Source organism: Tripterygium wilfordii, chromosome 13 (genome assembly GCF_013401445.1).
Source record: "Tripterygium wilfordii isolate XIE 37 chromosome 13, ASM1340144v1, whole genome shotgun sequence".
Lineage (NCBI taxonomy): Eukaryota > Viridiplantae > Streptophyta > Magnoliopsida > Celastrales > Celastraceae > Tripterygium > Tripterygium wilfordii.
This window is the reverse complement of record NC_052244.1, coordinates 8254394-8315341: the sequence shown is the minus strand read 5'-3', so window position 1 is coordinate 8315341 and position 60948 is coordinate 8254394. Positions and strand designations below refer to the sequence as shown.

Here is a 60948-nt window from a genome sequence, read left to right as displayed (position 1 = left end):
GTAGTCAAATTTACATGTGGGCGATGTGGCATCCATATCAATCATTCCCTCTTCACTCTTATCACCTGTCCATAAACCTCCATCAATTGCTCTATTATCAAGATTTTCTAGCAACCTTCTATTTTGTGGAAGCACTTGATCCTTTTGGAATGGATCTTGTTGAACTGGAATCACTTGCTCTGTTATCCATTCATCATATAAGGGTATATCTTCAAAGTAAGAAATTTTAGTTTTATCCTTATTGCTCTTTGCTTCCCTTTCTTTCGACTTCAAATTATACATTACAAAAACCAAGTCATTCATTTCTTTTGGTGTAAACGATTCCTTCGTTTTGAGTGTACCTGCATAAGTTTAGAAACTTAGTAAAGTTAACAACTTTGAAAAGAATAAAATGCAACAAAATGTTTATAACAATAAAATCTACACTACCATCTCAAATGCACTCCAATTACGCTCACACCCTAAAGAGCTACATGTCAAGCTTAGGATTCTAACAACAAATCTTTTCAATTCAGGACATTCATCACCACAAGAATCCCACCAGTCAGCTGTATTGCAAGTAAAATATAAACAGTACTTTTCTTTTCTTGTAGATTATGGTATAAATAAAGAAAATATAAAACCTTTAATGGAAACAAACTTTTCTTTTCTTTCATTAATGTCCACAAACACCAGCAAATTTAAACAAACCTTTAATTTACTTAAACTGGAAAAGTTAATATAGTTAAAAGAAAATAAGAAATTTTTGTGTTTTGTGTGTGATTGTGGCAAACCCACAAACACTAACAGGTCCAGCACATGCACAACTACACTCTAAATTTACCATTCCATTCATGCGTTGTTGCCCACAAATAGAAAGAAATAATTCATAATTTCAGAACTATGAACAAGGTTGTGGAACTATAAACTATAAACCATCAACACAAATCAACAATTAAAGAGAAACATTCACATAATTTTGCCGAAATCAAGCGTTGCTCTTGCTCGTTGGGATGGAAGTAACTTAGTAGGGCTCCAGTTCAGGATCATGAAAGAAATTGTTAGAGACTTCAGAATGCTGGTCGCGATTCACTTGAGAATTGACCTAGGTTACTAAATTTGGGATGGATGGTAAGAGATCGAAGGTGTGGTCCGTGTGGATGTGGAGCGGCAGCAAGACTCGAGGGAGAATGAGAGATCGACAAATCGTTGTGTAAATTGCAATTGACCTAGGTTACAGGTTACTAAATTCAGACTTTTGTAAATTGTAATTGCCTAATTGGACCCATTTGCTCATAAGAAGGCCATAATCCATAAGCCCATTTACCCATTAATTATTTGTCCATTAGCCTATTGTTTATGATTAATATTATTTGTACCTCATTTTTTACTAAGTACACCCCACTCTAGTGTATTTTTAAAGGGTTAATGGGGTGTACATAGTAAAAAATGAGGTGCAAATAATGTTCATCTTGTTTATAGCTCATAAAGGGATAACAACTAACAAGCCCACTTAGCCAATATCGTTGAAATCGATATAATCAGTAAAATCGGTAAAATCGTTAAGTGAAATCGAATAATTATGTCATATTTGTGATTTTTCTACGATTCGAATAGAATTCTTGACCTAAGATCGTAAGATCGTGATCGTACGATCTTACGATCAAAATCGGGATTTTGACAACCTTGGGTGTAATTGAGATAACATAAAAGTAAAGGGAGAAAAATTATGAAATTTAGATCGAGGAGGAGTCAAAATGAAATTTAAGAAACCCACATCAAACCTATATAAAATACTACATTTTCTTCTCTCTCACTCTCACTCTCTCTCTTTCTCTCATGAGAGCCCAGACAAGTCATTGATGGAACTCTATCGTTGGGCGCTGCTCCTAAAAGAATTGCCGATCTATTAGGAACTCATCCCAACCATGCCTAACCATCAACATGCACCTGAGCCACCATAATCACGCTTGAAACAACCAACACCACTGTGGATAAGACTAGCTGATCCAATCAATCTGGCTACTTTTGTCGACCACCACTACCATCAATGAACTCACCAAAGCGAGGGCTACCATCCCCTCCCAATTTTTGGTCGGAAGAGCCGCATAAGGAGGACCCGGATTAGACTCATAGGTGACCCTTTTGCGAACCTATATTCATCAATTTCGACCTCTGGCAAAAATTTGACCCTACCCAGATACATATAGTTATAAAATTATAAACTAAATACAACTACTGTTGAAAATTATTGTCGAGTTGAAATTTTAGATATTGGTAGACCTCGGCTCGTGGATCCGCATATACTGGTGGAGATACCTGAAATTGAATTAGGATGTATTGGAGAACTTGATATTGATAGAAGCAATTGAAAATATGAAGTGTTTGAGAAATTTCAGAACTAATTGGATCATTTAATTTTGGAGTTTTGAGTCCGTGTACCTCTATGCCACCGGATTTTCGTAAATATTTTAGTGAGATTTGGGATGCCTTGCAAGTATCCACGTGGATAATATGTTCGTTTAGGTAACTATTTTTCTGGTAATAAATTGAATTATTAATAACCAATAGCACACTGAAATTTGTATAGGTGATCGGAAGAGAGAAAGAGAGTAATAGTGAAGGTTAATGCATTGGGAGAGGTAGCTTTGGGCTTTGAACCTTTCGTAGTGAAAATTTTCATATTCACTCGGCTAATCAATGAACATGATGTTTTGACTGTTCAATGTTTTGTGCAAACCCAGACAATAGAGATTACACAACACCCATTCGAATAATTTTTGTTCTCATGATTGTGTTCATTTTGTCTCCGAACATGTCCTGGATTCTATGAGTGTTCTAAAGAATTTAGCCTTTTTCAATTCTCACAGAAGTGACCTCGTTTCACACTCATATTGACGATTCCTTGTTAAAATTATCCTGCAATTCCTTACTTTAATTTATCGTGGTTCTCGTTGTAGGCAACTTTATTTCATTATAGCAATGGGTAAGAGTGTTTAGCTCTTTGGTACTACTAATGCTTTGACACCCCATTTGGTTGTCCTTTTAAACCGAGATCCTAGGATCTTCAGTCAACTAGATTTGTTTCTCATCATGTTAATTCTTTAGATGTAGGCTTTAGCCTCATCCCCTCGACAATTTATCAACTTGCTCTCTTATTAAGCATTTTATAAGCAGATCCTCAATGTTATCTTTTGACTTTACATAGTCAATAGAAATAATCCCATTTGAGAGCAAATATCTTATGACTTTGTGTCTTCGATGAATGTATCGATATTTATCATTATACACGCTACTATATGTGTAATACCTCAAACTTCTTTTTCTTTTAGAAATTAAGTAGGATCAATATGTGTTGAGTATATATATATATATATATGTGAAAAATCATTAGAAATTAATACCGAGTGATTTGGGGGTGTACGAGTGGTTTTAAAATTGAAATTTTTTACTACAGAGGTAACCATCCGGACAGCTTTTAAAAGCCGTCCGGACAGCCATAGAGGAACTCAAAACATAGTGTTCCAGGCATAGGTGTCCGGACACCTATAGAGGTGTTCGGACACCTCTTTAAAATTTACACCCGAGAATTGTTTAAAACACCAATTTTCACGATTTCTTTCAAAATACCCGACCTAAACAAGCCCTAAACCCCATTTTCTCTCAAATTTCCTTCCTCCCATCAACCTAAGATCATCAATCAAGGTAAGATTGTCCTCTTTCAAGTTGTTTCAAGTTGGATTAATAACTTCTCTCTCTAGTTTACACATTCTCAAATTCCTTTCTTTGTTCTAATCTTTCAAGGTTTGAACCCAAACTCAAATCCATGAGTTCCTACACCATTTGAGGCCTAAAGGAAGCTTGAATCCCTTCCTTCTACTTGTTTCTACAACCTTGGTAAGTTTCTTAAACCTAAAAGCTAGTATTTAGAGATTGGGTGATTTGGGATTCTAGGGTTTTGTGGGTTTTGTAGATTTGGGGAAAAATCTTTAAATTAGACGAAATTAGTGATTTAATAGGTTGATTTAGACTTGTTTATGGTTGTATTACTAGTTTCTATTGTTGATTGGAGTAGCAAGCTTGAGTAGGTGAAGTTCAAGAACTTGGAAAGTTTTGGGTAAGAGAAGGTAAGGGTTTTCTTGATTTGTTGGGTTAATTTGTGTTAGATATGTGAAATTGAAGTTGCTTGTATATTGATTGGAGGATGGGCTTATCGAATAATAGGTTGATTGAGGCCGGAGAATTCAAGGTTGAGTATTGGTTTACATAACTAGTTTTTGAAGTGCGAGGTAGGGAAATTCCACCTTCGTTATTCTCTTGAATATGTTATCCTATTACGAATGTTTCTCTTTCCCAATGTTCATTAAATTGGTTCTCGCCTTAATTGCACCTAAGGGAGAACAACCCCAATTTGTGATATCCTTATTGTATGATTTGAATTATATTGCATACCCTACTTGTTCAATCTTCCGTTGAGCATGATTTACTCTTGAACATGCATCATGTAGTAGTATATATATATATTTAGGTTGTACGTATACCCTATTGCATACCCATGTTGGACATGCATTGTAATTGCATGGAAGATGTCGGGTATGAACCCGTATATCTCCTAGTTATGATTGATGTGAAATGTGGAATGCCGTTGGGCCGTTCAGGGTTCCCATGACTACGGGAATGCCGGTGGACTGGATCAGGATTCCATATGTGCTCGAAACACCATGCGATGATGCCGTTGGGCCGTTCAGGATCCCGGTATGTGTAGGGATGCCGGTGGGCCAAGTTCGGATCTTGTATGGTGTGGTTATCTACTTGTGTTTGGTGTACATGATGTTAGCTATCATATTGTTACATTTGTGTCTTTCTTTAATATTTCAGCCTTATGTTATTCACTTACTCTTTATTATTCCCTATTGGGCCTTTTGCTCACCCTTTTCTTTCTCCTATTTCCTCCTCGCAGGTGAGTCTAGTTCCGGTACAAGGGTCGCGGATCAGGAGGAGGGTGCGTGACATGGATGGACCCCTGGAGAGTGATAGGACTAGATAGTTCTAAACTTGATTTATGTTATTACTATTTTGGTCGTATCTATATTTCTTAGTTGAGACCTTGTGTGATATCCCTATTCTTGACTGGGGGATGGACGGTAGGGAGGGTATTCCGTGTGATCGGGACTCCCGAACCGGGTTTGTGGACTTTGTGTCCTGACGATTTATTTGTTTGCTGGATTGCTATTTGCGTTGGATGCTGATTATATATGTTGTTGTGTGGAGAAATTATGTGTGACTGTTAGGTGGCCTGAGGCCCTGCTTAGAATTGAGAATTAAACTGTGATATGAATTGTTAGATGGCCGGAGGCCCTGCCTAGGTTGTGATTATATTAGTGATTTTGCTGCGTGTTTACTCCAGGTTGGCATCCTCCGTATTATAGGGAGGTGCTGTCGAAATTTCCGGTGGTGTGATGATTGAATTTATTATGGTTTGATTTAGATGGTACCAAAAGTAACGCATTCTGGGTCGAGGCGTTACAATATGCCCTAACAATTTTTAGATTAACTATTGCAATATATACATATCATTGGCATAAGTTTTGGCCAACGTGGAATATCCTCTTAGAAATGTTGAAACCACTATGCTCTTTAGTTTTATCTAAATCTATAAATTCATACTCCATAGTGGATCTGACTACACAAGTTTATTTCAAGAATTTTGAAGACACTGTAGCTCATTCTACAATAAAGACAAAACCACTTGTGGATTTTGAATATTTAGTATCAAATATCAAATTAACATCCAAAAGACATGAGAATTGGTATTTGAAATAAGTTACAACTCTCTTTATCTCTCTCAATGTGCTAACATAAAAGAAGAGATTTGATGTAACGCCCCGACCCGGTAGTCTCGATCACACGGAGCACCCTACTGATCGTCCAATCATCCACTAAATAGGTGTATCAATAACAAGTCTCAATCCGAGAATTTAAATACAAATTGTCACACCCCGTCCCGGAACGTGACTTATTGGCAACACGTGTGTGCACCCACGTGCCGCCACTTAAAATCAAGACTCCAATACCATTAACTCACAATTAAACCCAATAAAATTTAAGTAAAAATCCGACAGCATCTCCCCGTATATCGGAGAATGTCCCTTGCATCAATACAAAACAATTTAAGCCAACCAATTCAAATACCACAACTCACTCAACCAGGGCCGCTGGCCATATCCGTCAACAATTCCATATTCATACACATACTAAGGCCTCAGGCCAAAACCATCCAGAATCATCATTCATCCAGAACAATACATACTCGTATGTATCTCAATACGCAACTAAACCAAAGACTAATCAAACACCACAACATAAACACTACACAAAAATAATAAAAACAAACCATCACACCAATACTCGTCCAGGCCATCCAAATCACGCGCCTTCTTGCTGATCCGTAGTCAGAGCACTAGCACTAGTACCTATATCACCTGAGGAGGAGAAAAATAAAACAGTGAGTAGGAGGCCCAGTAGGGATATCGAATAAGAGAATAAAATGAAGAATAAGGCCGGAATATTTTAAAGAAGTAACACAATGCAACAACATGCCATGTCATCAAACAAATGCAATTCAAACATCTAACCGAGCCATGTTGCTAGAGCCAATTATCTGAAACCACTAGCACATGTTCTCACAAATATTTCATACCCTGCCACTAGAGCCAATTAACCGGAACCATTAGCGCATGTTCATACAAGTACCATCAACCGTGTCACTAGAGCTAAATAACCGGAACCACTAGTACACGTTAACATAAGTACCAAAATCCAATCCACCACTGCCACCATGCAACAAATGCAATATCACACATTCATGTTATGCAACTAAACTCATTGCGCTCAATTTCATTCAACCATATGATCAAGAGCATCGACTACTCGATAGGTGATCGAGTGTCCAAGGGTAATGCATCAATTACAACCATCTAACAACAAGGGTATTTCCACACACAATAGTATACATACAAAGGTTTGTTTCCCCTTGAACAATAAGGCGGAAACGAATTAATTTAATCACAATCCGGGTAGCCAAGAGTGTTTCGACATTGAGGGTTAAGAAAATCCCTACCTTGTTTGAGCAAATCCTCACTAACTCCTCCAAGTTTAATCAACCTACACCATACACACATACAACTAAATTTCTCTTTCCATATCATCAATATCATCAATTCTCTCCATAATCAATTCCTAATTTCAAAGTAAATCACTTACCTTGCTCAACTCTTCAATCCCTAGTCAAATCTCCTCTTGGTGAACACCAATCTTCAATCCAAGTTCAAATCTGAAATTATAATTCATAACCCATGATAAATTCACAAGTTTAAGCACTCAAAACCCCAATTTCATGAACTTAACCAAACCCACAAAACCCTAACTTCAATTTTTTGTAAAAGCTTACCTTACTCTCTTCTCTTTCTATAAGCTAATGAGGTGGAGTGTAGACTACTACAACCTTGAAGCACCCTTGCTTGCCGAAAATCTCTCCGGAATTAGGTGGTCTTGAGTGGTAGGGGAAGTGCACGGTCACTTCCCCTCTTTTTGTTTTTTCTTTGTTCGGTGAAGGTCTGCGATTGCAAACCTTCACCCGCTTACTCTCTCTCTCTCTCTCTCTCTATATATATATATATATATATATATATATTTTAAATCCTTTACTTTTATTCTTTACCTTATTTAACCCTCAAATAAATTCAAATACTCTTTAAACCCTTTCATTAATTCTTTTTACCCCACAATTTTACCATTTCCCTAACTAAGCCCTCTTTATCCTCTTTATTATTTTATTTTTATTTTTATGACAGGGTATTACATAAATAGTACTAATAACATAACCATAATACCCAACCATCTATGTCCTATCACTCTCCAGGGCCTATCCATGTCAGGCACGCTCCTTCTAGTTCGCAACCCTGATACCGGAACTAGACTCACCTATGGGGGAAAAAGAAAAGAAAAAGGGTGAGCGAAAGGCCCAAAAGAAAATAATAGAGAATGAATAATCGATATTAGAGTTGAATTATCAAAGAAAGTCAAATGCAACAATATGATATCTAACATCATGTACACCAAAACAAAAGTAAATAACAACATCATACGAGCTCCTAACTTGGCCCATCGGCATCCCTATACTCAACGGGACCCTGAACAGCCCAACGGTATCACCGTATGGTGCACTAAATACATATGGAATCCTGACCCTGCCCATCGGCGTTCTCATACTCATCAGAACCCTGAACGGCCCAACGACATTCCACATCTCACACTAACCATACCTAGGAGATGTACGGGTCCGTACCCAACATCCATCGTGCAACTACAATGCATGTCCAACATGATTGTGTAATAATATATACATACAATCCTACATAGATACTACTACATGATGCATGTTCAAGAGTATCCCATGTTCAATAGGAGATTGAGCATGTAGGGTATGCAATATCACTCAATTCACACGACAAAGTAATCACACAATAGGGTTGTTCTCTCTTAGGCACAATTAAGACGAGAACGAAATAACAATGACCCATGAGAAAAATCAACGCTCTCAATAGAAAGAATATAGTCATTGGAAATGGAAAGGGTGAAGTTTCCCTACCTCTCCTCCTTAGCTTTTATTCAAATTTCACAAACCGTCCCACGTGTGCATCCAATGCTTTCCGAGTACTATCTATTGAGCCAATTTACCATGAGCAACACAAATTGTCATTATAAATCCACAATTACTAATTTAGACTCCCAATCCCGAAGTACCCATAAACCCTAAAATCCCAAATCACCCAAACACCCAAATTCATGGTTTTAAGTTAAATAAACTCACCAAGGGTGTAGAAATAAGTAAAAGGAAGTGATTCAAGCTTCCTTTGGGCCTCAAATGGTGTAGGAGTTCATGGATTCGAGTTTGGGTTCAAACCTTGAAGTTAGAACAAAAATGGAAGTTGAAGAACATGTAATCTAGAGAGAGAAGTCATAATCCAACTTGAAAAAACTTGAAAGAGAATAATCTTACCTTGGTTGATGATCTTGGACTGATGGAAGTGAGGGAATTTAAGAGAAATTGGTGTTTAGGGTTGGTTTTTGTCGGTGGGTTTTAGAGAAATCATGAAATGAGTATTTTAAAACCTTAATTCCACGCGTGCTGGAAATTGTCCGATAGATCGGGACTTCTCCCGATCGATCGGAATTTGCCCTTGTCCCATTTTCTAGTGGTGGGTTCCGATCGATCTGAAATGGGGGTATGCTATTCTCCCTATGACTGTTCAAATGCCTTTTTAAAAAGTTGTCCAGACAGTTATACCTGTTATCCATAATTTCGGTTTAACATCTTCCATACACCCCCGGCTCACATGGTATTAATTTCTAATTGTTTTTAACCTCAAATTTAACTTCAAACCTGTCTACCTGGCTCAAATGGATATATACTCGACACGTGTCATTCATACAAGGACTCTAAAAATACGGGGCATTACATTTGATCTCTCTTTTTGGGTGAGAATCACGATACACAAAAGATAAGACACATTTGAGAAAAAAGAGAGAGTGATTAATTTCTTGAAAGCAAAATCTTTTTCGTGTTCCTATACTTCTAGCTAGCAAAAGAAGGACTAGGGGCTGTCATCCATTTGAAAGAATCAAGTGCTGACTCTTATGAAGTTCGATTATTCAACTTATGTTGTGTGGACTGATTGGAGGTCGGATGCTCGAATGGCTTTTGGTGGATGATTGGATCATGATCGGGACTATCTGAACGTGTAATAGCATTCAGGAAAGTCTGGTTTGTACTGCCTGGACGTGACATAACATTCTGAAAAATCAGATTTGTTACATTCGAGAGCAGGAACAGAGGTATGTTACTGAATCGTTAAGTAACATGCTATGTGATGGTAACTTTTGCATAAAAGCTAAATGATTCTTTGTAGATCGCATATATATAAAAAATTAAATTCCGCTGCGACTATGTATGCGAATCTTTCATAAATGTTCTTACTGCATCCAAAGTTCTTGGTTGAGCTTTTGATTCTTCTAGTATTTTAATGGAAAAGGAGCCTATGAGGAGAGTGGAAGTAGGTCTCTGATATAATTTGTATATAAAGCCTTGACTGAAAGCAATAGAAGTAATTTGCCAGAAGAAGAAGAAGAAAGAAGAAGCTTAGCAATCAATAAATTGATTGACTTGAAAAAACCATACACAGATGCAGATGAAGCTAAAATAAGCAACCTCTTACAAACAAAATATAGCCGTTGGTGTCTGATTAGACTACCAACGGTTATGAAACTACAAAAGAGAACAATAGGCCATTGGCCCAATCAATTCAGCCCAGTGGAATTACTCCAGTGGGTTTACAAACTAAAGAACAAGAGAGCTAATAATAACAATAGGGCTCAAGCCCAACAACTTCAGATCTTCTTCTTCCTCATATCTGCAAGACAGAAAAGAGACGGAAGCAGCACGACGGAAGCAATACATAGAAGAGCATCACGCAGAAGAGAATCTTATCATCCCCCCTCAAGCTGAACAGGAGGAATTAACAATTTGTCATGTTCAGCTTGACGAGTAGGTGATTTAGACGCTGGACAGTGAGTGGCTTGGTCAACAAATCAGCTGGTTGATCTACAGATTTCAGGTAAGTCAACTTCAACATCCCTTGTGTCAGCTTTTCACGAACAAAGTAGAGGTCTAGTTCAATGTGTTTAGTTCGTTCATGAAACACTGGATTGTTTGCTATGTGCATAGCTGCCTGATTGTCGTAATGAAGTATCATAGGGTACATGAGATTGATCTTCAATTCCTTGAATAAATGATCAATCCATGTTAATTCACTGGTTGTTGATGCTATAGCTCTGTATTCAGCTTCAGCAGAAGACTTGGAGACGGTTGGTTGTTTCTTGGATTTCCAAGCAATAAGAGCCTCTCCAAGTTTGATGCAAAAACCTGTTACAGAACGTCTAGAATCTTGACATGCAGCCCAATCAGCATCACAGTATGCTTTTACCTGCAATGTGTTAGTGATAGGATAGAAGAGACCTTGGCTATAGGTCCCTCTTAGATATTTCAAAATTCTTTGAGCAGCAAACATATGTGAATCTGTAGGAGCATGCATAAATTGACTTAAAGTATTAACTGGAAAGGTAATATCTGGTCTAGTAATGGTTAGGTACATTAATTTACCTAACAGTCTTCTATATTGTAAAGGATCTTCAAGTTTTGTACCTGTTGTCAATGTTAGTTTTGTATTGATGTCCATAGGAGAATTATTTACCTTACAGGTCATATATCCTGAGTCCTTAAGTATTTCTAAGGTATACTTTCTTTGTGTGATGGATAAACCCATATTAGTATGCTCAATTTCAAGACCTAAGAAATATTTTAATAAACCTAGATCTTTTATTTTAAAACAGGAAGCTATATAAGTTTTAAGTTGTTGAATTAAACAGGGATCATTTCCTCCTATAGCCATATCATCTACATATAACAAAAGAAACACAATAAGGCTTCTGTGCATTTCTTGTTCCACTGTCTAGAGGCCTGTTTAAGGCCATAAAGTGATTTATTTAATTTGCAAACATGTTTATTATTCTGTAATTTATAACCTGGTGGAGGTTTCATGTAAACCTCCTCATCTAGATCACCATTTAGGAAGGCATTGTGAACATCTAAGTGATGAATTGACCATCTATACATAGTAGCCAATGCAAAAAATATCCTAACAGTGGTCATTTTAACCACTGGTGCAAATGTTTGTTGATAATCAAATCCCTCAGTTTGGCTATACCCTCGAGCAACAAGTCTAGCCTTAAACCTTTCCACAGTACCATCTGGATTATACTTTATTTTGTAAATCCATTTTGAACCTATCGGCTTCCTGCCTGGGGGTAATTCGACTAAACTCCAAGTATTGTTTTCTATAAGTGCCTTCATCTCTGTCTCCATTGCTTGACACCATTCTGGATTAACAGAAGCTTGTTTATAAGTCTTAGGTTCTTGGACGTGACATATATTGGCAATAAAATGTTCATGACTAACATTTGCACATTCATAATCTGCTAAATAAGCTGGTGGTTTTCTAGGTCTGGTATTTGTGATGTGTTGATTAGATATGCTATTTTGTGGTAGTAGTCCTTGACTAATGCTGCTAGTTGTTTGTAAGGGCTTGTCATTATTTCTGAAAGGGAATTCTTGTTCCCTAAATATTACATCTCTAGAAATAAAAATCTCATGTGACTCTAAGTCAAGAAGTCTGTATCCTTTAACTCCATTAGGATAACCAAGAAAAATACAAGCTCTGGCTTTTGGATCAAATTTATTGTGAACTGGTCTATTAGTCTTAGCTAAGCAGTAGCAACCAAAGACTTTTAAGTAGCTATAATCTACTGACTTATCAAAAACAATAGAGTAAGGAGATTTCTTGTCAGTAAATCTACTTGGCATCCTATTTATGAGATAAGTAGCAGTTAAAATGCAGTAAGACCAGAATTCCTCTGGTAGACCAGAAGTAATTCTCAGAGTTCTTGCAGTACTAACAATGTGCTGATGCTTTCTTTCAACAACCCTATTTTGTTGGGGTGTGAAAATGCATGATTTTTGATGCTGGATGCCTTGTGATAAGTAAAATGCAGCCATGTCAAATTCCACACCATTATCAGTTCTCACAATTTTGACAACTTTGTTAAACTGGGTGTGAACATATTTTATGAAATTTTTAATGTGATCTCTGGTCTGTGCCTTAGATGTCATTAGAAAAGTCCATGTCATCCTTGAATGGTCATCCACTATGGTGAGGAAGTATTTATAGCCATCTATGGAAACAACACCATTTGGTCCCCAAATATCTAAATGTAGTAAATCAAAACAAGCTGTGGATCTAGTGTTGCTCAGTACAAAAGATTTTCTTTTCATTTTACCTAACACACATTCATTACATTCACCAATCTTAGAAGAAATAGATTGAGGTAAAAACTTAGATACATTATCAGAAGGATGTCCTAGCCTTTGATGCCAAACCCTAGTGTTCATAATCAGATTAACATGTCCTAGCTTGGTTGAATCTGCAGCCTCATTCTTGGTAAACCAGTATAAACCCTTTTGCAAATCACCCAATCCAATCTTCTTCAAGGTGGCTACTTCCTGCAGTAGACATTTGTCTTTTGTGAATATCACATCATACTTATTTGTTCTAGTCAGTTTACCAATGGATATTAGACTAAAAGCAAACGTAGGGACACATAAAACATTCCTAAGGATGACCTTATCTGTGAGCCTAACTTCTCCTACATGAGTAATTTTATGTTGCTGACCATTAGGCAGGATGACAAATGCATTATGAACAACATGATATGAAGTGAATAATGCAGTATTACACACTACATGATCTGTGGCTCCACTATCCAAAATCCATTTATGTAAATTTTGCTTGTTAAGAAGAAAATTTATACCTGTCCCTGCTGCAGTAGATGCCACAACATGATTTTCTGTACTAGTTTGAGGAGCAGTCACTTTGGATTTTAGAAAATTTATGATCTGCTCACACTGATTGCTAGATAGGTCAAGAGTAGTTGATTGTTGTTGAGGTGTGTCAACTTGTATCATGTTAGCTGCAGCAAAAGACTGGTTCTGAGGTTGAAAAGAAGCTGTAGATGAATTTCCTGGTCTTGGTTTCTTGGTGAAGTTTGCTGGTAATCCATGTAACCTCCAACATTTGTCCCTTGAGTGATTAGTTAGATGACAGTAAGTGCAATACAATCCCTCTTTCTTGGAACTTTCATTGCTTTTGGTTGAGTTATTTCTCTGAAAGGGAGGCTTGTATGCACCTTGATTGGAAGGAGGAAATTTTCTTTTGAATGACATTGCAGCAGCTTCTTGTGAATTTTCAGTTTGCAGAACTTGTTGTCTTAATTCCTCTTGAATGATGATATTGTAGCCTTCTTCAGTTTTTGGAAAAGGTTTCATGAGTAGAATCTGACCACTAACATTGCTGTAAGCCTCATTCAATCCCATGAGGAATTGCATGAGCTTTTGTTTCTCTAAACTAGGACATTTACAGGAACCCTCACAATCTTGTAACTCATCCCAAATCATCTTGAGCTTAGAATAGTAATCTGTCACTGAAAGTGTACCTTGTTTAATTGAAGATAGTTGCTTCAAGAGATCAAACACTCTAGTTTCATTAGTTGCAGAGAACCTGTGCTGAAGATCAAGCCAGACTTCCCTTGCAGTTTTGGCACCTGAGATGGACTTTTGAATAGAAAGAGAGACTGAATATTTAATCCAGGTTTTAACTAAACCATTTGCTTGTTTCCATTGAGGATAAATAGGATCAAATGGATCTGGAATAGAGAGAGTGCCATCAATAAAACCAATTTTATTTCTTGCTTCGAGAGCATCCTTGAAGTCATTACTCCAACTATGATAGCAAACTCCTGTGAATTCCATGGGGATGAGTTTCTGAATGGATAAATCACCATTTGTAACCACATAAGGGTTGCTTGCCACATTTGAAGCAGTATTATGACTGCCTTGTAGAAGACTCTGCAGTTGAGCAAGAGTAGACAGAAGAGTATTAGGATCATTTAGTAGTGGGATTGAAGGTGGTGGAGGTGGTGTGGGTGGTGGTGGTGATAATGGCGGTGGAGGTGGTGCTTGGCCTTGGCCTGAGAGAAGTGCTTGTGCACTACGAATGAGCTCGGCAAATTGAGCTGAAGAATCAGTTGAGATGGAAGAATTCATTAACCCTGTTAGGGCAGAAGGATCAATACCGCTCGATACCATGATATAATTTGTATATAAAGCCTTGACTGAAAGCAATAGAAGTAATTTGCCAGAAGAAGAAGAAGAAGAAAGAAGAAGCTTAGCAATCAATAAATTGATTGACTTGAAAAAACCATACACAGATGCAGAAGAAGCTAAAATAAGCAACCTCTTACAAACAAAATATAGCCGTTGGTGTCTGATTAGACTACCAACGGTTATGAAACTACAAAAGAGAACAATAGGCCAATGGCCCAATCAATTCAGCCCAGTGGAATTACTCCAGTGGGTTTACAAACTAAAGAACAAGAGAGCTAATAATAACAATAGGGCTCAAGCCCAACAACTTCAGATCTTCTTCTTCCTCATATCTGCAAGACAGACAAGAGACGGAAGCAGCACGACGGAAGCAATACATAGAAGAGCTTCACGCAGAAGAGAATCTTATCAGTCTCGAGTTATGTCTTAGTGTTCAAGTTGGTGAAAACCTCGGATGGAATTTGTCAAAATTAATTTTGAAGCGGCTCTTCGAATTGCTCTGAATATTAATGGTTTCAGCTTCATTATTAGGGATGATAATGGCCACCTCTTGGTTGCTTGCGTAGACTTGCGTCTAGCTGCTCTTCATCCTCTTTTGGCTGAAGCTTCTTCAGCCCTGTAATGAATCATGTTAGATGCCTGAGTTTTAATTTTATTCATTTAGAAGGGAATTCCTTAATTCCCATCAATGCTATTAGAAAGGCTTCTAACAAGGAGAATGATTCGGACTGGGGTTCAGTGGTTTCTGAGATTAGAACTCTTTTCCAGAGCTTCTCTTCTTGGTCAATTTCTATTTTCTCATGTCTGTAGAGAATCTAATGGTATGACTCATAATCTTGCCAAGAGATTGCTGCTATCTATTTCCATTCAAGAGGCGTGAAATGGTGCCTCCAGACTTGGTTTTGCTGGTCTCCCGTGAGTGTCATTCTAGTGTCACAGGGATTGATGGGGATCCCAGTTCCATTTGATTTTATTCCTTTGTTTTAGTGCATTTTCTATTTGTTGTTGTTTCACTTTCTTTGTTTTGTTTTGGCCCTCTAGATCGTATTCCAGTGGGAAGAGATGGTGGCCACCTAATGTGGTCTTGTATTGATTTCATCTTTAATACATTGAAGCATATGACCCTCTTCAAAAAAAAAAAGTAGTATATAAACTGTCATGTATTTTGTAAACAATTCAATTTTTACTTGAAATCAAATAATATGAATAAGTAATAATAAAATAAGAGGAAACTAATATTCTAATACTGTTAAGATTTAGAATATAGAAACTGAAACAGTTATTGTTGAACTGGTAAATTGTCTTTGTTGAAATGAGAATATGTAAATTGTCAATAAATTATATTTGAGTGGGTAAAATAAATAATCTATTAAGATACTACGATGCCAGTGCTCTAACTTATGTGTCTCGTACTCTTATGTCTAAATCACTTCTACCTATAGAATACCAAACTTGAATTTCAATAAAATTACACGAGGATAACTGTCAATGTCAATGTGAAATTTAAAAAACATAGTAACAATGTGAGTATATTTTATTCTACATGAATACGAATAGGGGTGTCCAGGTCGGTTTTGTCGGTTTTTATTTATTTATTTTTTAACATAAAAATAACTGATCAATCGGTCAATTATAAACGGTTTGGTCGGTTTTTTAAGGATTTCGTCAGTCCTCAGTAGCATATCTTTAAAGATAATCGACCAATCGATTCGAGCTGTCAGTCGATTCACTCCTAAGCTTTGCCTATGAAAATTAGTCCAAACAAGGAAATATCAATATACAAAATTCAATGGGAAAAAGAGTTCCGTAGTAAAGCGAGAAAATGTCTTTTAAAACATAAAAAAGAAAATAAAAATAGGGTTCTAAGAGTACCTGCAGTAGATTACCTTAACAGATATCCTAAAATACAGATGAAATGTCACTTTTCCCTATTTTATAGATTCTCTATCCAATCAACATTGCATCAGCTTACCTATCATATTCTCTAGTGCATTAAAATAACATTTCTTTCTCTTTCCTTTGTTTATTCTATTTAAAATAATAAATTAATTCCATTTAAAACAATAGATTAATTATATTTGATATTAATAAATTATTTTTATTTAAGATAATATATTAATGCTATTAAAAATTGGAGAATATTATTTTTTTTGGCAAGAGAGGAGTGAGGGAGAAAAAATGAGGAGAGAGAGGAAAGTGAGGAGAGAGAAAGAGGGGAGAGAGAGAAGAGTGAGGAAAGAGAGAGGAGTGACGAGAGATGAGAGAAAAAAGTGAGGAGAGAGGAAGAGAGGAGAGAGAGAGGAGAGAGGAGAGGAGAGGAGAGAATAAAGTTCTAAAGGAGTGGGTTTGGGGCTGATAATCAGAGATAGCGCTGGTGACATGTTGGGCTCGGTCATGAAAAGAGGTTTGAGTACACAGGATGTAGTGCAGGCCGAAGCTGAGGCTTTCATCTTTGGAATGCAAACGACACTAGATATGGGCTTCTCTGAGATCCTCGTTGAGAGTGATTCTACTACGGTAGTTGATAATGTCCTATCTTCGCAACTCTGATTCCTTCCCGGTGGAGCGTTTATTGAATCAGCTTGATTTCTATTAACCCAGTTTGTTAGGGTTGAAGTTTGTCTGCTCGTCGGAGTGCTAATCAGGCTGCTCATGCTCTAGCCAAGCTAGCATTCTGGGTGAATCATGATGTTTTCTTCGTTGATGAATATCCTCACTCTATTTCTAGCATCGTAAGACAAGATGCTATACCTACAAGTTGATTTTTATAAAATGGTGTTTCTTATCAAAAAAAAAAGTATTATTTTATGTTTAGGGAAGTGAATAGTGATTGTCTAGATATAGAGAATTACTCTTCATGTTTTGTAAGTAGAGAATCTCTAGATAATCAAGCTAAATTTTGATAAGTTCTTTATAATGATCTATATTTTACGGATGGATTCATATTTAGATAATGTGAAGTGATGCTATAAGGAGAAGCACATCAAAGCTAGGCGGACCAGCCACGTGTGCAGGTAGTACTTCCCCTGTTTAGTTATCACATACATGCACATACACAATTGCATATACATCTTCATCACAGACTATATAAAGTGAGAGAGGCGGCTCCAATAGGGTTCGACCTGCTTGGTTTTCAGGTGATCCCTCTCACACCAGACCCTTTCACTCCCTCTCTCTATCTCAATCTGTGGCGGCTCTTTTTCTCCTGTTCGCCCTCTGCAATTCGATCTAAGATTGGAACGATCTCTTTCTTTGTGGAGTTGAATTGACGCGAGTTGCCATGGTTGCATCTACACAAGCACAAGCACCACCTACGTCATCAACAACAAATACTTCTTCCGCAGCTCCATCTGCAGAGGAAGAGGCCTTGAAGAGGAACACAGATTGTGTTTACTTTCTTGCTTCCCCATTAACCTGCAAAAAGGTCTTTATTCTTTTCTTGCACTTTTAGGGTTTTTATGGTTCCTCAACATCCGATCACTATAGGGATCTTGGGTTACTTTGCGGATTGACGATTTTGACAATTTTTTTCCGTGTTAGTTTGAGATTGTAATTTTTTATTATGAATATTGAATTGTGGGACTTGAGTTAATGGCTAGTTTCGGATGTTGGATCTTTAAAGTGTAGTATGTAAATCTTTATCTGCTATCAAAAACCTAGAATTGTGATGATAACAATATACTTAATGTTGATGATGAGTTATTCTTAGTGAATCGGGCCGTGGATTTTAAATGTTAATTGTGAGAGCTTGTTTGTTGATCTTTCGCATGGGTATGTTTGATTTTCAAGAGAGACTGGCTTGTTCTCTTGTATTGTTAGAATCCCATCTTTAAACAATTTATACTGGCCTATAAGAGGAAAAAAATTGTGATGCCTGCTACAGTCAAAGTTCTCTCTCTCTGTTTTTTTTTTCCTTCCTGAATTGGATTTTTACTTTTTCCTCTGAATTTCTGGGAATTGTTTATTTCTGAAAAAAAAGGAGATGAATCCACTCAAAGATATCAGTGACAACATTTTTCCGCTGAATTGCAGATTCATGTTTGCAAATCTACTTTGTGGATCTTTGGCCCGTTTTAATTGTAGCTATGCATATTTTGTTTGTTCTTGCTAGTTTTATTTTTTGCCATTTTGGGCAATTGGATGAAAGAACTTATTCTATGGGTATGGGAACTTGCAGCTAGAACAAAGTAGCAGCAAGCATATGGGAATGGTCTGATGCATGTGATATTGCATCACATGCATGTACTTACGAATGTAATCGTTTTTTCAATTTGGCATATATTTGACTTCATATTTTCTTATGAAGTCAGTATAGAGAGGATGCTTTAGATGTTTAATGGCATTCCCCTGGAAAAAAGTGTGTTCTTTATTCCTTAACAAATTATTATTAATGCTCCCCTTTTTATTCTTGTCAACAGGGAAGTGAATGCGAGTATCGGCACAGTGAATATGCACGGGTAAACCCTAAGGATTGTTATTTCTGGTTGAATGGCAATTGCTTGAATCCGAAGTGTGGTTTTCGGCATCCTGTAAGTATTATGCCTTTTTTCCCTCTCTTTATTATTTGATTAACTTTTGAAATCGGAAACTGGAAATAAATGGCAAAAGGGTTAGTAGTTTCATCTTAGGGATAACTGGATAAGTCATTTAGAAGCCATCTTACTTGACACAATGTGAACTTTAAGCTCTCCTACTTTGAAATGTCAACATTGAGCCCTTATTTATTTGTTCAAACTGCCGTTAACAAACAGTCGATGTCTGCTAGTCAAGAGAGATAATGTGGCATGGACACAGTAAGTCAGAAAAAAAGTTCCTTCACATTACTGCATGTCAACCGACAATTTTGATGTCATGCTCAAGAAAACAACTTCAATATCATCTGTGCTCTTTCTGTCGTTCTTTTCTTCTCTCATTTTTCATTTTTTTTTCTTTATAACTCCTTGCCAGAAGCTTCAGTAAGGAGGCTAATTTGAGAACAGCAGCTCTAATGAGCTCTTTAAATTCTTTGAATGTCTCAAGGAATAATCTTACTGGTTTGCTTCTACCAAATTTAATTAGAAACCTGGAACTTGCTTTCATTGATTTGTCCATTAACCAGTTGTCGAGAAATGTTCCTCCTGAGCTTTTGAGAAATCGTTTCGTGGGATTGAATGACTATCCATTAATCTTGATGCACGTGAGTTACAGCTAGGATATTTAAGCATGGTGAAACAGACATGAGAAATGATGTTGTGGAGGCGAAAGGGATAGATCTAAACTGGAGACTTGAGAGTCTTTCAACCAATTTGAAATTGATTTAGAAGAACTATGTAATTTGGAAAGTGAAACTCTGATTGGCAAAGTTTATCTGATGGATTTGAAAGAGAATGGTGGTCCAGTAATTGCAAAGGAACTATGGAAAGTAGATATAGTGAAGGTTTTGGCATCAGGGATGGATTAGACATAGGAATATACTGAAACTTTATGCTTGTTTATTGGAATGGAGGATCGTTGGTGTTTGAGACCCTGAGATCATATATCTTTTCTCTTTTCAGCCTCTTGATGGCTTGTTGGGAACCCAAATGGCAGTTCCTGCTGGAAATTCTTTCCCTCCGCCGCAGACTATTGCAGTGCCTACTGCTCATGCTCAATATGGTGCAGGGAAGCAAGCGGTCCCTTGCATTTTCTTCCAAGGGGGGTTCTGCTTAAAGGGTGACAGATGTGCTTTCTTGCATGGACCAAGCCCTTCAAGTAATAAAACTCCACAGCCAACACCTGCCAGTGAGCCTCAGTCCCAAAAGAAGCCTTTTGGTGCCCTTCAAAAGTGTACTCAAAATCAGAAGATCTCACAAGCAAATGTTTCAAAGGCAGTTGGACCACTTCCTGATGCCAAAGCTGCCCCAAAAGTTGAAAGTGCTCTACCACAAAATAGTGTGACAATCGAAAGGAACTTGCTGCCATCTGCTAGCTTGAATGATGAGGTTTCCAGGTTTATTAAAGCAACTAATGTTCTTTCTGTTGGCAACGGAAATTTGATTAGTCGGTCCACCAATCATTTACATTATTCTCATGTGTCCGATGATTACACTTACCAGAATGGTAAAGATGTTGATGAATTACCGAGGGAGTCCTCTCCTGGTTTTGATGTTCTTGTGGATGATGACCACAGAGATTCTGATTACTTCCATGGTGAAGACCAATATGGGAGAGCAAGAGGTCATGAAGGAAGAGACATGAACAGTGTAAATGAATATGATATGGGGCATTCTGCTGATTACAGTTCAATGGCAGATGTTGATCAAGAAGCGTTCTGTGATCCACGTGCTTACGACTCCTATGATCGCATACATGGCCAGCATGCTTGGGAGCAGCACAGAACTACATCTGAGAGAATGTCAGTGGGGCATCCTCACCTAGAAAGGAGTTACTCAAAAGATGAGAGCCCTGATCATATCTCTGAATCAGATCTGAGATATCACTTATCAAAGCAGAGGAGGGTCAACGGTTTACGATCACTTGTCAGTCATGAGTATGTTCCTGACAGCCATGTTGAGGAGCGAAGCTACAGAGGTTCTTCTCACAGAAAATCTCATAGACCTTCACATGAGAGCTCCATCAGTGGTCGCCTTCGTGGTAGAATAAAGCTTCCTGTGAGGTCTCCCATCGGTGGAAGTGACTTGCACACAGAAAGAGAGACAGACAGGGGAAGGAATAGGCGCAGATTGTCTCCGGGAGTACCACAAATGTCCTCCCACCAGGGGACGCTACGTGACCGAATGAAAGGCAAGCTAGAAGAGGATTACAATGAGGGATGCCTTAGAGGTTCCAGGACTAGAAGTGGAATACCTGATGACAATACTTATTTTTCTGGTCCAAGGAGTCTTGTAGAGCTCAGAGCAGCAAGAAATACAGATAATAAAGATAATCAATCTCTTGGAAAGCGTAAACATTTGATGGACCATCATCAACCATCTGAAGGTGATATTTCTTTCAAAGGGCCAATGCCCCTCAGTGAGATACTTAAGAGAAAAAAGCAAGCTGAAGCAGCAGCCTCAGGAAGTGCTGTATCTGTCAATAAAGAACATGATCAAAATGATAAGGAAAACTCATTCAGTAGCTCCAAGAATACATCAGTCTTAGAGATGCAAAGTGGTCAGTCAGTAAAAAAGGAGGAAGCCAACAACCACGTTGTTAGCGATAAGGAAGAAGATAAATCGCATGAAGCTCTAAATAATGAAGTTGCTGATGGTCCTTCTTCTGAAGTACCTAATGCCAGTGAGCTTGAGACTGAAGATGGTATGGTTGTTGATGAAGGTATGGAAGATCATGAGTATGAAGCTGATGAGCAGGGGGAGGATGAGTATGATTATGAACAAGGTGATGAAGGGGACTATAATTATGATGAAGGTGAAAATGTTGAGGGTGAAGAGGAGTACCTAGAGGGTGAAGATGGTGAAGAGGATGACGGAGATGACTTCAATAAGAAGATTGGTGTCCCGTTGTCATGAAAGATCAGTTGAGATGTCAGATGAGGGGAGATGGATTTTCCTGCCCTTGAATATGGCTCTGGTGGTTGGTTTTAATTGAGCAGCTTAGTTGCTATAAATTTTCTTTGTAGTGGGGTAATCTAAACTTTATTTTCCTTAAATCATTTGAAACCTTCTTTATTGTATTTATAACTTGATTGAATGACAAACCTTCTTCAGATTTCCTTTTGCTTCACAATTTTGCTCCATCTTTCTGCTGACTTGTCTGCTGTTGTGGATATGAACTTTGAGGTGGAGGGCTTTTCACTTGGGACATTATTTAGTTGCGTCATATATGTCCTTTATTGTGTCTATAGCTTGACAAGTATTGTTCATGGCGAAGATCATCATTGGCATACATACCTAAAAAATTCAAAATCGATCGTGTCGTATGTAAGAATCTGGTTATAGGGAGCAGCATTTCAGTTGATCTCAAAATATATGATGCAACTCACAGCAGACTAGATTTTCTTGACATGTTCCCTGATGGTCGAAATGTTGTTCCCAAGTTCATAAATCAACTAATCTATGCAAATTACGCAAGAAGTTTCTCTAGTTCATTAAGACAGCAGTAAAACTAAATTCCAGCCAGTAACTGCTTTTCTTTTGCTATAAAGAGTGCTGTAAAAGCTCAAGTTCCTCATAGCAGTGAAGTGGTCCACCAAAGACTTTTTTGTGCAAACATGAAAAGATTTCAGAATATGTATTCGATGAACCAAGTGGCGTTTTACCAGCTTTGGTTGAAGTTGTCTGCAGATTTTTCGTCATTGGACCTTAGTACAATGGCTGTCACCATGAGACTAATATGGTTGAGTTGGAATAAATTTGTTCATGAAGGTAACCTTTACACATCCCAGCCAAATTGCTAATTAAGGTATGTTGATGGAATCAGAATATAATATTACTGCTCAGATTCGTGTTAAAGCTTGAAGTTCCTGAGGTAGGTGGCTATGCTTGTAGACAATGATCATCGTCATTGCTTACAGAACCAAGAAGGAAGTGGTTCAATTGATGATCAAATGAGGCAATCTAGCAAGATTTGCGTGTTATGGCCTCAATTCTGTCCAAGTTTTGGATCATGAATATATTTAGGTTTATGACCGCTCCAAAAAATAAGACATGATTATGATGTTGTATTGTCAATCACCTAAATGACTGTAGAAGTCTTGCATATAGGTGTCACCATCTAGAGCCATAGTAGGATCTTGCGAGTCTTGAAAAATATCTGATGGAGATGCTATTGGAGAAGAATCTTCATTTAAGACCTCTAGCAAAGTTTGTTTGACGTCTTCTTAATTTAGAAATAGAAGTCAGCATGTCTTTGAAGAGATCCTTTAGGGATGTTTTTTGAGATATTTTCTCCTTTTGAATTAACACATGTTCTTCCTTAAACTTTGAATTTGTCCCACCATTTAATCAAAACCCTCCTACTTTTACCAATAATTCTTAATCGGTATTGTCCATTTAAGGGTGTCTACTTCTCTGATGACAAAAGTCCCATTTCATTATCCAAAACACTTGATAAGTGCCGAGCTCGTCATAATACGGATTATCCATTTTAAATTTATTTAACCTCTCATTTGCCTTAACTGGTATATAATTTATATAGGAAACATTCCCCATTCTACATACTATTGTATAAATCAACTAGGAAAAATAAGAGAATTATCCTGTAGTTGAAATTGGATAAACCAACAATGTTTTCTGGCCCTATTCTCATAAATAAGGACACCGGACCATGCTCGAATATAGTCAAAATAAATAAAAGTTTTAGGGTGAATGGAATGAGATATTTGGTTAAATGACGGCATGAATGCAGATTTACACCCCAATGTTCAGGTGTTGTAACCCTTTTGATAATGAGTTTGAATAAGTTCATTCTTTTTTATTTCTTTTTGTGAGAGAGAAAATTAGCGACCCTGTTTCTAGAAGGATATTTTGGAAGGGAGAAAGTAAAGTAATATACTCCCTTTTTCCCTTATATTGAGGGAAAGGTATCTTCAAGTAGTAAATTAGCTACCTGAATTGGTGGTAATTCATGAACTTCTTTTTCCACCAAGGCTAAAGTCAATACTGGAACTTGGGATAAAAGGAAAATTTCCCTTTATTATTAGGATCTGGTAGAGCTAAAGAATAAGCTTCTTGTGATCATGGTTTAGGGTTCTTACGTAAACGTTGAAATAAGGGATTACAATCGAATACAAGATTTTTATAAGAATTTGAAATATAATTAAGACTCCTTAAAAATCTTTGTAATTGGCTTTTATCTTTTATTTCATCAGGAAACTTATTAGCAAACTTATTAGCCTTGTCGATGGGAATCATCGATTCTAGGGAAATATTATGTTCTAAGAACCTAATTAGGAGTCATCAGCCCAAACAGAGCCTGGGCCCATGGGCCAAAGCCCGGCCCAAGTCCAAAAGGACGTCGGGCCTGGGAAGCTTGAAGAGGACTTATGGACGGGCCTAGGCCTTAGTTTTTGGGTTGGGTCCGGTCCGAAGCCCGATCCCATGGGCTAAATTTGGGCCAAGCCCGACCAATGGCACAAAGTATATTAGATATACATATACATAAGTACAGGTTTTCTCACACACGGGATCCCGTGTTTTCATTTATTTGCGGGATTGTGTTATTAGCCGCACGATTCATCCAACGCCCACCATAACTCAAGACTTTTTTACCCATTTTTAGACCCAAACCCATCCTTCTAACCCGTTTTCACCTCTGCTTCCCCTGCAAATCTCCATACCCATCTCTTTGCTTGTGCCCAAGACACGATTCTTGTGCGATACCGTCTTTCTTGAGTTCATCTTTCTCGATCTCCATCGAATATCCATACCCTTCTTGTAGTTGGTGCCTAAGACCCGATTCTCGTGCGATACCGTCTTTCTCGATCAATACATGGAGAGGCGCCATCGAGAGTCTTGATCGACAGTCTTCATCGGCAGTCTCACATGAGTCTTCACATAAGCCCATTCACAGCACAAGCAGGATAGTCTTCATCTAACCCCAGTCTTCATCAATAGTCCTCACGACGCATTGCTGGTATATTTTATTTTTGCAATTACGGGCATTTATCCATTTGTCGTGGATGCTGAAATTCATAATGTATCACAAAGGGATTTGGGTTCTTCATCATCTAGCGATTTGCATATGTGCCTCAAGTAGTGTTTGAAAAAATCCCTAAAATTGGACAAGAGTTTGAGTCAATAGAAGAATCTCAAAATTATTACAATGAATATGTTAGGGATGCTAGTTTTAGTGTTCAAAATTATTCAACTAAGAAAAACAATTTCAATGAGATTATTAGAAAGGAATTTGTTTGCTTCAAAGAGGGGATTCGGGATGAAAGATCCAAAGCTAATTGTAGTAGAAAACATGGATTAACTTGAGAAGGATGTAAGGCAAAGATGACTGTTGTCAAGAAAGGTACAGTTTTTATTGTCAAACAATTTAATGAGATCCATAATCATATTCTTACAACACCAAGAAAGGTGCATATGTTAAGGTCTCATCGTTCTATGTCAAATACCAAAAAGGCATTAACACAACAATTTGATGCTGCATATTTGTCCATACATAAACATATTAGAATTTTTGAGATACAATCAGGAGGTATAGAAAATATAGGGTGCATTGAGAAAGATTTTAGGTAGGCATTTTGTTTCTTAGCTTACTACTTATAGGATTTTAGGCAAGAATTATGTTGCTATAGTTTTTTAAGTTGTGAACTCCTAATTGTTGAAGATAAATCAATCATTCTAAATGTTAAATCATTGATACAATTCAGAGTGTTTTTACATACTAGCAGGGTACATTTAAAATGTCCTGCAGTTGTATAGCAGTATGAAGGGCTCAAAGAGAAGTGCAACTGTCCTGCAATTGTATCACCATGCCATTCAGAATAGAACACAATTGAGAAGTGCAAAATTAGTCACATTCTTTGGAGGAATTAGATCACTAGTATTCGTTGTAGGAGCATTTGCTATCCTTCATATGATGAAAAGTATTTGACTCCGTCAACACTATTTCTCTTCTAGTGGCCAATGAGATGTATTTAATAGCAGTGTCGCAATCTCCACAGACTCGAAGATTCTTAAATACACGAATTGGTTTCGACTTAGATGTACTTATAAGACCAAATGCAACAACAATTTTCTCACTGTGCCAAAACAAATATTGCTCATTCTGTTCCTCCTCACCATCGACGCTAACCATGACCAGAACTGGTTGTTGTGAGCCACTTTGGTATCCACCACCAGTGGTCGAGGTGGGCACCACATAGCAGATGGGGAACGAAGTCGAGGCGGGCACTAACTACCGGAACCATCTACGAGATAGGTATGGAGATTCGATGGAGATCGAGAAAGACGAACTCGAGAAAGATGGTATCGCACAAGAATCTGTCTTGGGCATAAGCAAAGAGATGGGTATGGAGATTCGATGGAGATTTGCAGGGGAAGCAGAGGTGAAAACAGGTTAGAAGGATAGGTTAGGGTCTGAAAATGGGTAAAGAAGTCTTGAGTCATAGTGGGCGTTGGATGAATCATGCGGCTAATAACACAATCCCCCACAAATAAATGAAAACACGGGATCTCGTGTGTGGGAAAACCTGAACATAAGTATAAGCATATATTTACAACACACACTATGACACCATATATATACATAATGTATAACCATCTGTAGTATGCATGTATAAGGATATCGTGTATATATATGTATACACACGCTATATATATATATATATAAATGACAAAGAGCCCAAACTTTTGGTGGCCCAAAGATCCCAAATCTATGTGGCTCCTAGTGGCATTGCCATGTCACATGCCGAAGGTGGAAAGTTTTTAAAATTTGAAATTTGCAAGCCTCTCACAAATACCCATTTTCTTTCCTCACCCTCACACTCACGTTCTCTCTCCTCCTCTCTCTTTTTTCTCTTTCTCCCCTATGGTCGGAAACGAAGGTCCACCATCCGGCAATCGATGAGGATGGTCCATCGATGAGGATGGTCGACCTACTGATCTGAAGCATAGGAGCACCATGACTCATTCCTAGTCATCATTTGCTGTCAACAGCCGCCTATTTCGCCAGAATCTTGCCTTAAAGTCGTGGCCAATAAACTTTTGAAGCCCGATCCGGCCACCATAGGCAACCCCTCTGCTAACCACTACCATCGTTGAACTTGTCTTGTCAAACTCTACATGTTTCAGCCCTTGGACGACTTGAATAGTCGTCGGAAAGTGAAACCCATTTGTGACCCGGTTGTAACCCATTTTTGGAGCCATTGACTTATATATTTTTTTGTTTTACCTTCATGTTATTAATGTGGAGTGGATCTTATTTTGGATTTTATTAATTTTAATGTCATTCAACTGTTTTTAATCTCATACAGATTGTTATTCCATTTTTTTATGATTATTTCACTATTTTTAATTATCAAGCAGATTGTTATTCCATTATTTTTATATCAAATAGATCGTTATTCCATTGATTTTGATGTCATTACACCGATTTTGATCCTTGAATGTTGATGTGCCAAATATATACATACATTTGTGCATCCTTTACACATGAGTTCATCCCATTTTGAGTAGATTAAGAATTGATATTGCCTAAGAAAACTATATTTGCATATTGTAGGTGTCAAGGCAAGAAAGGGAGGAAAAGAGTGTAAAATGAAGATTGGAGTCCAGAACTGATTTCCGATCGATCGAAGCCATTCCCGATCGATCAAACCTGCCAAAATACCCAAAAACTCGTGGAGACAGATTGTATTTCCGATCGATCGGAAATATTCCCGATCGATCGGAGGTACTATTCACAGCACTCGCAGTTTCACGGAAAAGTTCCGAATTCACGTGTTTTTAAGCCAAAACGACCCCAACTTGTTTTGAAAACGACATAAGAGTTTGGGGAAGTATAAAAGGGCATAAAATAGGGTTTTGAGGGACTTCTTGGAGCTGGGTTTCATTCTACCACCATTGGAGAGCTTGGGCCACCATTGGAGATTGGAGAAGAAGAGGGTCTACAAGGGAGTTTTCTCTCTCCTTTTCTATCCTAGTTTCTACGGTTGATTTCCTTTGTTTAATGATGTATTTTGCTTCCATGAGTGGCTAGATTTCTTACTAGGGTCTTAATGTAACCAAACCTTGAAGATTCAATAAACTTTGTTTCCTAATTTCTTGATTTCTCTCTCTCTCTTGATTGTCTATGGGTGTGATTAATGCTTTTGAATGTTTGACCATCATTCAATTGATTTGTTGCCTAGATTGAGACCGGAAGGAGATATCTAGGGTTTGCCTCAAGCCATAGATGACATAGGGTGCATAATGGGTTTTTGATATATTAATCCGATTGTTAGGAATAACAGGATTTATATTGAAAATACATTTGATGTATCTAGGAATAGAACATTGAATAGGTTGGAAAATCGATTGTCATTATTGAGAGATGAATTAGGGATCAAGGGACCAAGGGAATTGAATTGGATAGGTGAGGTGACGTTAGGTACCCTAGTGCTTCCCATATTTGATTATATACTTGTGTTCGATTTGTCTTTGTTCTTTTTAATTAGTTTAGTTAAAAATCAAAACCAATCTCGAATCCTTTTTTCCCAATTTACATAATTGTTGCTTGTTTGACATTGATTTCTATTGCCAACACATCTCTAGTGGAAACGATAATTTATTCATCTCTTTATTACTTGTGCGATTTGTGCGCTTGCAATTAAATCCGTATCAAGTTTTTGGCGCCGTTGCTGGGGATTGAGGCAATTTTGTTTTTTGTGTCAAATTAGGTTTTCAATTGTGTTAATTGGTTTTTATTTTTCTGTAGAAATTATTTCTCTTGTATGAGCTTGGGGAGACGTTCTAGTAATCCGGAATTAATTGCTATTGACTTGGAGATTGAAAGGACTCTTCACAATCTTAGACGGGAGCTTATTAATAATCAAATAGAAGGCATGGGAGACAATCAAGGAAGGGGGAATGTTGGTGATCTTGGTGGAGCTTTAAATGTGAATGATGGTAATGGTAATGGTGGAGGTGCTAATGGAAGAAATGGTGGTGAAGCGGTTGAAAACCCTCCTAGGCAATTTGATCCTCGCTCTATTGAGGATTGTGCTAGGCCTACTTGGGATACAAATCCTTCAAGCATCCGCTATCCTCCTATCAATGCTACTAATTTTGAGATCAAGTCGGCTATCATCAACATTATCTCTAATTCGGTGGTTTTCTATGGTCTTCCTAATGACGAGCCCAATGTACATCTTCGCTCTTTCTTGCATGTGTGCACTACTTTTGGGATTAACAGAGCTTCCAAGGATGCTATCTTGTTGAGGTTAGTCCCATTTTCTTTGAGGAACAAGGCTAAAGGGTGGTTGATGTCCTTGCCTCCAAATTCTATCACCACTTGGGATGAGATGGCGGAGCAATTCTTGGCAAAATTCTTTCCTCAGGGCAAGGAGGTGCAAATTAGGGAGGATATCATGTCCTTTGCCCAAAAGGATCTTGAATCATTTTATGAGGCTTGGGAGCACTTTAAAGGCATTATTAGAAGTTGCCCAAACCATGGACTTCCAGAATGGGTGGTGTACCAAGCTTTCTATAATGGGTTGAGCATGCGTACTAAGGAGACTATTGATGCGGCTGCGGGAGGTTCCTTTATGATCAAAAATCAAGAGGAGGCTAGGAAATTACTTGATAAAGTGGCCAAGACCACTAACTCTTGGTCCTCGGTGAGGGGGAATCCAATGCAAGGGGGAAGGTGTAGAGATGATAAGTTATGTCTACCTTGGCTATTATGGCAAAGAAGATTGAGGCATTGACGCTAAATCAAGCTCAAGGAGTGCACGCTATGCAAAACACACATTCTTATATGTCTTGTGCTTATTGTTATGGACGTCATCCTACGGGGGAGTGCCTTATTGCTTCTTCCTCTAACTCTAGTGAGCAAGTGAATGCCATTGGTGGAGGCAACTTCAATCAACCCCGCAATGATCCTTATTCCAACTTTTACAATCCGGGATTTAGGAATCACCCCAACTTCTCTTGGAGCAATACTCAAAATGTGCAAAATCTTCAACATCTAGCGCAGCCCCAAGAGAAGAAGAGGGATATTGATGAGATGTTTTCAAAGCTAGCCAGAGGCCTAGATACACTTACAACTTATACCTCCCAATTTATGACAAGGACGGAGCAATACATGAACAAAACCGATGCCACTCTACAAGCTCAAGCAACTTTGATGCAAAACTATGGAAAGTCCATCCAGAATCTTGAGGTACAAATGGGGCAAATAGCTAACACTTTGTCATATAGAGAAAGAGGTACATTGCCAAGCCAATCGGAGGTGAAACCAAAAGGGAAGGAGAAGGAGCAATGCATGGCAATTACTCTCCGACTGGTAAGGTGGTGAAAAATGCTGCTGATCTAGATGCCGAAAAGGTAAAAATTTTGCAGGAGAAGGAGAAGTGCAGAAAAGAAGCTGAAAGTTGTCCAGGGGACATTTTCGATCTATTGGACCCCATCCCGATCGATCGGCCAGTTCCAGAAAATGATGAAAAGTCAAAAAATGGGAGAAATGTGCCTACGCAGTATGCGGTTGAGCTGGATTGACCCGATAGTTCTCTTCCTGCACCTCCAGTCAAACCTTATGTGCCTCCAATTCCATTTCCTCAAAGATTGAAGAGCACTAAGAAGAATGATGATCAATTCTCTAAATTTTTGGAGGTATTCAAGAAGCTTCAAGTGAACATCCCCTTTGCGAAGCTTTAGAGTGAATTCCTTGCTATGCCAAATTCATGAAGGAGATCTTATCAAGAAGCGGAGATTGAAGGAGCATGAAAAAATACAATTAACCGAAGAGTGTAGTGCCATTGTGCAAAGGAAGCTCCCAATTAAACAAGAAGATCTGGGAAGTTTCACAATCCTGTACACTATAGGTAACACCTTGATTGAGAGATCCTTGTGTGATCTTGGAGCTAGTACCAATTTGATGCCATTGTCGGTTGCGAAGCAAATTGGAGTGAAAGAGATTAGTCCAACCACGGTGTCTTTATAAATGGCGGATAGATCAATCAAATACCCGCTTGGCATAGTGAAGGATGTCTTAGTGAAGGTGGGTGATCTTATGTTCCCGGTGGATTTTCTTATCTTGGATATGGAGGCCAATCCCACTACTCCCATAATCTTAGGAATACCATTCTTGAGCACCGGAAGAGCTTTGATTGATGTTGAAAAAGGGATGCTTACTTTAAGAGGTGTGGGAGGTGACCAAATCACTTTTAAAGTATTTGGCAATAGAATGCAAGAGGAGGTTTCTCAACAATGCCTCCAAGTGGAGCATATTGACATGGTCATCCCCGACACTCTTGAGAAGGAAGCTCTATATATTCCGGTGGAAGGTTTCCTATGCCAAGATTCAAAAGTTGAACATGAAGTTCTCAAGGCAGCCGCCCAAGCTAATATTGAAGTTCAAAAGCCTCAAGTTAAAGATCCCAAGGAGAAGAAAAAGAAGAGGAAGAAAAAGAAGAAGAGGAAGACCAAGAAAATGAAGAAAAATGTCTATCCTAAGGAAATGGTGGTGATGAAAGCTTATGCTCCTTGCATGGCACCTAAGCAATCAAATGTCAATCTTAAGAAGCAATCAAGGGGAGTGTACACCACAACCCTCAAGCGCTTTTGGGAGGCAACCCAGGTTTTATTGTTCTATCTCTATCTTTTAATTTTATTTTCACCTATTCCATGCATTGAGGACATTGCATATTTTAAGTGTGCGGGTGGGAATTTAGGTTTCTAGTTTTTGTAAAAAAAATAAAATTTTTGACTTCAAATGCCTTATGCCATGTCACTCTTGAGTGTATTTGGATGAATTTTGTGATCTTTGAAGCATTGATGGATCTTGCTATGGGCATTCTTTCCAATTGAGTTTTCCTATCTTGAAAATTGTTTTGTCCATTGTGTTTTTTGTGATATGGAACACTTGATTGTGGGGTATGAAATATGACTTGACTTTGACATTTGTGGTTGTTTGAGAACAATTTGATTCTAAGTAGCACTACTTGAGCAATGAAAAAGAAAAAAAAATATATAGAATAGAAAAGAGAAAAAAAAATTTGTGTTTATGAATAAATGGTTTCTTTCATAAGTTTTTTGCTGAGTAATCGGGCCTCTTGCCTAGCAAGCAATGATTTTCGCGTAAAAAGGTAGGAAATGAATGTTAGAGTACCTTGGTGACTAGTTTAACCTCGTAACCTTTTTGACTCGAGCAATTAGATCCGTTGGGGTGTCTTAACACGTAGTGCCCTAAGCCAACTGGATTGGGAGTCATTGGTCGAAAGCTCGTTATATGGGTTATTTAGAAAGCTTAAAAAGGTTAAGCATTGCACAAGTCACCTTTGAGAAGAAAAAGAAAGAAAAAAAATGTGAATAAGAATGAAGTTTGAATAAATGCTCATTGTATTTGCTTTTTGATTCTTATTGTTCCTGGAAGACTTCATGGCTATTGTTTGTCACTTTGAAGCCAAATATCAAGTGAAATCCATTATGTGCATCATTTCTTGAATTTATAAGCAAAGTGGATGAGATAAGATTCTTGAAGGAATGCTTTTATTGGTTTGAATGCCCTAATGTTTGGTTTGTTAGTGTGGATAGGGTTGCAATTGTGAGTTCATTTTATACTCTTGTTGATGGCATGAATTTTGGCATTGAAGTTGTTTAATGTTTGTGGGTATCATTCTAGTAAACCTTCAGGAGACACAACTCCTCCTACTAGGGGCACCTAGGGGTTTAAAGGCTTATGACACATGCTAAGTGTCATCGTGAGCCCTAAGAAAGTGGCATAGATGAGTTGCTTATTTAGAGTAGGTCTTAGTTGTTTTATTTTTCATTTGAGCTTAACAGCAAATAGTCTTTCCCTCCTTTATTCATTCTTAATTTGTTCGAGGACGAGCAAAGGTAAAGTGTGAGGGTGTTTGATGTGCCAAATATATACATACATTTGTGCATCCTTTACACATGAGTTCATCCCATTTTGAGTAGATTAAGAATTGATATTGCCTAAGAAAACTATATTTGCATATTGTAGGTGTCAAGGCAAGAAAGGGAGGAAAAGATTACAAAATGAAGATTTGGAGTCCAGAACTGATTTCCGATCAATCGGAGCCATTCCCGATCGATCGGACCTGTCAAAATACCCAAAAACTCATGGAGACAGATTGTATTTCCGATCGATTGGAAATATTCCCGATCGATCGGAGGTATTATTCACAACAAGCGCAGTTTCACGAAAAGGTTCTGAATCCACGTGTTTTTAAGCCAAAACGACCCCAACTTGTTTTGGAAACGACATAAGAGTTTGGGGAAGTATGAAAGGGCATAAAATAGGGTTTTGGGGGACTTCTTGGAGCTGGGTTTCATTCTACCATCATTGGAGAGCTTGGAGCCACCATTGGAGCTTGGAGAAGAGAAGGGTCTACAAGGGGGTTTTCTCTCTCATTTTCTATCCTAGTTTCTATGGTTGATTTTCTTTGTTTAATGATGTATTTTGCTTCCATGAGTGGCTAGATTTCTTACTAGGGTCTTACTTGAAGATTCAATAAACTTGGTTTCCTAATTTCTTGATTTCTCGCTCTCTTGATTGTCTATGAGTGTGATTAATGCTTTTGAATGTTTGGCCATCATTCAATTGATTTGTTGCCTAGATTGTGAGACCGGAAGGAGATATCTAGGGTTTGCCTCAAGCCATAGATGACATAGGGTGCATAAACCATAGGAATATAGGTTTGTGACTTATGCAATCTTTAAATGATTTTCATGGTTCTTAATGGGTTTTTGATATATTAATCCGATTATTAGGAATAACAGGGATTTATATTGAAAATACATTTGATGTATCTAGGAATCGAACATTGAATAGGTTAGAAAATCGATTGTCATTATTGAGAGATGAATTAGGGATCAAGGGACCAAGGGAATTGAATTGGATAGGTGAGGTGACGTTAAGTACCCTAGTGCTTCCCATATTTGATTATATAATTGTGTTTGATTTGTTTTTGTTCTTTTTAATTAGTTTACTTAAAAATCAAAACCAATCTCGAATCCTTTTTTCCCAATTTGCATAATTGTTGCTTGTTTGACATTGATTTCTATTACCAACACATCCCTAGTGGAAACGATAAGTTACTCATCTCTTTATTACTTGTGCGATTTGTGCGCTTGCAATTAAATCCACATCAAATACAAACCACATCTCTACAGCTATTGTATGCTCTTACGTTTTGTTCTTTGTTCCATGATTTCTTAACTTGAGTATCGCTAATTCCATTGATTAAATCAATGAAACTTAGTTATTACATCCATTAAATTAATGGAACTTAGTTGTTTCATTGATTAAATCAATAGAATTTAACTAATTCAATTGTTGGTGTACTTTATGAGGATATATTGTAATCCTTTACCTCTGATTATCAAACTTAACCTCAAAAAGCCTTGTTTAATTTCCATCATGGCAGGAACAAAAATCGGTGGAATGGTTAAATCCATGGTTTTGAATTAATAGAATATATAATTTCAATTTTTAAAATTAGTGAAATAGCTAAATATGAATTCAACAGTCAAGGCTTGAAATGTCTAGTCAATGTGAAAACACAATAAAACAAATGGAAGAACTCCATTACGGTGACAATGTAAATGACAATGAGCCCAAAAATAACGAAAACATTTTTTTTTCTTATGATATAATCTTCATCTTTAGAGGTGTAAATGACAGCGAGATCACTGTTCTCAGCTTTGCCTTTTTTCACTCTTCTCCCATGCTTTAATTCGTGACATCCTCTTCTTGACCGGTTCAGGAGCCTCTGTCATAGAATAGCTAAATTCATTGTTAAAATTAATAAAAAAGATAAATTCATTATTTTAAATCAGTGGAATAGTTAAAGCCATTGTTTTAAATCAGTGAAATACCTAATCCCTTGTTTTAAATCAATGGAATAACTAAAGATATTGTTTTAAATCAGTGGAATAGCTAAAGCCATTATTTTAAATCAGTGGAATAACTAAATCCCTTGTTTTAAATGAGTGGAATAGCCAAATCCCTTGTTTTAAATCAGTGGAATAGCTAAAGACATTATTTTAAATCAGTTGAACAACTAAAACATTGTTTTAAATTAGTGGAATAGCTAAAGACATTGTTTTAAATCAATGAAATAGCTAAAGACATTGTTTTAAATCAATGAAATAGCTAAAGTAGTTGTTTTAAATCAGTGGAATAGTTAAATCCTTTGTTTTAAATTAGTGGAATAGCTAAAGACATTGTTTTAAATCAATGGAATAACTAAAACCATTGTTTTAAATAAGTGGAATAGCCAAATCCTTGTTTTAAATTAGTGGAATAGCTAAAGCCATTGTCTTAAATCCATGGAATAGCTAAAGTCATTGTTTGAAATCAATGGAATAGCCAAATCCTTGTTTTAAATAACTAAAGACATTGTTTTAAATAAGTGGAATAACTAAAGCCATTGTTTTAAATCAATGGAATAGGCAAATCCCTTGTTTTAAAGCAGTGGAATAGGCAAATCCACTGGTTCAAAACAATGAATTTAGTTGTGCCACTAGTTCAAAACTGTTTTTAATCTCAGCTAGATTGATTGATAAAAATTAATGGAATGGTCGAAATCCACTAAGAAAATCAATGGAATAGTCCAAATCCACTAAGAAAATCAATTGAATAGCTCAAATCCATTGATATAAAGTTTTTGTTCAATAACTATATTTCTTACAATAAAAACATTGGGATGACATTCAAATCAGTGAAATGAGTAAATACATTAAATTGTATCCATTGAATAACCAGATGTCTCAAAAAAATGGAACAACATATGAAATCAATGAAATAACTATTACAGTCGTCCAATGACTGAAACCTGTAGAGCTCAACAAGACGAGTCCAATGGTGGTGGTAATTCGAGAAGAGGTGGCCTATGGTGGTCAGATCGGGCTCCAAAAGTTTCGTTTGGCAGCGACTTCAAACTCAAATTCTGGTGAAATAGGCAGCTGTTGGCGACAAACGAAGGGTGAGGGTGAGTCATAACGCTCTGACGCTTCAGTTTGATGGGTCGACGTCTCAAATTAGTGGCCAAACGGTAGACTTTGGGTTCAGGCAATAAGGGAGAAAAGAGAGAGAGAAAAAGAGAGAGGAAGATAGAGAACGTGAGAGTGTAGGGGAGATGTGAGAGTGTGGGTATTTGTTTGACATTTTTAAAATTTTCTCTCTCATTAGCCTAGTCATTAGTCTAGTCACCATGCCACCTAGATTTGGGCTCCTATATTTTGGGCTACCTAGCATTGTTGATATATATTCCTAAGGGTAAAAAATAAGGGCGTAAAATAAGGGTTTCATCCTAAACCCTTAGATCAATCCAACGGATACCATCTAAACCCATACTTAAACACCTTTCCACACCCTATCTTTCTCACTTTCTCAGTCAGCCGACGGAAGCGTACCCATTCGTGACATTCACCGGAAGGTTTAGGGATTCATACATTCAAATAGTCGCACCAAAATCCCTCGAATCCCCTAGTCCCGACATTCACATAGTCGAAATTCTATCTTTACAGGGTAATTTGATAGAACGATACGTTATAGGTTTAATGAACTGATGTGTCTATTTGTTCATATACTTTAAACTTATCTTTGTGTAGAATTCATAATCCAGAATGCATTAGGAATTTCTACGCAAATTTCTTACTCAATAAGCCATTTTTGATAGAACATTGCAACTCTTATCAAAGTCTAGAGTATCTTCTTTATTAGAATTTTTCAGAATGTCCTCTTGGGGAGCATTAGTAGAAGGCTGATATGGATAATGAAATGAAAGAGTCTCTTCTTTTGTTAACTCAATATATTTTTCAAGAGTTTTTCTTTTGTGATTAGGATCATTAATCCCGTCAATTAAATCTAGAATAAAATTTTATTTTTTAGTTAGAACATTAAGAGTCTACTTGGATTGGGAGATTTGGGGGGAGGGGAAGAGAAGGGAAATGGAAGGAAGAGAAGAGAATGGAAGGGAGAATACATTTTCGTCTCTTATGTTTAGATAGATAAACAAAAGGAAAGAAAAAGTGGTTTAATTTACTAATTTATCCTTACTTTTTATGTTTAAATATTGTGTATAAGGGTAGGTTTTTAAACATATATAAATAACTTAATTAGCCATCCCTTACCTCCAAATGACTCTATTTTTGGGGAGGAAGAATTTTGACAAGAATTTAATGAAATCTTCCTCTCAAATCCCCTCAAATCCTTCCCCTTAGTTTTTTATAAACTATCCAAACAAGATAATTGGAAGGAAACTCAATTTCATTTATCTTCCCTTGCCCCAAATCTTTCAATCCAAACACACTCTAAGATTAGACCAAAAATGGATTTTGTGATACACGTATCACATTCACACACACACATTTAGAGTGTGTTTGGATTGAGGGATTTGGGGGGAAGGGAAGAGAAGAAAGAATACTTTTACCTCTCATGTTTGGATAGATAAAAAAAAGAAATGAAAGAAAATTAGTTTAATTTATTAATTTATCCTTTATTTTAATTATGTTAAAGTATTAAGTATAGGGGTAAAATAGGTTTTTAACTCATAAATAACTTAATTAGTCATCCATTCCCTCCAAATTACTCCATTTTGGAAAGAAGAATTTTGACAAAAATTTAATTAAATCTTCTTCCCAATTCCCTCTAAATACCTCGCTTTAATCTTTTTATAAATTATACAAATAAGGGAATTGGAAGGAAACTCCCTTCCCTTCTCTTCGCTTCCCTTCGCCCCAAATCCCTCAATCCAAACACACTCTTACACTTCTTACTACATTCTTTTTTATAACTTTCAAGTAGTAGAAGCATATTCCTCTTGACTAGATTCTCCTTTAGACAAGATGGATACTACTAAGTTTTCTCTTTCTGAATCTGAAATCAGAAGTGTATTTTGACATAAAGATCTTTTAAGACCTTCATCTACATAAGGCATTTAGTTTTTGTCTCACCTTACATCTATTAGAATAATGACCTAATTTTCCACATTTGATCTTGCATCTGCATTTTGTTTGTTATTCTTATAAGGTTTCCTTGAAGACCTATCATACCTTTTAGGCTTATCATATGGTTTTTCTTTATTAAGAAATTTTTGTTCCCAAGTCTTTTGTTTCGGAGTAGATTTTTTAAAATTTTCTTTATTGATGGGATCATAATCCATTTGTTCACAAAATTCTCATAAGGCCTGTTTCCTTAGACCTTTTTTTTCAGTGTATTTTCAAAGCTTTAAGTCATTGCATAAGCTCATTCCTTCACTGACAACTTCTTATGATAATTCACCATATGTATATTCCTGATAAGGAATCACTCTTACATGCCTTTCTTTTAGCTTGAAACGAATTTTCTCAGCAAAAAGATAAGAGAGGCCTTCGATGAATAAAGCTAGAGCCGCAGTTAGCCTTTAGCAATACTTTAAAAAGAAAAGCATCATTATCTATAAGAATAATAAAGTGAAAGGCAACTCTATGCAATTGCAGGCTAGTTGTAGGTGATTTTGCTACTCTTGCTTGTGGGTTTTTTGTTGGCGGGACTCGTATTTTATCTTCTCACGTGTTTTGTGATTTTGTGTGTCTCATTCATTTTGGTGTTGAAGAATGCAGTGCATTGCCTCGCGAGTGGATTTCTTTCTCCTTCTGTCGTGTCTGCTTCTTTCGTTGTGTCTTTGGTGGGCCTTTTTTATTTATGGGTCTTGCTTTTTGTGCGATGATTTTGCGATATTGGAGGTATATCTCAGGATCGCAGGTGATTATTTGTGGTGTGTTTGTTTGTTCAGCGCAGGAGGGGCGGTGGATATGGGTCTTCATTTTGGGTGGGTGACATGTGTTGGTCGATTTCTTCTGAGTTTCTTTGTTGTAGGACACCTGGCTTTGTGTGTTTCTTCATGTAGAGAGGGAGGTTATTGCTCGGGGTGATTTGCTTGCGTTTCCATGGTTGGCCGTCACATCATGTGTCTCCTCTCAGATCTCATTGGTGCTCTGTTGCGGTGTGGTGGTTCTGTTCGTGGTGCATTGTGGGTTTTCGTTGTGCTGCGAAGGATTTTCACAGTTCTTCCTTGCATCTCCGTTTCTTTATTCTCTGAGGTGTGTTATTCTTCTGTGAGAGTATTTCTTTCCTCTTCCAAGTGAGCCCTTTTGCATGTTCAAATGTATAGGGAAAGATGGCATTGCTAGAGTTATTTGTCTGTATGGATCTTTGTGGATGCTTTTGTTTTCCTGTTATTTTTCGATTGTCTTTCTGTGTGGTATTTTGAGTCTGACTATTGGGCATGTGGTGCCGGCGCGGAATAGGGCTTGATTTCGCTATTGTCGTCACAAAATTTAAAATTTTCTTTTGGCACTTAAAATTTCTTTTTGATTTTATTTGCTTGCTTTGTTGGCTATAGATTTTGTTTGGCTTTCATTGGGCTGATCTTGAAGTTGTTATTTTGTGGCCCGCCATTCTATTGATCTTTGGAGGTTTGTCACCGCATCCTTATTATGTTTCGTGTGGCTAATTTTTTTTCTTGCTCTGTTGCTTCGTGTGTGGTTTTTGAACACCTGATTTTGGATAATTTTTTTGTGTTTTCTTGCGATTTTTTTGCCATCATATGGATTGTTTGGAATCTATCTCTGTTGCAACTGATGGTAGGGGTGAGGTGAGTATCTGATTTCGTCCCTTTGTTGATTATGTGTGTTTCTCATCATAGTGGGTATGCCATGGTGTTATTGGTCTCTTGGGTGGCAGAAGTGCCAGAGTATTTGTTGTTGGGTGTTGTCTGCTGGTGCTTTTAGGTTATGATCTGTTGTTTTTATTGTGTCATATGTTGGCCAATTGTGTTTGTCATGCATTTGGTATTTGTTTCTATGCTCTTTGGGTGTCTTCGTCTTGGCTGATATCTGTGTGTTGTTAGTTATGGGAGGGTTCTGAGTAAGGGCATGTTTTCTTTTATCGTTGGTTTTGTTTTTTTTTGTTGTTGCATTAAAATAGAGGTTGGTGGGAGTAGCTGCATTAGAATGAAGGTTGGTGAGAGTAGTTCTGTGCCTCGAGCGAAGCGTGGTTCTGTTGTGAGAGATCATGCAAAGAAGAAGAAGGTGGAATCTGTCGGTGGTAGTTCTGGGTCTCCCAATGTTGGTGTGGTGGGGGCAGAGAATGTTCAATTTGTGAATGTGGGTTCTTCAGATTTGACGTGTCAATTTTGTGGTACGATGTTCTAGCATTCTGAGCAAGTTAAATCTAATACTGCTAGGAGGTTTGTTTACTCTGTCTGTTGTTGTGGTGGTAAGATCAGTCTTTCGTTGTTGAGGGAGACAAATGTGTTGCTTGATGAACTATTGGATTGTATGAGATTCTGAAAGCACAAAAGGGTTTGCAACGCGATGTTTGCATTTATCTCTCTTGGTGGCAGGATTGATAGGACTCTTAATAACTCTTTTGGTCCATGTGTGTTTAGGCTAGGTGGGAAGAATTATCACTGCATTGGTTCTTTGTTTCCGACCGATGGCGAATCTCCTAAATTTAGTCAGTTATATGTCCATGATACTAAGCATGAAGTGTTCAATCGAATGATGGCTATTGGGCCAATAGAAGGTGATTCAGTGGATGATAAGATTGTGAGACAGTTGATCATTATGTTTGATGGTATTAATGAAATTGCAAAGGCTTTTTGTATGGCAAGGGATAGATTTGCAGAGACTGATGTGAGGCATGTTAGGTTGAGATTATGTACACGTAAGAAAGGGGATGGTGTTCAGTATAATATGCCCTTTTGTGTCGGAGATTGCTGGCCTTACTATGGGTGACTTTGGTAATGTTTTGGAGCGTATAGATATTTATGTTGAGGACAGAGTTAAGGGGTTGAAACGTATTGATTAAGTACCCTATTTTGTTTCGCTATGGTGAGGATGGTTACTCAAAGGATATTTGATACCAAGATATGCTTGGTAGGATACCTACAGAGAGAACATGCGTGACAATGAGGGAGTATTATGTATAGGTTACAGTAGAGACATTATGAAGGGCAGACATTAATTCTAGGTGGGAAGTTATTCGACCAGTATATAGTGGACACATATGAGGAACAAAGGTTGTCTTTTATACGTCATAACCAAACAAAATTTAGAGGGGAAGGATATCATGTGATATGTGATGCATATGCAGCTGGGGGTGTTAATAGCAGTGCTACAAGGAATCGAATTTTGTTGTCATCAAATTTCACTGGAGGTCCATGCTACATGATGCAAAACTACCATAATGCCATGGCTATATGCAATTATATGGTTATCTAGATTTTTTTTGTTACGTTCACCAGCAACCCCCAAGGGCCTCAAATACTAGATGCATTGCAGTTTATTCCAGGATAGAAAATCTAAGATAGGTCAAACATTGTGACAAGAATATTTGAAATGAAAGTTAATAGTTTTCTCTCATATATACGATTTGGTGAGTATCTTGGTCAGGTTCTTGCAGTAGTTTATACCATTGAATTTCAAAAGCGTGGTTTACCGCATATGCATATGGTGGTCTGGTATAAGCCACATGATAAATGCCAGATTGCTGCCGATATCAATATGGTCATCTCTGTTGAAATTCCTGATAAGTTTGGGGAGCCTCAGTTGTTTGAGTTTGTTGGGAAGTTTATGGTTCATGAACCTTGTGGTGTTGTTAGGCCTTCATCGCCATGCACTTCAGGTTGTCATTGCAATAGTGTAATAAATCTTGGGCAATCAGGTATCTATTTAAATATATAAATAAAGGACAAGATGGGTTAGAGTAGTGTCAGATGACAATGGCCATAAGGCTGCAGTTGTGGATGAAGTGCAACAGTATCTTGATTGTAGGTATTTGGAATCATATGAGTATATCTGGCAACTTTTTGAGTATCACATTCATTATAAATATCCAGCAGTTGAGCATTTGCCTAGCCACTTGCTGCACATGCAAAATATTTACTACAATGATGCTAGAAGTTTGTCCAGTATCATTAACCAGCCAGATATTGGATGAAGCATTTGTGTTTACAATGGCAACCCAACTGAGGCAATTGTTTATGACGTTGATTCTTTTTTGTGATGTTGGTGAGCCACTCAAACTCTGGGAGAGCCATTGGATGCTATTTAGATTGATTGACAGTACCAAATTGCTTTTGCTATTATGAAGAAGAGAAAAAAAAACCTGTTGCAGATATGATTGGGTAGATTGTCCATGTTGCATATGTGTAGGAGTTAAATACTCATACCAAGGTGGTCAAAGTTCGAAAATTAGACTTCCAAGATGAAATGTGAGTGCACCAATATTTATGTAACTTTTGTTTCATGTTAGTGCTCATTCAAAAATATTTGATATGCCTGCAAAGAATATGAGGATGCAAAGATAGGATTACTGACGTAATTGTTCTCATGTTTATTTGAAGGATGAATATCATATCAATCACGTTGTGGGGGGATCTAGCGATGGAATTCGATGAGGAGAAAGTCATTCAAGAAGCTAGCAATGGTCCAGTGATCATAATTTGTGTAGCAATGATGGTCTCAACGTTCTCAGATGTATTCCTTTTTGCAAAATAATCTTGGAAAATATTTTCACTAATATGTGTCTACATGAGAATGAAATGGTTGGCTCCTATAACCTTTTTTTCCTTTATCTTTATGTTGAACTAGGTAAGATATCTTGAGCAATATATCTGCCTCAAAGATAAATCTTTGTTTTGATATTTCAAAGGTGGATCAGCTTAGAAAAAAGGTTTGATTATGGCTAGGAAATTATTTATGTTGTTTGTTTATTTATAAATATATTCCTTCATACTCTATGAAAAAACATCGCATGCAGGCTGATTAAGCCTGTGGATTTCAAGATCCTGCAAACAAACCAAGTTGTGCTTACAAATCCTGATAAAGAATTGAAGAAGAATAAGGAGAAGATAGTTGAATTATTGTCATTGGACATCCATGAAGATGGTATGAGTATGAAAGTTGTAGTGCCATCAATACCTTATTGTGTCAAAGGCCTCGCATATTCCAAGTGACGATAAACTCCAACATAAAGATGAAATCTATTTGTTTCAAGGTAACTAAGATCTTTAATGAAGTGATGCTTGCTAAAGTTAAAAAAGAATAGTCTGAACCCCTTCAGAAGCAGCACTGCATATTGGGAGAAAAGAAAAAAGAAGATGATCTATCTCAAGAGTTAGCATTCTCAAACAGTCAAGTTGTTGATCTATTGCCAAAGTTACAAGATGATATGTTGGTGCACACACTGTATAAGTCAAGGTCAACCACAACCAGGAAGCGTAACAAACGCATGCCAAGAATCAATTTAGAAGGATCAAATGGATCAAACTCTGACGATGAACCTATATCTGTTCCATTCCAGAAAAATAATCAAAAGAAAAGCAGGTATATGAATATCATGAACACAAGAAAACTATTGGAACTTTTAGGTTGCTTTATTTATTTGCATGTGATAAGTTGTCATTTGCATATTAGATTACTTTTGCATATGCTACCAAGAATATCAAAAGGATGTGTTTTTACTTCAATTGAACAATACATTTTGCCACTATTGTGTCAGGAAAACATAACTATAGCAGAACTAGTGGAGGATGTCAAGGCATGTAAACACGGTGTGATACCAAACAAGAAGAAGGGCAAGAAACTGTGAATGAAAAGAAGGTATACTTTCATTGATTAATAAGTATGTGTATAGAATGAGGAATATTAAGGATATCATATGCATATTTGATTTGAGATAAAATATACCCTTAATTGCTACGACCAACCTCGATACCAAGAAAATAACTTAGCCGTTGATTGAGGCTAATCATTAACAGAAACTAGCAAAGTGAATCTTGTTGTCGAATACCATTAGAGTTTTGGTGGATAGTTTAAGAGTAAAAATAAAAAATTTAGAACTAAATATACTATGCTTGCCTATGTTAGACTTTTGCTAGCATCAGGTGTAATTTTTGGTACAAATATTATCAAGTACTCATGCATTTTTGTGTTGGAATCTTTTTGCAGCGACAATATTCATTGATGGTTGTAATTAAACTTTTTTGCTAATATGTTATAGATGAAGTAACATGTTTCATTACAATTTGTATCTTTGATTGGCAAGGGATAGCAAGAGAATGTATAAAAAATAAGGTACATGCTCGAAAGTTACACTTGAAACAATTTTTTTTGCATGATCAGAACATATTCAAAAATAATAATAGAGGAGATTAGCTACACTGGCAATATTGTGTCAATCACAATCCTTGCATCCTTCAACTGCCAATATTCTTGACTGCCTCCAAAAGTCCAGTTTCTTTGTGTGAAGCTTTGACAGCTTAGGAGTTTCTGCTTTTTGTTCTTCTAGATGAATGATTTTCATTTTTTGTATTATTATTTCCTCTCCTCTGCTAGCCTAGTGGATTCCAGTGCTGTTAATCTAGGTTTTACATTGGTTAGCATCAATAATTCATGGTGAAAGATGATTAGTTGGGGGAACATCCACAGATCCTTTTGTTCAGTATTGGAAAGTAAAGATGTAAAAGCTAGATTCTTTGAACTATAAATGAGCCAAAATGTATCACATCAACTGTGGAATTGGTGGAAGAAAAAGCAAGATGAACAAAAGAAGCTTCAACAAATGGTGGTCATTACAGTGTTCTCGCCATTACACTATGTGAACTAGTTAAAAGCCTTCACCAGATTCTCCAATGACAAAACTTGAGTAAACAAACTCCTTTGAATAGCATCCCTATGATCTATCCTCAGACACTATCATGAAAGGTAGGAACATGGTCGCTACATGAATTGGTTTGAATCAAAGACAAATTATGAGGATCAACAACATCGTTATTGAACTTGAACTCATTAACAAGATAATGACTTTCACACATGGAACCTGAGCTTTGATCAACTACAAAATTGTTAATGGAACCTAAAAGAAGGGTATCCATATATTACTGAAATCAGATTTTGAAGAAACCCTAATAATTTTGTAGATGATCTAAAGAAGTGAAATTAAATCAAAGATGATGAGTCAAACAAGGCAAGAATTGGTGAGTCATCAAGAAGTATGATATAAATATATATTTAGGCAAAATATTCACATAACAACATGCCATGCTAAAATACATGAGCTATGAAAGGCAAACATTTAAGTAACATGTCCTCCACAGAAACATTGTGCATCATAAAACAAAACATTTCCAAGATGTGCAACTTCTCCAGCTACTACTCCCGATATCTAGATAGTGTTGGCCAAACAAAAGCGGCCATGTAAGACATATAAACTATTTACGGTACAAAAACCAACACACCATCAACTCATTTATTCATCTTTGGATTTTTGAAGGCATACACTTCATGATTCAACAATCCCAACCAGCTGCAGAAAAACATCATAAAGAAAATTGTGAGGAAATCAACATGCTTTAAAATTTTTTAAAAAAACAACAATTGAAGTTCATATACTTCGTATGGTAAGTGACCACATTTAGCAGTTCTGGCACTCCTGGCGACAATCTTTGGTGAACACCTGAGTGTCCTCGAGAAGGATTCTATGTGACTCTCAACTGATGATTGTGCGGTGGCCAAACTAATGGCTGTCTGCAATTAGCAATAAAAAATAAGTCAAGGCTACAGAATATGAGGTATCAGACGACATTGAAAAAGTCATTGTGGAGCTTTTGTTTCACCTCAAGAAGTGCAGCAGGTATTGTTGGCGAGGCACGTCATGAATCCCTGCTAGATCTAAACATTAAGAGAAAGGCATGTGAGTAAGATCACCTTCCTTTTTCCTGAAGAAATTATTTGTCGCAGGACATAATGCGTTTGGTTTAACAACTATTGGACTTACGTCTACCCCGTTGTTGGAAAACTGTGATAAACAATTTTGCAATCATAACCATACAATTTATATAGTACTTAAAAGTTAATATTGAAGCAAACACAACTCAAAAATAAACAAAATGACAGCCTAGGAAACAAAAGAACACACAACTAAAATGTACGTCTTTTATGTCAAAGGCATAATCAAACCCATTAGAAACGAAAAAGGAAATTGAACCTTAAACAAAAAGACAAAGGTTGCCAAATAAGATGAGCAACTCATCCAAACAGATAAAATTAATGTGGCTTACATGAAAGTAGTTGAAAAACCTTGCTAGCCGTGGTAGCAAGTGCTAGATGAACGGTTTGGCTTCTAGTGGAGTGAAACTGAGAATGAAGGTAGAGTTTTATAGAGGGAGAAAATGGGCATTGTTTCACGGGAAGCACAACTTTTGGGATCATATGCACTGTTTAACTTTCATCACACTTAATGGGATAGGGCCTGATATTGCCAATTGTGTCAAGACTCTTTCACAGACCAGAGGATAAAAGAATTATTAATTTCAAGATGGGTTAGTAAGTAATGAATAAGAGGTCATACAAGAACATGCCTCATATTGTTTGCTTAGCCCACAGGAAATTATCTATCTAGCCCAAGAACTGGTATATACTTGGCCCAAAAAACTACAAAAATAAGTAAAAAAACAAAATTTCCCTTGTTCCTAACTCACTATCTACTACATTAAAATAAAACTACTATTATGTCCTTCAGTACGAGTCTCGAAAAACTAAGAAAGAAATTGTGCAAGGTTACAATTGTCATTGCAGATGAGACTTTACCTTCAAAAACCTTCCTCTTATGCTTCCTCGCATGCATCACTATGGACAATCTCCTCTATGTCGTTGTTGTCTTACCAGGATGGAATCATCGAGGAAGCAACTTCTCACCAGGTAAGTACAAATTCATTTTCCAAATCAAGCAAAGCAATATGTTGCGGCAGGTATTACTGTTTGTCGTGTGCTAGAGAAGAAAAACAATACTTTTGTCAGATGTTCAACAGCAAAAACGTTGCAGCAATACTTTTAGATTTGATTAGTATATCCGTTGACATGTAACCCCAATTTCACCTAATTAGTAAAACCCATGACATAGATATTCCTATATGCCTTTAGAAGATTAAGATCATGCTTATAATTCACTCTGTTGATGGAGATTTACAAATACACTTCAACTGTCATTAGCCAAGAATCCATCAAGTCGAAATAATTTATCAAGTAATGTATCTTCACTAGGGGTGAATTCCTTATGGTATTACATCCCAACAATACGACTTTATACATGTAGCCTTATACTATTTTGATGGTAGAATATCAAAGTTAATTGCACCAAATATGTCAAACCTTTATTCTCTTACTTCTACTTGACGTCACAGATTGAGCAGCAACGGCGCAATGGACATTTAATCCTCTGAGAAGACATTTTCTAAGCCTCCCATCCTAGGTTTCCAGGATGAATTTGTAAGTGTGTCTAACTTAACGACTCACTTGCTTTTCTCTTAGACAAAATAACAATGATACAACATGAATTTCCTCTGACCATTGATTCCAGAGGCATACATGGAATGCTTGAGTTCAACAAATCATGCTAAAGCAATATTTAGGGATCCAATGGGCAAAGAATGGCCTATACAGATACATGGTAGTAAAATTGAAAAAGGGTGGCAACAATTTGCAAAAGCAAATGCATTGAAAGTCTACCAAATGTTAATTATCGGGCAACCAGAAGATATGGTCTCTGATGTCATAGTGTATCTCTCAATTGAGCCCATAATAGAATTCCCAAACCTCAGCACAAAATAGACACAACAAAGTGCAGAAGGGGAGCAAAACAATAAGGTAGCAATTACTCAACAGGCCACAAATCCAACCTTTGAAGCCACCATCCATCCTTCTAATATCAAAGACAGACGCATGGTTAGTATAAAATTCTAAACATATAAGTAAAATATGTTATAGTTGCATGCTATCAAAATTACTAGAACCTAACTAGCTGTTTCACATCCATGATAAACAGTTTAACTATGATTATTTTAACTATCATTAAAAAAAGACGTGATTATTTTGAAGTCATCTTTCACAATTATTAGTTGAAAGTGGGCAAAAATTCATGTTTGCTGCCACCAAAATTGGGCTTTCTAGATCTGTTCATCAAAATTTCATGCAATTCAGTTGAAGAACCGCCATGTCTAATTATAATGCACTCAAAAAAAAACTTACTCCTTGAAACTAGTGAAGTGGCAAGTAAGAAAAAATAGTCAAAAAAGAAAAGTCACAAAACACCTAAAAAGACCCTGAGTAGAAATTCGAAAAACTAAAGCAGAAACCCAAATCTCCTACCTCAAATCTCGTAGAGAAATAAAAAAACCCATACCTTGCCCTACATGAAGGAAGAGACCGATTATGTAATTACAGCAAAATCAGAGACTCCAAATTAACGAGAAAACGAGGAAGAGAAACCAACATCAGAGATTCTGACAACTTCTTCGATTGGCAGGGTTTGAAGTAGAAGAATGGAGAAATCCTGTCGCCAAACCCATATATATATATATATATATATATATATATAAACCATTCGAGAGAGAGAGAGTCGTTGAGTAGAAAACTCCTCCACACAGGATGAGAATCTGTAAATTTTTTCATAGAACAGAAATCGGAAAGGAATAGCTTGTGCAAATCTCTCTCTAGACTCTCTACCTTCAACCATGCCAGACCTTGTCTCCATCAAGATCCCTCACCCTAGCTGTGCCATAAATCGACATGTCCCATTTGCATCACCTTACTGATCCAAGCCATCCCCTTCCACTCCGTCATCTACGAACCATCCCAAGAAAAAGGCATCGCCGAACTCCCTTAATCCGGTCCTCCTTGCTGAAGCGTCTCTCGACAAGGAGTCGAATAGTAGAAGAGAGAGTCAATTATTGTTGAATTGATAAATTGTCTTTGTGGAAATGAGAATCTATAAATTGTCAAAAAATTATATTTGAGTAGGTTAAATAAGTAATCTGTTAAGATAATATGATGTCAGTGCTCTAACTTACGTGTCTTCGTACTCTTGTGTCTAAATCACTTCTACCAATATAATAACAAACTTGAATTTCAATAAAATTACAAGAGGATGATTGTCAATTTTAATGTGAAATTCCAAAAACATAGTATAAGTGTGAGTATTTTATCTATATGAATACGAATAGAGGGTGTCCAAGGTTGGCTTTGATTTTTTTTTTGACATAAAAATAGCTGACTAATCGGTCGATTATTGATGGTTTGGTCGGTTTTTTCAGGGTTTCGATCAATCATCACTAGCATATCTTTGAAGATAATAGACCAATCAATTCAGGCGGTCGATCGGTTAGGTTTGAGCAACCATGTTAGAAGCACGTAGCTGCACAGTGGCAACATGGAGTGGTATGGGAAGTGATGGATAGTAGGTTGTGGACAGTGATTTGTTTTCTTGGTGGAGTGTTAGTTTTTTCTTATTGTCATTGTTTAGTCTCATGTCTTAGCAATCAGAAAATTGCTTGGCACTTGTGTCTATGGAGGTTTGGTTTACCTCGAATTAAACCAACTTAACGTGTTTTTAACTTTTCACAATTGGGAAACACAAACACTATAATTCAAAGGGGGATCCATATTCCCTCAACTGACCCATAACCAGATCAATCACCCAAGGTTCTATCAACTTGGTATCGGAGTAGGCGATGGAGGAGCAAAAGATGAATCAATTAGAGAGTCGTGTGGACGCCGTCAGTACGGAGGTCCGAGACATGCGAACTGTGGTGGCGGCCTTGGACAGTAGATTCGACCAGATCATGGGCAAGCTCAATCAAGTTTTGGGCGGTCAGAACCGAGAGCAGGGAGAAAGTTCTCAGAATCATCGTACATGGAGATCTGGAAATTCAAGTGGATCTCAGTCATCTACAATTCACAAGGTGGCTAAACTTGACTTTCCTCGTTTCAATGGGAATGACGACCCCGTTGGCTGGATTTGTCGAGGCAGAGAAATTCTTTGAACTACAACAGACAGTGAATGAGGAACAGAGGCCTTTAGCTGCTTACCATTTAGAGGGCAATGCCCAGTTATGGTATTAGCTATTGAAAGAGGAGAAGCATGTGATTAGTTGGGAATCTCTCAAAGAAGGGTTGCATGAACAGTATGGGCCAACACACTACAATGATTTTTTTAGAGACTTAACAAAGCTGAAGCAGAAGGAACTATCAGAGAGCACCAAAGCCAATTTGAGAGGTTGCTGAGTAGAAGTGAACGGTTGACACTGGCCCAACAGATGGGGTGCTACATCAGCGGACTGAAGGAAAATATTAGGGTGGATGTCATGGCCTCCTGGCCAACCACTCTCTCTACTGCTATCGGGCTAGCAAGATTATATGATGTCAGGCACCAGGCGATTAAACATCCACCAATCAATGACAGTAGGCGAGCCTCACTGGTCAGTCAGGTACCAAATCCAACAACACTCCTCCGATTAAAAGATTATCGCTAGTAGAGTTGAAAGAAAGAAGGGACAATGGACTATGTTTCAATTGTGACGAAAAGTTTGGTCCGAGGCACCGATGAAAAAAATTATTTCTCATAGAGGGGTGTTAGGCTGAAGAAGGAGAGGTGCAAGAGGTTAGAGAAGGCCAAGGAGATGACCTCTCGGAGATCTCATTGCATGCAATGTCAGGTGCCCAAAATCCCCAAACCATGAGCCTACAGGGTAGCATGGGGAAGATGTGCATTTATGCTTTGGTGGACTTTGGAAGCACCCATAACTTTCTGAGTGAGAGGTTGGCAAAAAGGTTGCAATTAATTGGTGAGGGTGAACATTTTGACGTAATGGTAGTAAGTGGAGACAAGTTCACCATCCAAGGGAAGTGTCGTGCAGTGCCGATAAAATTACAAGGTGCGAACTTTGCTGTTGATTTTTTCTTGTTACCATTAGAAGGTTACGATGTTGTTCTTGGGGCACAATGGTTTAATACTTTGGGACCTATCCTTTGGGAGTTTTCCCATATGCGTATGGAGTTCACGGTAGAAAGTCAGACTATGGTTCTATGGGGGCTTAACCAACCAGATAGTAGGATGGTGGAGGCCAATATGCTGAGCCGTGACTTGAAGAAAGGGTCAGGAGTGTGACGTCCCGACCCGGAATGCGTTACTTTTGGCACCCTCTGAATCAAACCGTAATAAATTCAATCATCACACCACTCCACTAGAAATTTTGATGGCACATTCCCATATTACAGAGGATGCCAACCTGGAGTAAACACGCAGCAAAATCACAAATATATTCACAACCTAGGCAGGGCCTCCGGCCATCTAACAACTCATAACACAGTTAAATTCTCAAATCTAAGCAGGGCCTCAGGCCTCCTAGCATATCATATCATCAATCAATTTCACATCTAAGCAGGGCCTCAGGCCACCTAACAGTCATACATAATTTCTCCACACAACAACATATATAATCAACATCCAGCATAAATAGCAATCCAGCAAACATAAGAAGTCGTCAGGACACAAAGTCCACAAACCCAGTTTGGGAGTCCCGATCACACGGAGTACCCTCCCTACCGTCCATCCCACCGTCAAGAATAGGGCTATCACATAACGTCTCTACTAGGAAATATAGATACGGCCAAAATAGTAATAACATGAATCGAGTTTAGAACTATCTAGTCCTATCACTCTCCAAGGGTCCATCCATGTCACACACCCTCCTCCTGATCCGTGACCCTGGTACCGGAACTAGACTCACCTACGAGGAGGGAATAGGAGAAAGAAAAAGGGTGAGCGAAAGGCCCAGTAGGGAATAATAAAGAGTAAGTGAATAATATAAGGCTGAAATATTAAAGAAAGGCACAAATGCAATAATATGATAGCTAACATCATGTACACCAAACACAAGTAGATAACCACACCATACGAGATCCTAACTTGGCCCACCAGCATCACTACACATATCGGGACCCTGAACAGTCCAACGGCGTCATTGTATGGTGTTTCGAGCATATATGGAATCCTCATCAGGCCCACCGGCATTCCCGTAGTCTTTGGGAACCCCGAATGGCCCAACGGCATTCCACATTTCACATCAGTCACAACTAGGAGATATACGAGTCCAGACCCGACATCTTCCATGCAATTACAATGCATGGCCAACATGGTTATGCAATAGGGTAAACCTACAACCTATATATATACATATACTACTACTACATGAAGCATGTTCAAGAGTAATTTAAGAATATACAAGCTAGAGAGAGAAGTTATGAATCCAACTTGAAACAACTTGAAAGAGGATAATCTTACCTTGGTTGATGATCTTAGATTGATGGGAGGGAGAAAATTTGAGAGAAAATGGGGTTTAGGGCTTGTTTAGGTCGGGTATGTTAAGAGGATTCGCAAAATGGGTGTTTTAAACAATCCTCAGGGTGCAAATTTTAGGGAGGTGTCCGGACACCTATGCCTAAAATCACCCTGTTTTAGTTTCTTCTAGAACTGTCCAGATGACTTTTAAAACTGTCCGGACGGTTACCCCTGTAGACAAAAATTTCAATTTTAAAACCACTTGTACACCCCCAAATCACTCGGTATTAATTTCTAATGATTATATATATATATATATATATACATACTCAACATATGTTGGTCCTTCCTAACTTCTAAAAGAAAAGAAGTTCGGGGTATTACATCCTTTCCCCCTTAAAGAAATTTCGTCCCCGAAATTTAAAACGTACCTAAACTTGTGAATAAATACGGATATTTCTCCTTCATCTTCTACTCAAGCTCCCAAGTCGCCTCTTCCGTGTCATGATGCATCCACAAGACCTTTATCAACGGTATGGTACTTGATCATGTGACCTTGTCCTTTCGATCCAAGATCCTCATCGGATGAAGAGTATAGCTCCCATCTTCCTCCACTTCCAATGTAATCCAATCTAAAACATGTGATGGATCCGACTCATATTTTCGTAGCATAGAAACATGGAACACATGATGAACTTTAGCCAATTTTGGTGGAAGAACCAAACGATATGCTATCGGTCCAACTAGCTCAAGGATTTCAAAAGGACCTACAAACCGTGGTGCCAACTTTCCTTGCTTACTGTACCTTTGAATGCTACGTCGTGGACTAACCTTCAAAAATACCTTATCCCCAACCGCAAATTCCAATGGCTTTCTCCTCTTATCCGTATAGGACTTTTGCTTACTTTGAGCCGTGATCAACCTTTTTCTAATCTTTTCAATTCCATCTCTCGCCTCTTTCACCATCTCGGGTCCAGATACTACTTTCTCTCCAACCTCCGCCCAACACAATGGTAACCTTCAAGTCCTCCCATAAAGTGCTTCAAATGGTGTCATCTCGATGCTACTCTGCTATGAGTTGTTGTACACAAACTCTGCCAAACGTAGGTATTTCTCCCAATTATCACTAAAATCTACCACACAAGCACGTAACATATCCTCTAAAATCTGGATAGTCCTCTCACTTTGCCCATCACTCTGCGGGTGATATGGCGTAGTGAAATCCAGCTGCGCCCCTAAGGCCTCCTGCAAACTACCCCAAAATCTACCCATGAATCACGGGTATCGATCCAACACAATGGATAGCGGCACTCCGTGGAGTCGCACTATCTCCTTCACGTACAATGTACCCAATGACTCCAAAGTGTCCGTCTTGTTCACCGGTAGGAAGTGAGCTGATTTGATCAATCTATCGACTATCACCCAAACGGTATCATTTTGCTTAGGTGTCATCGGCAACGCTGTCACAAAGTCCATAGTGATCATCTCCCATTTCCATTGTGCCACCGGTAGGAATTGTAACAAACCCGTCGGCCTTTGGTGTTTCGCCTTCACTTGTTGACATGTCAAGCATCTTGTCACAAATCTAGCTACATCGGCCTTCATGCCTCTCCACCAAAATTTTCTTCTCAAGTCTTGGTACATCTTCGTGCCTCCGGGACGCATAGCAAATTGAGAATGGTGTGCTTCTTTCAAGATCTCCTCTTGTAGCTCCTTGTCATCGGGTACTATCAATCTCCCCGCAAACCTCACACCTCCGTCATCACCTCGAACTCATCCGGAGTCCTCCTCAAATGTATCAAAAATCGGGTCCCCATTTTGTGCATCTATCACCTTTTGAATCAACATTGGTCTAGAAGTCATACTACCCAAATACACCCTTTCCTCTACACTTTGCAACTCCAAACCAAATTGACTTATTGTCTCTACAATTCCCCACTCATGTATAAACAAACTAGCAACTCTATGCTTTCTACTCAATGCATCCGCAACCACATTTGCCTTACCCGGGTGATATTGTAAACTAAAGTCATGGTCCTCTAAATACTCGATCCACCTCCTTTGTCACAAATTCAACTCTCTTTGGGTGAATAGATACCTAAGACTCTTATGATCCGAAAAGACCTCAAATTTCTCCCCATAAAGATAATACCTCCATTGCTTCAAGGCAAATACAATTGCCGCCAACTCCAAATCATGAACCGGATAGTTTTTCTCATGTATCTTCAACAATCTAGAACCATACTCCACTACCCTATCCCTTTGCATCAACACACAACCCAACCCCACTCCAGAAGCGTCACAATACACTTGGTATCCTACACTCCTTTCCAGAACCACTAATACCGGTGGAGATGTCAACCTACCCTTCAAATCCTTAAAAGCTTTCTCACACTCATCCGACCACACAAATGGTGTACCTTTCCACTTGAGTTACATCATAGGTGCGGCAACACATGAAAAGTCTTGGATAAACCTCCTATAATACCCCGCTAATCCCAAAAAGCTCCTAATCTCCGAAACATTCTTAGGTCTCTCCCAATTAAACACAAATTCAACCTTAGAGTTATCTACCACAATGCCCTCTTGCTTAATCACATGGCCTAAGAATTTCACTTCCGTAACCCAAAACTCACATTTACTCAACTTAGCATATAATTGATTCTCCCTCCACGTTTGCAACACTAATGTCAAGTGTTCGTCATGCTCCTCTACCGTCGGAGAGTAAATCAAAATATCATCAATAAACACAACCACAAATCTATCCAAGAATGGGCGAAGGACCCTTTGCATCAAATCCATAAGCACCGCCGGAGCATTTGTCAACCCAAATGGCATCACTAAAAACTCATAGTGTCCATATCGTGTCCTAAATGCCATCTTTGAAATATCCTCATTTCTAATCCTCAATTGGTGGTACCCCGAACGTAAGTCAATCTTAGAGAAATGCCTAGCACCTCTCAATTGATCAAACAAATCATTTATCCGTGGCAACGGATACTTGTTCTTTACCGTAACCTTATTTAATTGTCGATAATCTATACACATCCGTAACGAGCCATCTTTCGTCTTTATGAATAATACTTGTGCTCCCCACAGGGACACACTCGGTCTAATAAATCCCAAGTCTTGCAACTCTTCCAACTGAGTCATCAATTCCTTTAATTCTGCCGGAGCCATCCGATATGGTGGAATCGAAATTGGCTTAACTTTTGAATGCAACTCAATGGTAAAATCAATCTCCCTCTTCGGTGGTAATCCAGGTAACTCATCCAAAAATACATCATGTACTCTTCTACCACACGTGTCCGAGTAGCTACATCACCCCTAGGTGCCGATGTAATCAAACTCGTGATTCTATAATTTTGATATGAAGGGTTGTCCATGAAGTGAGGACATGGAACACCCTTTGACCCGTGTAACTGTATCACCCCTCCTTCCGGTATATTAAGTGTGACATTCCTCTCCCAAAAGTCCATCAATGCATGGTGCTTTGCTAACCAATCTACTCCAAGGATTACATCAAAATCCTTGAAGTCTAAGATATACAAATCAACCTTTAGGGCTATACTACCAAACCGGCACACACAATCAAGAACTACACCCTCTAATGAGGTGAAATGCCCAAAAGGAGTGTCTACTATAAACATTCGCCTCATTGGAGAGATTGTCAAACTCAATGCATGTGCAAAGGACGTAGAAATGAATGATGTCGTAGCTCCTGAATCAAATAACACCTTTGCCCAACAATTTGAAATGAGAAAGGTACCTCCAATGAAGTTAGGATGCTCAGATGCCTCATGGTGTCCTAATGCAAATGCTCTCCCATGAGTCAAGGCTGTCTGCTGCTTAGCCCCACCTCGCCCCCTTCCTCCTGACGGAACAGTAGAAGGAAGAGCTGGAGTAGGAGCTGGTGGTGGTGGTGGTAAACGAGGTGCCTGTGATTGCTCTGAAGCTCTGCCACCTCGTGGACACTCATGCTTCCTATGACCAACCATACCACACCCATAATACTTGACTCCCATGATGGTGCACTGATTCTTCTTATGGCCCTACTTGCTGCACTTGAAACACACAATCTTGCCATCTCTTGGGCCCGAACCTTTGTCTTGATCAACCTTCTGGCCCCTCAAGCCCTAAAACTCAGTCCTCGGTTTCTTCTGGCTACCTCCTCGACTGCCACTAATTGTTGAAGCTTTGCGACCTTTCTGTACATCCCAATACTGGCGGGAGTTGCGCTCTCCTCGCTCTAACTCTAGTGTCATATCCACCGTCTCATCATAAGTCCTCACCCTAGAAGCAATCACCATCCTGCCAATGCTCAGAAGTAGACCATCTCGGTATTTCTCGGCTTTGCTTTCATCATCTGGAGCATACTTCTTCCCATACTTGTACAACTCCTCATACTTCTTAGTATACTGTGACACTGTCATCTCGGGTGTCTGTACCAAATCAAGATACTGTTTGGCCTTATCCGCCTGGAAAGACCGTGGCACAAACCGCTATATGAATAGTAACTCAAAGAACACCTAAGTCAAATCATTCTTCCTTTGATCCAAGGAATCCCACCACTCAAAATCTGTCCCCTTCAAATAATATGAGATCAACATCATCCGCCTATTGTCCGGTATAGCCAAAGTCTCCAATCGCCTACTCATCTGGCGCAACCACTCCCCAACCTCAAAGCCCTCTCCCTCTCCAGAAAACTCCGGGGGATTTGTCTTACGTAGCTGCTCCATCTCATATAACTCTCGTCCAGGCCTCGGCATAGCTCTATCCTCAATATCAGCTCCTAAAATCTATCCCTCACTGCGGTCCACTAGTGCCCTAACCATCTGAGTCTGTACCACCTGAGCTAGTGACCTCACTATCTCCACAATGTCCCTCATAGATGTTAGTGGCTCCTCAATAGTAGGAAGGGTCACCTGCACACCTGGGGTCTCCCGCACCTGCCCTGGTGGAACAACCGTGGACCTCGCATGCTGGCCACTCAATGCATGTGGCTCATCCTGTACGATCCTCTTCTCCCGTGTCCCTATATCAGAATCGGTACCGACTCCTGTGTACTGGAAGTACGCCTAGTAGTACGTGTCGGCCCATCACCTTGGCCCTTAACTAGACCTCTCGGTCTCCCTCGCATGCCCTCGACACTAGGGGCCTCCGCAGTACGAGAAGATTGAGTCGTTCTACGAGTATCCATCTGCATCACCACAGATAATGCAATTCAACAACAAACTCAAACAAGAGTTTATGGAGAAAAAATACATACCGAATTAGTGGAGGTCACGACATGGCCTGGAGACTCACTAACATACTATACACACTTCCCTGGACCCATACACAGATCCTATATTTCGTAACCTAGCTCCGATACCAAAATGTAACGCCCCGACCCGGAATGCGTTACTTTTGGTACCCCATAAATCAAACCGTAATAAATTCAATCATCACACCACCAGAAATTTCGACAGCACCTCCCCATATTACGGAGGATGCCAACCTAAAGTCAACATGCAGCAAAATCACAAATATATTCACAACCTAGGCAGGGCCTCCGGCCATCTAACAACTTATAACACAGTTAAATTCTCAAATCTAAGCAGGGCCTCAGGTCTCCTAGCATATCATATCATCAATCAATTTCACATCTAAGTAGGGCCTCAGTCCACCTAACAGTCATACATAATTTCTCCACATAACAACATATATAATCAACATCCAACACAAATAGCAATCCAGCAAACATAAGAAGTCGTCAGGACACAAAGTCTACAAACCCGGTTCGGGAGTCCCGATCACACGGAGTACCCTCCCTACCGTCCATCTCACCGTCAAGAATAGAGATATCACATAACGTCTCTACTAGGAAATATAGATACGACCAAAATAGTAACAACATGAATCAAGTTTAGAACTATCTAGTCCTATCACTCTCCAGAGGTCCATCCATGTCACGCACCCTCTCCTGATCCGCGACCCTGGTACCGGAACTAAACTCACCTACGAGGAGGGAATAGGAGAAAGAAAAAGGGTAAGCGAAAGACCCAATAGGGAATAATAAAGAGTAAGTGAATAATATAAGGCTGAAATATTAAAGAAATGCACAAATGCAACAATATGATAGCTAGCATCATGTACACCAAACACAAGTAGATAACCACACCATACGAGATCCTAACTTGGCCCACCGACATCCCTATACATATCGGGACCCTGAACAGCCCAACAACATCATCGCATGGTGTTTCGAGTACATATGGAATCCTAATCCAGCCCACCGACATTCCCGTAGACATAGGAACCCTGAACGGCCAACGACATTCCACATTTCACATCAATCACAACTAGGAGATATACGGGTCCATACCCGAAATCTTCCATGCAATTACAATGCATGTCCAACATGGCTATGCAATAGGGTAAGCCTACAACCTATATATATACATATACTACTACATGATGCATGTTCAAGAGTAATTTAAGAATATGCAAGCAAGAGAGAGAAGTTATGAATCCAACTTGAAACAACTTGAAAGAGGATAATCTTACCTTGGTTGATGATCTTAGATTGATGGGAGGGAGGAAATTTGAGAGAAAATGGGGTTTTGGGCTTGTTTAGGTCGAGTATGTTAAGAGGATTCGCGAAATGGGTGTTTTAAACAATCCTCGGGGTGCAGATTTTAGGGAGGTGTCCGGACACCTATGCCTAAAATCACCCTGTTTCAGTTTCTTCTAGAACTGTCCGGACGACTTTTAAAAACTATCCGGACGGTTACCCCTGTAGACAAAAATTTCAATTTTAAAACCACTCGTACATCCCCAAATCACTCAGTATTAATTTCTAATGATTTTATATATATATATATACATACTCAACACATGTTGGTCCTTCCTAATTTCTAAAAGAAAAGAAGTTCAGGGTATTACAAGGAGTGTGGGTTCAAATCTATGCCATTAATGCCTCTGAGAATATGGTTAAAATACCTATTGTTCCATAATATTATATTAAACAATTAGAAGAGTTATTGTCCTCCTTCAAAAAGGTCTTTCACGAACCAAAGGGACTACTACCTACAAGAGATTTTGACCATCAAATACCTTTAATTCTTGGGAGCACTCCGGTAAGTGTACATCCTTATCGTTACTCTTATTTTCAGAAATCGAAGATCAAAAGAATTGTGGCAAAATTACTTAGCAGTGGGGTGATATATGCCAGCAACAACCCATATTCCTCCCCAGTTTTGTTAGTAACGAAGAATGATGGATCGTGGAGGATGTGTGTCGATTATCGGGCATTAAATCAAATTACCATCAAAGACAAGTTTCCAATTCCCATCATTGATGAGCTCATAGATGAACTTCACGGCGCTACTTATTTTTCTAAAATGGATTTGCGGTTGGGATATCACCAAATCAGGATGCACAATGGCGATATCCAAAAGACAACATTTCGGACACACCATGGGCACTATGAATTCCTTGTGATGCCTTTTGGGCTCACGAATGCTCCATCAACTTTTCAAGCACTTATGAACAAGATCTTTGAGAAGCATCTTGGTAAGTATGTCTTGGTCTTTTTGACGATATATTAATATATAGCAAGAACTGGTAGGACGATCTTCACCACTTATCATTGTCTTGTCCATTTTACAAACGAACCAGTTATTGCAAAGTTGAAGAAATGTGCTTTTGGTCAGACTCATGTTCAGTACCTCGGGCATATTATCACATGTGAAGGAGTTTTTGTGGATCCAGAGAAGATGGAAAGCATGTTGAGTTGGCCTAAACCCATTTCTCTTAAGGCACTTCGGGGATTCTTGGGACTTACGGGATACTACCGCAAATTCATCCAAGGATATGGAAAATTGCACATCCACTCACTACTATGCTAAAAAAAAGACTCCTTCAAATGGAATACCGAAGCTGAGAAGGCTTTTGAATTTCTAAAGCAAGCAATTACTAAAGCCCCCATGTTGGCCATGCCCGATTTTTCCAAAGTATTCGTGGTGGAGTGTGATGCCTCACAAAATGGAATAGGAGGAGTTCTTATGCAAGACCAATGTCCCATAGCCTTCTTTAGCAAGGCCTTACAAGGTAACAATGTTTCTTTATCAACATATGAAAAAGAAATGTTGGCGCTTGTTTTGGCAATTTAGAAATGGAGACCGTATTTGCTAGGTCAAAGATTTGTTGTACACACTAATCACCAAAGTTTAAAATATTTATGGGAGCAGCGGATCCAGACTACCACATAGCAACGGTAGCTCACCAAATTAATGGGGTATGATTTCATTATTGAGTTTAAATCTGGAATTAATAATCAAGTTGATGATGCTCTATCTAGAAGAGTTCCCCAGGGAGAGATGTCTGCT

At 38.2% G+C, this 60948-nt stretch overlaps 2 protein-coding genes, 1 long non-coding RNA gene and 1 other non-coding gene across 4 annotated transcripts; 1 reads left to right on the top strand and 3 right to left on the bottom strand.

The window, feature by feature from the left end:
• Positions 1–6201: 6201 nt before the first annotated feature.
• LOC120011957 lies at positions 6202–7593 on the bottom strand. Its single transcript, XR_005471178.1, has 4 exons — positions 7430–7593; positions 7243–7293; positions 7100–7143; positions 6202–6461 (listed from the first exon to the last, which is right to left on the bottom strand). It is a non-coding gene; the product is annotated as an uncharacterized LOC120011957 (long non-coding RNA).
• Positions 7594–17914: 10321 nt separating this feature from the next.
• LOC120011956 (zinc finger CCCH domain-containing protein 17-like) lies at positions 17915–22505 on the top strand. Its single transcript, XM_038863158.1, has 3 exons — positions 17915–18239; positions 19234–19344; positions 20350–22505. The coding sequence occupies exons 1-3, from the start codon at positions 18096–18098 to the stop codon at positions 22300–22302; spliced, it is 2208 nt and encodes a 735-aa protein (XP_038719086.1). The 5' UTR covers positions 17915–18095; the 3' UTR covers positions 22303–22505.
• A 7288-nt stretch (positions 22506–29793) lies between these two features.
• Positions 29794–29899, bottom strand: LOC120013993. Its single transcript, XR_005471527.1, has one exon. It is a non-coding gene; the product is annotated as a small nucleolar RNA R71 (small nucleolar RNA).
• A 21567-nt stretch (positions 29900–51466) lies between these two features.
• LOC120012513 lies at positions 51467–53848 on the bottom strand. The gene is made up of 5 exons (XM_038863946.1): positions 53730–53848; positions 53352–53594; positions 53099–53190; positions 52747–52807; positions 51467–51524 (listed from the first exon to the last, which is right to left on the bottom strand). Exons 1-5 carry the CDS (start codon positions 53846–53848, stop codon positions 51467–51469), a joined length of 573 nt encoding a protein of 190 aa, XP_038719874.1.
• Positions 53849–60948: the final 7100 nt, after the last annotated feature.

Excerpts from the sequence above, each read along its gene's own strand:
- LOC120011956 (XM_038863158.1), top strand. The coding sequence starts at position 18,096 with ATGGTTGCATCTACACAAGCACAAGCACCACCTACGTCATCAACAACA. Across the intron at positions 18,240-19,233 it reads CCCCATTAACCTGCAAAAAG|GGAAGTGAATGCGAGTATCG; the intron begins GTCTTTATTCTT and ends TCTTGTCAACAG. Across the intron at positions 19,345-20,349 it reads AGTGTGGTTTTCGGCATCCT|CCTCTTGATGGCTTGTTGGG; the intron begins GTAAGTATTATG and ends TTCTCTTTTCAG.
- LOC120012513 (XM_038863946.1), bottom strand. The coding sequence starts at position 53,848 with ATGGGTAGATTTTGGGGTAGTTTGCAGGAGGCCTTAGGGGCGCAGCTG. Across the intron at positions 52,808-53,098 it reads GTACCATACCGTTGATAAAG|GGGTAACCGTCCGGACAGTT; the intron begins GTCTTGTGGATG and ends TTTTGTCTACAG. Across the intron at positions 51,525-52,746 it reads CTAGAAGAAACTAAAACAGG|GTTGGCATCCTCTGTAATAT; the intron begins GTGATTTTAGGC and ends TGTTTACTCCAG.